Source organism: Misgurnus anguillicaudatus, chromosome 21 (assembly GCF_027580225.2).
Source record: "Misgurnus anguillicaudatus chromosome 21, ASM2758022v2, whole genome shotgun sequence".
Classification (NCBI taxonomy): Eukaryota; Metazoa; Chordata; class Actinopteri; order Cypriniformes; family Cobitidae; genus Misgurnus; species Misgurnus anguillicaudatus.
Window position 1 is genome coordinate 33,583,254 of NC_073357.2, and position 72,089 is coordinate 33,655,342.

General features: G+C 37.2%; 5 protein-coding genes across 8 annotated transcripts in view; 2 read left to right on the plus strand and 3 right to left on the minus strand.

Moving 5' to 3' along the window:
• Positions 1-5,321: 5,321 nt before the first annotated feature.
• kcna4 (potassium voltage-gated channel, shaker-related subfamily, member 4) lies at positions 5,322-40,025 on the minus strand. Of its 2 annotated transcripts, none has more exons than XM_055203831.2 (3): positions 39,852-40,025; positions 35,425-39,156; positions 5,322-8,855 (listed from the first exon to the last, which is right to left on the minus strand). In XM_055203831.2, the coding sequence occupies exon 2, from the start codon at positions 38,637-38,639 to the stop codon at positions 36,654-36,656; it is 1,986 nt and encodes a 661-aa protein (XP_055059806.1). In that variant the 5' UTR covers positions 38,640-39,156; positions 39,852-40,025; the 3' UTR covers positions 5,322-8,855; positions 35,425-36,653. The 2 variants fall into 2 exon arrangements, with proteins under 2 accessions (XP_055059806.1, XP_055059800.1); XM_055203825.2 differs by having other exon boundaries at positions 39,547-40,025.
• Positions 40,026-43,157: 3,132 nt separating this feature from the next.
• Positions 43,158-44,221, plus strand: fshb (follicle stimulating hormone subunit beta). The gene is made up of 3 exons (XM_055208157.2): positions 43,158-43,312; positions 43,627-43,800; positions 43,965-44,221. Exons 2-3 carry the CDS (start codon positions 43,633-43,635, stop codon positions 44,181-44,183), a joined length of 387 nt encoding a protein of 128 aa, XP_055064132.2. The 5' UTR covers positions 43,158-43,312; positions 43,627-43,632; the 3' UTR covers positions 44,184-44,221.
• Positions 44,222-47,910: 3,689 nt separating this feature from the next.
• Positions 47,911-54,642, minus strand: arl14ep (ADP-ribosylation factor-like 14 effector protein). Of its 2 annotated transcripts, none has more exons than XM_055203848.2 (5): positions 54,446-54,642; positions 52,441-52,639; positions 52,179-52,310; positions 51,839-51,894; positions 47,911-48,440 (listed from the first exon to the last, which is right to left on the minus strand). In XM_055203848.2, exons 1-5 carry the CDS (start codon positions 54,514-54,516, stop codon positions 48,212-48,214), a joined length of 687 nt encoding a protein of 228 aa, XP_055059823.1. In that variant the 5' UTR covers positions 54,517-54,642; the 3' UTR covers positions 47,911-48,211. The 2 variants fall into 2 exon arrangements, with proteins under 2 accessions (XP_055059823.1, XP_055059825.1); XM_055203850.2 differs by having other exon boundaries at positions 52,200-52,310; positions 54,446-54,637.
• A 231-nt stretch (positions 54,643-54,873) lies between these two features.
• LOC129443333 (uncharacterized) lies at positions 54,874-61,549 on the plus strand. Its single transcript, XM_055203837.2, has 12 exons — positions 54,874-55,092; positions 56,471-56,559; positions 58,447-58,565; positions 58,663-58,765; positions 58,846-58,937; positions 60,068-60,217; positions 60,296-60,463; positions 60,542-60,611; positions 60,705-60,783; positions 60,966-61,119; positions 61,231-61,335; positions 61,419-61,549. Exons 1-12 carry the CDS (start codon positions 54,986-54,988, stop codon positions 61,464-61,466), a joined length of 1,284 nt encoding a protein of 427 aa, XP_055059812.1. The 5' UTR covers positions 54,874-54,985; the 3' UTR covers positions 61,467-61,549.
• A 2,846-nt stretch (positions 61,550-64,395) lies between these two features.
• Positions 64,396-72,089, minus strand: part of spi1b (Spi-1 proto-oncogene b) — a 7,996-nt gene continuing 302 nt past the window's right edge. Inside the window, exons 1-6 of one of the 2 annotated variants that reach the window (XM_073858969.1) lie at positions 72,035-72,089; positions 71,380-71,472; positions 71,201-71,282; positions 69,892-70,088; positions 66,197-66,362; positions 64,396-65,518 (exon numbers count right to left, since the gene is read on the minus strand). The exon at positions 72,035-72,089 is cut by the window's right edge and continues 302 nt beyond it. In XM_073858969.1, coding sequence (XP_073715070.1) covers positions 65,205-65,518; positions 66,197-66,362; positions 69,892-70,088; positions 71,201-71,282; positions 71,380-71,472; positions 72,035-72,076 — 894 coding nt within the window. In that variant the 5' untranslated portion in view covers positions 72,077-72,089 and the 3' untranslated portion in view covers positions 64,396-65,204. The remainder of the gene's footprint in view (positions 65,519-66,196; positions 66,363-69,891; positions 70,089-71,200; positions 71,283-71,379; positions 71,473-72,034) is intronic. The other variant, XM_073858970.1, reaches the window with a different exon arrangement.

Genomic DNA, 72,089 nt, shown 5'->3' on the forward strand with positions numbered 1-72,089 from the left:
GAAATCAAGGATCAAGTCCCCACCCAGCTAAAGGAAAAACTAATCATTATTAGGGTGACTATTTGTTAACAGCAGGTGTTCATTATTAACATTTGCCCTAAAGTATCATAGCATGTTATTTGGGTAACATTTTATTTTGATGGTTCTATTGAGGAAGACTGCACAGTACATGTCAACAAGCTCTCATTAGAGTATTATTGAACTGTTTGCTTAATATCTGCTAACACTTTATTGTGATGATTCTCCACAGGACATTCTACTTTCAACATTCAAGTACATGCCAACTTTTAACCCCTAAGAGTCGAATACTAAACTAAAGGCGATTTATAGTTCCGTGTAGGACCTACACCTACACTGTAAAAAATACATAGTATTTTTGTCAAATCAACATATATTTTTTATATTGCTTTAACTTTAAAAATTAAGTTAAACAATTTCAACTTGATTTTAAAAGTCATGTCAACTTTTTACAAGCTAAAACGTACAATAGTACACTTTTAAACTGATGAGTTAAAAACAAATAAAAGTAACACATTTTGTGTTACTTTTAACACAACTTTTAACACAAAATCAACACAAAATGTGTTAAAATTACATATAATGAAATTACTATCTAGTCTCACGAGGTTTTATGATATAGTCATGTCATTTTTTTATTCTTTTTTGTGATATTTTCACAAATTTTCGTGTTTTTTCATGATCGTATAACGAATTCCTGTTTTCGTGTGATTATCACGTATTGGTTACTCAACTGCTTTTTCCTATTTTTAAACCATTGTCGCTTCAGTTTAGGTTTAGTTTTGGTGCTTGGATTAGAATGTCACTTTATATATTAGTTTATATTATATTTTCTGATTTATTTTATTATATGTCGCCTGGCATTATGGGTTAGAGTTGGGTTTGGGTAGGGATGTCATTTTATGTAAATCTAACCCCAAACCAAAGCAACAATGGTAAGAAAATAGGACAAAACAGTTGAGTAACCAATACGTGATAATCACACGAAAACAGGAATTCTTAATAAGATCACAAAAAAACGCAGAAATGTGAAAAAAAAATCTAAAAATTACGTGACTATATAAAGAATTTTTGTGAGACTGGTCTGTAAAGGTTGAATTGACTTGCAAAACCAAGTTGTTTTAACTTCATGCTGCATTTGTTTTTTACAGTGTACACGTTACCTACACGCAACTCTCCAAAAATGTAACAATTGGTCAGTTCTATGCGGACCAGACCGCAAGCACTGTGATAGGTTCGCTAGAACCCGTCAGGTCCAAAAAATAAATCTGTCGCATATGCATTTCAACCAAGTTGAGGAGCGATATTTAACTAAAGCTGCAACAAAAGTCACTGTCTACCTCAATCACAGCTGATGCTAATATGCTCCAACAGCATATAACAAGCTTTTTCTTCTTTTGCTTTACCTTAATATTGGATACACTCAAAAAATTGTGCTAAATAGCACTAACAGCTCATAATCATACACTGTAAAAAATTTTGTTGAATCAACTTGGATTTACAAGTCATTTCCACTTACTATTATTTATCTTGACTAGAGATGAGTTGTTATTACTACAGGTGAGTTGAAATTGACTTTTCTCAACTATATTTTATAAGTTCAACTCATCTTTGTTGACATGACTTGTAAATCTGAGTTTTTAAGGCAGCAAAGTATTTTTTACAGTGTAGGGGAACTATTTATAGTGCTATATAGCACCTATAAAGAACCCTACCTGATCTCACAAAATTCAGTGAAATAGTCACGCATTATTTTGCTCAGTTTTGCGTGACATTGTCACGTATTTCCACCATATTACGTGCCCCTGACACGACTTTCTTTTCCGTGACATTTTCACGTATTGGTTACTCAACTGTTTTTCCTATTTTTAAACAATTGTCGCTTCGGTTTGGGGTTAGATTTGCTGTTTGCGTTACGATGTCACTTAATGTATTGGTTTATAAAAAAAAGTTGTATGCTTTTTAAACCATCGTCGCCTGATGTTAGGGTTAGAGTTGGGTTTGGGTAAGGATGTCATTTTATGTAACAGAAAGTTGTTCTAACCCCAAACCGAAGCGACAATTGTAAGAAAATAGAAAAAACAATTGAGTAACCAATACGTGAAACTGTCACGGAAAAGAAAGTCGTGTCAGGGGCACGTAATATGGTGGAAATACGTGACAATGTCACGCAAAACTGAGCAAAATAATGCATGACTATTTCACGTATTTTGTGAGATCAGGTTAAAAGAACCATATGGGGTCACTGTTCGAATTAAGTCAAAGATTATGGGGGTCCCCTAGCTGAGCCAACGAGTGATTTCACAAAGTAAGATGTGATCATGGATTAACATAAAAAAATGGATTAACATTTTTTGTTGGTCCTGGATCAATATTTTAATCAAAGAAACCCCAAATTACTCCTTCACTCAAACTCTTTCTACTCTTTTTACCACCTGAAATAACAGTTTGAAAGATTAAAAAAAAAACGTTACCCTAAAGATTACTAAAGATAATAAATAAAGATGGTAACTAAAGATTCTAACCGTCAACAACGTAAAAAAAATTATCCACACGCAGAGACATGAAAGTTTCTCAATCCGAAGGCTGCAGCATCCAGAGGTCGCATTTGTAGGCTGCATATGTCTTTAAGACTTTAAGAATATTAACAATTATAAAGTTGACTTTTATTCTTAGTTAATCATAAATTGTTGTAAAATGCTTATGACTTGCAAATGTATTGCTCAGTTAACTTAAATAAACCAGGCTTGATGCAGCCTGCATATGCAACCTCCGCATTGACTCGTCTGTTAACTCCTCAAGAAATCAGCGTGAGGTGCACTTGAGTGTTTACATTAATTTCAGACAGAAATCTTTTGGATTAGTTTATTGCAAAATTGGGACAAATAATAGACAGTATCGCCTTGTGGAAGTGCAGCACAATCATTTTTAATTCATGTAGTATTTTAATAAAAACCAGGGGACCCCCATAATTTATATTTTTGTGCATTATAGGGGGTCCCTCAATGTTCATAGGAGGTCCGTGACCACCCCAGCACCCCTTCAATTCGAACACTGGGTGATTTAGCACCAGTTATGGTTCTACAGAGCACAATATGGTTCTATATAGCTGCTATATGGCACTTATGATTACCAGCCAGTGAACCATTAGTGCTATTTAGCATTGTTTGTTTTTAGAGTTTATACACCAGTGGACATTGCCTACTAGGAAACTGCGTGTGTTATTGCATGCCAGAGTATAAATGAAAGCCGACGCATAGCCTACGGCGTAGAGGGTACGGCCAGGTCTTATGCAGAACTATAATTCAGCCTTCATACTTTGAGTTTGTTGACATGCAGGTGCAGAATAATTTGTAGTCAACAGAATGTTTAAAGGGGACTATTAAAACGCCGTGCACAAACATTAATAGGTTTCATTATACAATATCAATTAAAAAGTTTCAAGAAGTTACTGATCACAATGAGAATGTATTGTTGCAAAAATGAATTTCAGCTGTATTTTATAAATGATGTTAAACGCAATTGATCCTTCCCTTAATTGCTGTCCACAGGGGAAAATTATTTGCCCAGTCTTTATCAGCCCAGGACTTTGAGAAAATCAAAATTTTGATTATCACTTGATTGCTTTAATTGGGTATGAATCAAATGGCATCTGGGGAGACCCTGGGAAAAGCTCTGTTAATTATGGTGCAGAATTCTGATGAGGAAAGGGCACAATAGAGAAGCAGGAGAGAGATTGGACATTATCTGAAGATGAGGTGGAGAAACCTAAGAAACTACAGGATTAGAATGAAAGTTCAGGACGCGATGTAGAGAGAGAGAGAGGTTAAAGGAAATCGTTGGAGCGTAAAATGGGGTCGAATTTCTAGGGATAGTAACGGGCCGGGCATTAAGTTTCCAGCGCTCGGCAAGGGAATGGGATAAGGCTAGCCGTTTATTGCTGCGTTCTCTGGTAGTGTGAAGGCTACAGAATGCCCACCATGTGCTTGGCTATTGTTCTGTGTCAGGTTTAATGTTTCAACTTTGAATGATGTGGCCTATTCCTGGAAGAGAGCCACAAGCCTCAACTCAAAACCATCAAGACTGTCTTTCCGCCATTAACGAGTAATAAAAATGTATCCCAGTCTTTTAAAAGAAAAACAGCTTAAGTCCTTTCATTTGTCAAAAATGAAAATGAAATCAATGATAAAATAAAATGATAAAGCTCCTACGCAGTGACCTTGCATATGTATGATGCAAATAGCATTGTGCCACTCATAACACATAACTATCTCACTCTTGTGTCAGTCACCATAAATGAGCGTATGCGCCTTGACTGTTCCACCCGGTGGTAACAAACATGCTTGCACACGGCTAATGCGAATGTGACAGATGACATTCGGTATGTCGGAAATGTTATGCAAGCGTGATGATGCAGACACGGCGAGCGTTTATGAGTTTGTGCTCACGGGTACGCCTGTTGCCTCAAGTGACTGCGAAGACGGAAACCTCACCGACCGTTTTGGGTCCTTGGGCAAGTTCACCCCATTTTACAGACAGCAATGATGGGCGTCGGTCTATAAATATCAGTGCTGATTTACACCCTGTGGCCGGAGCTCGGAGTCCACAAACACTGACCTTCAAGGTGGAATGCAAACACCCAAAGACAAATCTGTCTCTTTCCATGTCAGCTACTGCAGTTTACAATAAATAAAGAAGCCTAGAGAGAAAGGGACGATCTATAATTAAAGTAGAAAGGTCACCTACCCTGTTACCTGTTGACTCTTGTCCGCCAGCCACCGGTGACTTCTCTGAAGTCAAACAATGGCAGAACATAAAACTGGGAATAGGTAACACCTCGTGTATTTTGGTGCGCTGATTTGGACAAGCGAGTTTATGAAAAGGACTGCATCAGCATTAGAGTGTTATTGCAAGTGTGAGGGTGTTTACATTGTCGCATGCAAGCGCATTTGTGTGTGTGTGCGCAGTGCAGAGGAGCGTAGGGCTATTTTGTACACGGGGTGTGAGCTCAGACACATTGTCTTAGAGAGAGTTCAGATCCTGTGTCTGGAGCTTATCCAAGAGTCTAGTCATTGTTCCATCCAGCTTCCATTTAAAATATTTAAACTGTGCCGTACATGAATGACGGGTGGATCAGGTGTCAAAAATGTTCATGGGCCCATGCAGCAACAAATGTCCCATATAAACGCTTTGCCCTTCGGTCTCAGGGTACGGTGAAAAACTTAGATACTACCAAAATGACACACATAAGTGGAGCAACACATGCTAATTTAATGACAGCTGAGTTTATGGAAAGTCATTAGATGGGCGATCATGATTCATTCAAAAATGCACACAGAGTAGAAAGATAAAAATGGCCTTCTTTGTTTTTTATTGAATATATTATATTTTCTGTATTTTTTTATTTTATTTTTTTTATTTTCAACATTGCACATTTCCATCACATCATATTGCTGCCTACAAAATGATATGCATGTAGAAAAATCCAGAAGGTTGATGAATTAACCCCTTAAAAAAACAAAATGATACAGGGTCTCCAATATACAAAAGTAATAAATAACACAAACACATATTCAATCAGGATGCAAGTTTTCAAAACTAAAGCATCATGCAGAAGGAAAAGGGCAAGCCCGTCCAAAACTTACATGAATTGAGGAACATCTGGTTATTTATTTACTTCTGTAAAGGGGAGGTTTCTATACACTTTCCTGCCGTTCCGATTGTTTATCATAAGACTCACCGAGCCCATCACCCTCCGCCTATTTTTTGGAGCTGAGCCCAACATACACCAAACGGACCTCTCATCAACGGACCTTCTGAAGCAGACCTTCTTAATTGGCAGAAATGGTTAGTAAATGTGTGTAATTGTTTTATTCAGCGACCTGTAAGTGAGAGGATAAAGTGATGTATGACTGACAGAATACGTAAAGTGATCTGGTAACTATATGAGATCTTTCTCAGTCATCAATGTTCTCCCGCGGTTTCATTACTGTACGGTGACAAGGGTGAGCAGCCAAGTGTTACACTGGTAACTCTATCCATTACAACACTTTACAAAAGTGAAAAATGCCTAATTATGATTCTAAAAGATTTATCTATGCTCATTGAAATCCATTACCAATGAGCTGACTGTAGTCACTTCTACCAAAGTACGATATTTTCCATGCTGTAAGTGAAGTCACGATTTTTGTTTATTTGTTTGTTTAAACAGTACATCAAATATCACACTGATATACTAAGATTCTTCTCCGGGTACTGTATGATTGCTATATTCCCATAGATTTGACTGAATGCCATTAGGAAAGTGGCTGGGATTCCGACCGTTTCCAGCCGTACAGCATCTATCAAGCGAGATTTCGATTTCTTCATTGCATTATGCTTTCCTGCGTAAATTAAACAACATCAGTTTAGCAAACCGAACAGGCCTGCGATATGAAAGCAAATGCGAGAAAGTAATCAATTGATTAAATCAATGAGAGGACGTGCTGATATGTTTATCTCTTTCACAGGGCAAAGCTTCCTCTCTTCCTCCAAACCCTGACCAGTCAGCACTGGCAGAGCATCTCCATGGTAACAAAGTCTCCTCACGGTTGGCTGATAATTCTTGGCTGTTGACTCGGTGTATAAATGAAAGAGCCATGCGCATCGCACTGTGGATTTTAAGGAATTCTTTTGTTCTTGAATGTAAACCATTCCGATCCACTGTATCAAGCACAGAGCAACGTGTCATCGTGACATCATATCGCATATTTGCTATGACATGTGACATAACACGATGGTCTGTGTTACGATGCTTCATGGTGTCCATCCACCTGATGATCTTGGCTTCAGTACTTAGCAAGTTGTCCTCCGCTACAGAGGCTGATCGACTAACTAACGCACGCTAACAAAGAGAGGAGAGTCTGCAACTGGCAGGATCAGCGTTCACAACCATCGGGAATCATAAGAACAAGAGAAAAAACAGAGATGGGGACTTGAGAAGGCTAACAGTCAAAAAGTAGATCTGCTTAAAATGATGTGCGACCTGGAGGACACAATAAAATAGACATCTGATTATGTACATATGTTGTGTTTCATGTGCATCTATTTTTACCAGGTCTAAATTTTGTAAGGAAATAAAGAGGTCCAAACATAAAACATAGACTTTCAGGGTTCAACTTTGGTTATATAATATTCAAGGCTAGTTTTAAAAAAATAGATAGTACACTTCCATATAACTTTGCATACAGATTACTTGAATGTATTTCCATGACAACAAAGCAGCTGGTTCATTCTATAAATTGTTCATGTTTATATTCTAGACCACAAATCTTTTATCCTTAAATAAAATTCTGACATGTCTATTCAGAGACAGATACAAGGACAAGATAGACATACGGACAGTCAGACAAACAAACAGACATAGAGAGAGAGAGAGAGAGAGAGAGATAGAGAATAGAATTGTGTGCATAAGCTCAAGTCTGCATGCTTGGTTGCATGTCAGATAGGCAAGGAAGAAAAGAAAAAGCCAGTGAGTCAGAGAAAAAAAAAGCAACAGGAGTGGGAGGTAAAACGAGGGACAGAAGTATTGTGGGGCAGTCATTTTCCGAGGGAGTACATCTTTGTGTTTTTGTCTCACGACAGTAAGAGTATTAGTTCACCGGGAATATGAGACGATCTCGTAGATCTGTTTATATGTGGCTTTATTGTCAAGCTGTCGGTGTGGTGCTCTGTAATTTGCAGTCTTCTGTTTGAGGCCACTATTTATAGAGGGGATTGCAAAAGAGGGGAATTGAATTGCACTAACAAAATTCCCAGTTAGCATTGCAATACTCTTTAGAAGTGCATCGGTGCTCTTTGTTATTGGTATTGCACTGAAATGATTAGCAATATTTATCAATCCAACTGTAGATGTTGGTCTAAATGGGACGTTACTGATATTTAAAGTGGATGCAGACTGCTTAGAGGAGCACATTCGCCTCACCATCTGAGCACTGGGCATCAGTCCAGTGATGCACCGACTCGCATCAACCAGCTGTCCACCAAACCTGATGGTAGTCACAACTCTACCCCTCTACTGTGTCATACAGCTGCAACTTGGAGCCACAAAAGCCACCAAGCGCAATTTCGGTTTTTAAAAAATATAGGATTTTGATAACAAGCTGCTCTCATCTAAAAGCAGATGATTGTAAATTATCAAATGATTGCGGTCCTGCGAAACCAATGAAGGGAATGTAATGTGACCCTGCATTCAAACTGTAAATGTGTGACCCTGGAGGGCGTCCAGACTGACATCATTAAACACTGCCGCTGAATTTCTTCATTCCAGCTGGCAGTCTTTTGGTTTAGGAAATGAAAGGAGAGCAAACTAAATGGAAGAGGCTGCCATGGAGAAATGTTCCCTTCACTTATATTTAACACCTTTTACCAGACCTACCCAATAGAAGCAAGTAGCAATATTACACCCAAACAAATATTTCTCTATAATAAGAAAATATTCACATCTGTTCTTGCAAGACACAGATCACTCTTAAAGAAGAAAACGAAAACCTGTCAAGCTATTTAAGAAGTCTCCTGCTGCAGGTTCCTCTACATGGAGATGTAGTGTACTGTGTCTTTAAGGCATTTGTTGGGGCGGGTCTTAAACAGTTTGACACCTGGCTTGATGATGGACTTCCTGTCTTACTGCTCGTTGGAGAGGCTGCAGTGTCTGCTCTCATCTGATGTCCAGCGGTGGCTTCGATGACACCAGTGTCAACACTGTCCACTGACTGGTAGTCATGGCCATTCATCTCTGTAGGCTACTGAAGGAGTCCAAAGGCTGACGGAAAAGTCTCTCGCTGGCAAGACTCGCAACACTAAAACAGAGAAGAAAACAATAGTTTAGATTTGATTGGAAAAGTTCATTGTTCTCATAAAACTCATGTGTTCGGATGGACACGCAAGTTTGTAATTAAAGAGCTTAGATGCAAAACTCGCTATGTGCATCTGACATATTTTCTGGTAAATAACTCTTTGTTAGATTCTGCAAAAAAAAAACTTATTTCTGAGTGGCCTGAGGCCGAGATTTAGTGTATTTGAAGCTAAAGTATTTGATGAATGTATTATGTATGCGGAGAGCATTCGGTTAATATCATTATCTCATTTTTGATTGATGGAGGTGGCGTTTAGCGGCCTTTGCATCTGAGCTCCTTAAAGGCGGAGTCCACGATGTTTGAAAAACGCTTTGGAAAAGGAGACGGGCCGACTACCAAAACACACTTACAGCCAATCAGCAGTAAGGAGCGTGTCTACTAACCGACATCCTTGCCGGGTTGCGTATGTGTGGGGCGGGTCTATCAACAGAAAGTCCAGATTCTAATGGGGTAGGGGCGTGTTTGTTTAGCTGATTTCAAATATCAACATTGGTTTTCAAACATCGTGGACTCCGCCTTTAATTTTACACACCTGGAAATGTGCTTCTTATGTGGTCTATCACATGATCATTCACATGAACTGGACACTCTGTTTATGTGTGAATATACAATTGAATAAATTTCAATAAATATTTGTATTTAATACCTGTTGCTGCTATAATTATGGGTCAATTCAGATGTATTAATACTTTTTATCATTTCAGTTGTGAAGGTGACCATTTTTAAAATGCATACATAGAAAGCATCTTTACTAATGCAGATTAACGTGAAGCATGTTACCATGAAGTGCTTTTCAGTGGGATGTACACAATGACCTCTGCACTGATCCCCTTTCATAAACTCAGACAAGTGGATTCAGATGGCAATTAAATTACCACACGACCTTGTTGTGTCAAAAAAACAGGAAATTTTTATGCGGGTGGACAGAGAAAATAACGTTCTTTTATCGGAAATCATTTAGATTGAATGAACATATTTAATAAACATTTAAAAAATGCTATTGAACTTTTGAAAAAACAAACCTTTATTATTATTTATACATAAACACACATTGACAGAGAGGTATACAATATAGTTAACATGTCAAGTTTCTGTATAAATTCTGTTTTGTATAATTGTGTATAAATGCTGCTTGGATATGTAACAGAATATTCAAAGTGTATATTTTCTGTAATTCATCCAGCATACAGTATCAGTTCTGCCTACTGTTGATAAATACCAGTGGTGACGTTTCATTGTGTGCTTAAATAGTCATGTTGTGGGAAAATACGTCATCAGTGTCCCAATGTGTAGTGAACCAGTGTCCTCCTTACCAATGCCTGAACTTATTCACATAATATTCACCCAAGACTTTCTAGAATAAGAGTTTGCTTTTTTACTTCCACCTGAACAGTAATGTAGTGTGAACTAGCTGCTGCTTCCTTAAATCCATTCCACGTGGCTCATTTAGGCCCTGTCACAAATGGCGCATTTCATGTGGACTTTCGGTCTTGTGGGCTTAAATTAGGCATACTCGCTTAGTCTACGAGTCTGTAGGGTGTCCCATTTTTCATTTCTACGCTTCAAAGTGTGCTCATCAGCGCCCCCTTGATGCGGTCTTTGGCGAAGCCCACACTGCAGCAGGCTTCGCGCACTTTACCAACACAAAAGTCCTTGCAAAAGAGCAATCAGACCAATCACATGACGGAAGGGAGGAGTTCACACTGACGGGCAACTTATCTTCCTATTTCCGGCTTGACGCTCAAGTCTGTCTCAAAATACGACTCCGGTGCAACCACGTGGACTTGCATCAAGGGTCCCTAAAGTCTGCACTAAATAATGTCATTAAAGTGTGGACTTTGAGTAGGACCACAAGTCCAGAGTGTGCCATTTGGGACAGCCCTACTGAAAAATCCAGCCAAGACCAGCACAAGCCGGCGAGCTGGTTAAGCTGGTCTCCCAGCTTGGTTTTAGCTGGTTTTGCTGGTGTAGGAAGCTGGTCTAGCTGTGTTTTGGTCACTTTTTAAACTGGTCTAGCTGGACTTAGTTGGACAGGCTGGGAGGACCAGCATAAACCAGCTAGTGCCACCTTAAACCAGCGAAAACCAGCCACCGGCCTATGCTGGTCTTAGCTGGATTCCTCAGTAGGGAGGGCCATAGAGTCCATACAAATCTAACTCCATGTTGTGTTTTCACTACTTTTGCCAACTGTACTCCCTTGACACAACCAGGTTAGCAAAGCTGGCATCTACTTAACTGTTTTGGACCCACCCACATTATTTTGCATCCGACGCCCATGAGGGCCAATGTCCGCAGCCCATTCATTTCAATTCAACTTTATTTGTATAGTGCTTTATTTCACAGTTTACATTGTTGCAAAGCAGTTTTATCAAATAGAATACACATAAACTCTGCATACATTAAACACAGACAAACTAAACATTTAAAAAACTACAAAGAAAATGTTCAAAAAGGAGTTCATAATGGCGTTGTATAAAGTCCTTTGAAGTCCTTCCATGGTCATCTTCCACTGCTTTTGGGTCATCTGACATCATTGTGTGCATCGTATGTGGTCCTTCTTTATCTTGCTTTATCTTCCACTGGTGTTGGGTCATCTGACGCCCTTGTAGGAGGCTGGATTCGGACTGGAGCTGGTGTAATCAATGGGTGCCTCAGAATGGGCATCCCAATGTGGAAGTAGAAGAGCAGATAAAAAATAATTAGCGTACTTGAAACAGTTCGCATATTTAAGGTAAAGGATAGATTATTGGTTATTTATTAGCTTAGAATGCCGGATGCATTATGTGTATGCTTGATGGCTTTAGAGAGAGTCCCGAACAATGTCAGGAACGCTATTTCACAGTTTAGGTGCCAGGTATGACAAGTCTCTAACTCCTTTGGTTGATTTTGCTATAGGATTTACTTAAAGTCGAGTTTTGCGATCTTAAAGAGCGTGATGGAGTGTATCGTGATAGCAGATCTGTTAAATACACAGGAGCGCAACCATTTACGGCTTTTTAAGTGAGTAACATTTTGTAAATGATACAGAATTTAATCAGTGACCAGTAACGATGCAAGAATTGGAGTTATATGATCATACTTGCATGACCTGGTTGGCAGACTCACTTAGCAGCTGCATTTTGGACTAGTTGCAGTTTTTTTAGTGAGGATGCGGGAAAACATCCTAATAATGATGTTTCAGAGGTCCATTGGCATTAGGCAGACACACAAGACACTGAAGCACTGTGAAATTACTGGTGCTCATTTTCAGAGTTATTATTGCTATTAAAATCATGGTCATTTTTTATTTCTGCATAATTTAAACTTAATTTCAAAGATTGTTGCGATTATCGATATAAAAAAAGTTTTTTTGTTAAATACAGCTGAAATAAAGACTTCACAGTGTGTGCAGAATCCATTGTCCTTGACATATTAATTTATTTAAAAAAGAGACTTATTTAATATATTTTAATAATTATGTAGTTGAGCGATTCATTAAAAAAGGATTTATTTTGACTAGATTTCCCATTTTGGTCAAGTACAGCTTTTTACTAAGATGTTTAAGTGGCTGGTATGTTTAATTTTGCATTTGCAAAACATGCATTTGTGTCCGTGTCTGCTATATTGTTTATTTAAAGGGAAAACATAAATAAACATAAAATATAACTCTGGCACACACCGTTGTTCTGGCAAACCACCGAATGTGTCTGTTTCTATGCTAAGAAATAAAAACAGCTAAGCATATGGTAAACCACAATATTATGAGGTGAATCGTGCTGCTGGAAACAAATGTAACACTGAGAGCCCCTGACTAACACACACATTTTGTTCCCTTCCTCTCTTCATCACTCTCCCTTCGCTGCTCTCCTCTTTCCTCTCTCTGCGTTACTAAATGACGTTCATATTTTCCTGGCACGGGAGAGGTCAAAACATGACTGAATAAGGAATTCTCCAGTAATTGAGGCCAATTTTCCTTTTTCTGAGACGTTTCATTCCGTAGCTAATTTTAGCCTTCCTGCACGCAGTCGTTTTAGTGTTACAGTGATCCAACAACAAGCCCGAATCCCATGAACTCTGGTAAAGTTGAACGACTCGTGTACAATAGGAAAGACTTCCAATGTTATCATACCAGCCTAATGATATGGTCTATTTCTATTCCAGCATATTAAGCTAAGCGCTAACTTTCACCTGTTGACATTTTTAGATTTAAAGCATAGCATGATTTATCCAGTTTATGAGACTTTTATACTATTTAGGGCCACTTAAAAAAGTGTTTTTAGACTTGTTTGTTTAACTGTAGGACATAGCCAAACATGTACACTACAGGCTCACAAACACACAAGAAAATACTCTGAGTCACCTTGATAAAGAGGCCTGTAGCAGGTGTGGTTTGTGCGACCTAAAATTCTTCATTTTCAACATCCACAACAAAAAGAGCGAGAACGCAGCCGCTCAATAACAAAATGTCCACAGCAAATATCCACATCATTTATCATTGCTGATCTATCCTAAGCAATGAGAAATGTATCTCTCTTTGGCTTGCTCAAATGCCCACATAGCTGCTGTTGTTTCTCTCTCTCTCCTCTCCCTCGTGCCTCTTTCTCTGTCTCTTGGCTGCCCTCCCTGTAGCAGGCAAAGCATGTAGTAAGTATGTGACAGTGTCTGGAGCTGGAAGCATCAGCGTTCTGATTTGGTTGGGGGGGTTTGCACAATGGAGGCACACGTGCTTGATGTGCCTCTGAGTCATCTGACTGTATGACAGACCGTCAGTGCGAATTAGCGGCATCCTGCTCGCGGGGGCGGAGCTACGAAACATCATTAAAACAAAGACGCCCTTCGCCCCCTCAAAAAAAAAAGGCACGAACACAACAACGCACAAACAATGCATATACACAGAAATCCTTATTCTTCTGAACAAGAATGCAACCGAGAGAATTGACTGCTGATGGAGTCGGTGGTACGCCAAGGGGTTTTACAAGAAAATAAAGACAGCAACAAGAGGTGTTATGCTCTGTCAAGCAATTATTGATTTTTAATCAGCGGAAGTTTTGTTTTCTCTATGGACAGCCATGGTTCAGACCGCAGAGTATTTACTAAAACAGACCCATCAAAAACAACTCTAACCTGAATGAAGGAGAGCAAAACAACATGACAAAATGCCCTAAGGAAAAAATTTGACACGTGTATGGTTGTTCCTTGATAAACCTTCACTGTATAATATGCAGTGTTACACAAGACTTTGTGTTAAGCTCTTAAAACATTTTCACCAATTTAGCTGTGTACTGAAGCATGACCTTGAATATTAGTGTGCAATATTCAATATTTAATATTATGCTTCTAACATCACATGCTGACTTAACGCTGAACTTGCTTAACAAGAATGCAGTAAACAAGCAAAGTAATTATTACAAATTATTAAGAAAGGTTAATCATAGTCTCATCATTACCTCTTAAAGTACACCTCTTTCATTCATTGTAGCTCATACTGCTTTCCTCAAACGCATTGATTGTGTACAAACTCATAGAGCTGATATGCACTGTGTCCCTGATTGGCCAGCTAATCTGTACGTTGTGATTGGCCTGAATACCTCTGACGTCAGCCGGAAATGTGACGCTCCTTACCATGTTTGAATGATTCGCTCACAATGCAATGCTAACAGGAGTTAACTTACAGGCTGTGGGTCTGAAGCGGGAGGAATTATGATAATGTCGGTCTTGTCTACGTCAACACGCCCAGGAAGTAAACGGTTGCCTACAATCTGTGTGTTTGTTGTAGTCCAAAAAAAGAGATTTACGTTGGAAACGATAACTCGGGTCATCGTTTACTTTGGGGTTTGTACCTTTTGCATATCGTTAACGTACTAATACACACTTACACACCAAAGGATATGTAAAATCGTGAATCGGACTATAGTTGCTTTTTAATTGCAAAATGCTCTTCTACATACTGTGTGAAAACTGAAGCACAAACGCACAGTGAGTACATATAACTGCCATTAGACATGATGTGAAAATACACCCTTTGAGCAGCCTTCATCTCAAGAAAACAAAATAACACAATCCCCAAGTGAATGAGCAACCAATTTTTCGACAGTATGAAAGTTTTGGTTTGTACAGGGTTATTAAACTCCTTTTTTAGCTGTTGCTTCAGCAGAGTTAACAAACACGTTCCTGTAGCAGCATGGTGACTAAAAAGGGCAACACTCAGAATGACTTTAAAACAGCCTTGTCAGCGGTGCTGCTCTTAGGCAATGTTTATTAATAGATTTAAATTAGGAGAATAGTAAAAATGGATAAAGTCTAACAGATTTAATTGTACGCTCTCCCTTGAGCACAGAAAGGATAAAATGTACAAACAGATGTGTGGATGAAATTTACATAAACACTCGAGAGTTACATGTCCAAATAAGGACATCACTGTCTAATTCCTCCTTAAATGATGTTTCAATTAAACCATCAAGCTTCAGTTGTTCGGTATTCTCTTTAGGCACTGGATAGTAAATACCTGAATATAACATTTCTAAGCAGATCCAGGCTGTTATCTTTTAATACACATCAGTGTATACTGTTACAGTATGGTTTGTGTATTTGTTGTCAGTTTCATGTCAAAGCATATTTACTATGTTAAGTAAAGAATAATGTACAGGGAACTGGTTGTTATCGCAGAAATAATCCCCGTCAGGTCTTGTATCACACTGAAGGGACTTATTTCTCTATTATCCCGTTTATTTATTTACCTCATAAGTAAGGTAATGAATATAAATAATGATTTATTTTTAACGAATGCAGACCTTAAAAACTTTCGTTTTTAAATGGGCCATGGCATGAAAATATGACTTTTTCCATGTTTAAGTGCTATGATTGGGTCCCCAGTGCTTCTATCTACCTACAAAATGTGAAAGAGATCAACACAGTAACTTTTGGTAAACTATTCTCTACAAGCACATGAAAAAATAGGTCGTTGAAATTTGGCTCTCCTTATGATGTCATCCAATCACAGCACTGCCATTTAGTTCAGAGAAAAAGAGAGAGAGAAAATAATTTACAACACAATTGCGTTCCAATTGCAACAAACTGCCATTATTGTGATCAGTGTTTGCACTTCATCAGCTTATTTGCATTTTAAAGGACACACCTAAAACGGCACATTTTTGCACACCTCTACAAAGTGTCAATTTTAACATGTTATAATAAATTATTTAAATGGTGTTTTGAGCTAAAACTTCACATATGTGCTCTGGGGACACCAAAGATCTATTTGACATCTTAAAAAAGTCTTGTGCCATGGCCCCTTTAAGATAAGACATTCAACTGTCATGAATTTGATTTATATGTGATCATATATGTTATTGAAAGACATATTTATATTTAATTTATGTGTACAGTAGCTTTCAAAATGATTTGCAGCATCCGGGTTACCGTGTGTTATTAGTTTTGAGCTGTTATCTGGGAATAACAAACCTGAAAATGTCACGACTGGCCAATCAGATTTACGCATTCCAATGAGCAGTGTAATAACTAAAAGTACACTCAAACTTCCGTCAATATTACTGCGCCCGAGGTTGAAGTGCTGAAAACTAAGCGCTATTCCGCCATACAATATAGTTCTCATTTTAAAAAAATCGCCATGTTTTGTGCCACCATACTTAAGGGCGATTTATAGTCGTGCTTAGGTTCTACGCCAGGCTATCCGTAGCCTGTGCGTAGCTCTGCGTAGCCTGACGCGCACCTCGCAAAATTTTTAACAGCGCGTCAGTTCTACGCGGACCGCAAGCCCTGTGATTGGTCCACCAGAACCCCTCCCGTCAGGTAAAAAAAACTGCGTCATAGGTATTTCCGTTTCCAACGGCGAAAACAAAGAATGGCCAAGTTGAGGAGTGATTTAACTCAAACTGCAACAAAAGTCACTTTTTTTACATCCATCATTGCTACGCCGTAGGACCTACGCACGACTATAACAAGCCCTTAGCTTGTGTAACTACTCATGTAACAGTCTTTAAAGAGTAACTAAACCCCTGGTCAGAGCCTGACTCCACCCACTGGCAATATTTGAAAAATGCAAGAAAAGTAGGCAGATCCCAATGGAGATAGAGGGGACGAACTGAGCTTGTACCAAGTGTGTGGTGAGATCGTAACAAGGGTGTGGTGAGCTTGAACCTGCTTACTTCACGGCATATTTTTTGGACCCAACATCCAATAGGAAAATTCAACTGCAGTAGCCATCGTTCAACCTGAAGAGGGCAGCACTCAGACGTTTTTACACCATATATTGTAGTATTGAAACATATATCCAAATGTCAAAAAGTTACTAAAATCAATGAACAGCACTAATAAAGCCCCATTCTTACAGATCATTAACTAAAAAAAGTTTAGGGTTTAGTTTCTCTTTAAATAGGGAAAACATTGAAGTGTTTGGTGGCTTCTGGATTCGTCCCTGTTTGGATCCTATGGAATGAGTGGGGCTAGGCTAAATGCTAACACATTCACAATGCACTGTACAAAGATGAAGTGCACGCACTGATAAAAAAATATGTATGTATTAATTTGTCTAAGTTGAGGTAAAAACATAGTAAAATATTGAAAACAGTGGAGTTTTCCTTTAAATTAAACTTACATCTTACCCTATTCTCCCTCAGTCAGCGATCTCATGTGACTGAAGCCTACCCCGGGTAACATCAGGTCTTTGTGAGCTGACATGAGTGATTTTAGACTCGGCTGTCTGTAGTACATTGAGAATGTTCATCGAATGTCTATACAGAAAATCAATGCAAGTGATCACTTCTTTTTGATCTACGACACGCAGACAAGCAGATCTTTGCAGAGGTATGACTTGATTCGTGAAAATGTCTACATAACCACAGCCATAGTCCTAAATACCAAAACTGTCTGGTTTTGATTAACACCTCTTTCTGTCTGTGATTTAGTCGGATGCCAATACGTTGGATAATTCCAAGCTGCAATGAATTACCAGTGATCTAAAGGAGGGACACAAACGTGCCAGCTGCCTTGTTGCTTCTCTTCACCTAAAAGAGGATTTATTGTTTGCTTTCAACCTCATCAATCACGCGGACATTTTTGAAACAGAAATGATATCAGCAGTCATCCTGTGCCCATTTTCATCTCTTTTCATACGATGGATTTATGCTGCCAATGACCTTCATCCTTATTAGTTTAAGACAGATCTAATGGCTCAGACGGGCTCTGCCTAATGTCAATTATGTCTCGCTGAACAGCCGTGAAAAAATCATCTGGTCTTCCAGCATGTCGCGGTGCGATGCAATACTATGCAATACATACGATGTCACAGTCCAACTATTCCTAATATTTCCTGTACTACAGAGACATGTACTACTCACAGATGTTTTTTTTACTAAAGTGACTTATAGTGCAATGCACAAATTACATTAAATGTCAAGAATCAGTAATATGCAACAGGGCATATGTGACACCTGCACAATTTGGCTATTCTCTGTGTATTGCGACTCGCATAAAGCTATATAAATGGGCTTAATAAAAGTAAAGAAATAAATAGAATTCATTTTTAAAGACTTCATATCAACTGAAACATAACAACAAGGAGCAGTATGTACTACTTTCACTGTATTATTGTTTTTTTGTTTGTTTGTTTGTTTGTTTGTTTTGGAAGCAGTAGTACAGTACATTAAAATGTAAAATTCTGGAAAGACCCCTGAGCAATGAAACCTGCATCATCAATGAGTGATGATTGCACCACACTGTTTGGGTTTTGCCCACTGGCAAAATGATTGAAACAATAATATTGGATGTTGAGGACGCTTGTCAGCGTAAGTTTCAAGGCATTGCTGTCGCAGCTGCTGGTCATTTTGGGTAGACAGTGAAGGTGAGTGGGAGGTCTTGAGGGAGTTTTTATCAGCAACAGGCATCTTCATCTCGGTGCAACCCGGCTCCTGCTTCAAACAGCCTCTGCATAAACCCTCATCTCTTCGCTCGGCCTCTGCATAACACCTGCATGCAACCATTTACTTATTTGTGATTTAACAGCCATGGTTTTTAATATTACCTCACAAAGTGAATTTAAAAGCCATTGATTTTTCTCCTTCTGCCCTAGCAGCCTATGATTCAGCTGCCAGCATCTAAGCCGCACAGCAGTTGGGCTTAAAATGCTTTTCTTGCCTCCACCAAAAACAAACACGCATACGGATGCTCGCAAACACATATGTACACAACCTCACACCCGCGCGCACACATCAATAATGCTTTACCTGACACTATCTGTTGCAAGAATACTCGGTTCTGTCGTATGCACCGAGGCGTGACATGATGCATTTCGTGTTTGGTTATTGCAATTTGTGACAGATGAATAAATACTCTCAGGGCTCGAGATGCCATTTACATTAGCAGTCATACTAATAAACCGGAATAAACTGACATTGGTTGGATCGCATGTTGCTGGCATACATTGTGACTACAGAAGAAAGCTGATAAATGGGATTTCAAATTTCAGAGTAATTCAAAAAATTAAGTATTCAATAAAAAAGAACTGTCATTTTGAAATGTGAAGTTATTAAATTAAAGGATTAGTCCATTTTACTAAAAAAAATTCAGACAATTTACTCACCACCATGTCATCCAAACTGTTGATGTCTTTTTTTGTTCAGTCGAGAAGAAATTATGTGTTTTGAGGAAAACATTTCAGGATTTTTCTCATTTTAATGGACTTTAATGGACCCCAACACTTAACAATTTTAATGCAGTTTAAAATTGCAGTTTCAAAGGACTCTAAACGATTTCAAACGAGGCACAAGGGTCCCATCCAGCGAAACTACTGTCACTTTTGGGAAGAAAAAAAAAATATTCACTGTCAAACCACAACTTCCCGTCTTCCTCCAGTCCCCTGACACGCCAGCGCGACCTCACGCAATACCTCATCACATCAAGAGGTCACGGATGACGTATGCGAAACTACGCCCCAGTGTTTACACGTGTGGAGAAAAATGACCATTCCGACGTTGTTGTATGTCGAATGATACTAATTAATGTTTTTGTGTCAGTTTATTGTTTAAAATGGTTTCATATATGTAACAGATGACCTTTCGACGTCAGGTCGCGCTGGCCTGTCACACAGCCGGAGGAAGAAGTTGTGGTTCAAAAGTGCATATTTTAATTGTTCTTGCCAAAAATGACATTTGTTTCGCTAGATAAGACCCTTATGCCTCGTTTGTGATCATTTAGAGTCCTTTGAAACTGCGTTAAAACTGCAATTTTAAACTGCATTAAAACTAATAAGTGTTGGGGTCCATTAAAATTAGAAACATCCTGGAATGTTTTCCTCAAAAAACATAATTTCTTTTCAACTGAACAAAGAAAGACATAAACACTTTGGATGACATGGTGGTGAGTAAATTATCTAGATTTCCTTTTTGGAAAATGGACCAGTCCTTTAAGTTTTAAAATTATTTTTTGAGCAATTTAAGAGGCAAATTTCTGGTATTCTTAGATAAAATCAACAGCATGAATATTAGCATTACCAAAAGCTCTGGTGACATTATTGCCTCTTTGGTGCTTGCAATGCCTTTCAGCTTATTATCTAGAAAAAACGTCATTTTTGTTGCGTCAACACAGTGTTACAGGGTCAATGACGTGACGTTAATTATTTTGTGTCCATACGGTTCAATTAAATGTAAAAGGGTTAAAATTTCAAAATAAATTTGCAGATTACTTGCATACATTCTCAAATGTCAATGTGGTGTAACCGGTCTGTATCAATTTGTGTAACTAGTGTTTTTAAAATGAAAATATAAATATATTCATAAAAAATGTGGAATAAAATATAATCATCTAGTTTAGTGTAATATGATTTTTTTACATATATTTTTACAACATTTGTCAAAGATTATTTAGAAAACAGCTGTTTTAGGACAAATATTACAAAAACGCATTAAAATTTACATTCAGAAATAACTAATAAATTATATTTTTAAATAATTCTTTTTTTTATGATTATGCTTACATGCTATCAAGGTGGTTAAAATATTTAATATTTCTCATTCTTTGGCGCAATTGGCGGTTACACCATTTGACATTTTCAGGTACATTCAGTCTTAAGGGGATCGCACACCGGCCGCGCAGCTCAGCGCCGCGTCGCGTCACGCCTAGGAGAACTCGGAGGTATTGTAAACCGGAAGTGCACATTAAATAGCGCGAGCTTCGTCAGATAGCGTCTATTTTAAAATGCAAAATATACGTTAGCAGCCAATGTTACTTGTTAATGATTTGGGACACATATGATGTTATGTAATGTTGAACTATGTGAGTGGCGCTGTGTGGCGCGAAAGGGATTTGAACAACTTCCTGAGTCACAGCTGGGCGGCGCGGACAGGCGCCACCTGGCGGCGCTGGTGTGCGTACACTCATAGAAAACAATGTGTTACATTTTTTTAGAACGGCGCGGCGCTGCGCGGCGCTGAGCTGAGCTGCGCGGCCGGTGTGCGATCCCCTTTAACTTCATAAAAATGGTGCAAATGTAATTTTTTATTGCATAAAATTAACATGAATACTCTATGTGTATTGAAATAAACCTGATGCGTGCTTTTAAAACAAGATTTTTTTAATTTCTCATCTTGCCAAACCTGACCCTACATTTCATCCTTAACAGTGGTATATGTGGTTTCTTTGCTGACAAGTAATCTACTCTGGTCTCATAGACCACATTACATAAAAGCTGCTTCATCTACACTGGTATTTCAAGGACATTTCTGAAGTTAGCCAAAATTCCCTTGCACAAATTCACAATGAGCACAGCAATCCATTTTTCAAGTTGAAATCCAGACAGCTACTGAAGGTGGTGAAAGACACAAGCAAGATGGAAATTGTAATGTCACCAAAGATATAAAAACTACATAAGAATCTACTGTAAGTCAAGATTGGAGTGTTCAATGCCAGATTGTGTTGAGACCAAGACCAGACCAGCACTCCTCAAACTCATCTGAAGTTAGGTAAACTGAGGTACTGAGGTAAAAAAAACCTCTAACCTTAATAACAGTATGATAAATAATACATAAAATAATACACTGAAACACAACTGGGTCTTGATCAAAAATGCATGTGCTATACAGTATAGATTTGTTTGGAACTATTTTCATATTAAATTCTTGTTTATTAAATGTTTATATAAAATAATGTTTGCAATAGTGTATATATATGTTACAATAGCTCTCTTGCTCTTGTGATATTGCTTAATTATATCAGATGTCATAATACAAAAACAATCTCACACAAGTACTTATTTGCAATCATATTTTGTATGCATTTGTATTAATTTTGTTGTCGTTTTGGACACAATTCCCCATTAATTTCTGACCTAACAAAAGAAATCAAATTAGAAAAAGTTATTGATTGCATTTGGAGGAGTTTACCATTTATATATGTATGTATAAATAAAAATTGTATTCAATTTCTGAATAAAATTAAAACCAATCTTATATTTTTCCTAGCAAGTATTATGTTTAACTCTAAAATACTTCAGAATTACAGAAATAAAATTAGTTTAGGTATTTCATGTTTTTTCATGTCCATGTGTATTTGAAGAGTTTGGTTCCAAAACGCAATAAATCCATTTGGACTAATTTGGGTAAAATGTGTTTTCAATACCAAGAAAGTGACAAGATGAAAATCACTATTTAAGTTACAAACTTTAGCATAGCATCTTTAGGTTATAATAACATTAAAAATCAAATCCATAACTTGATTTTCAAAGATTTATTATAAAAACGAATTATTTTTTCCACAAAATGCAATAAATCAATGACAAGTTTTTCTTCAAAATGCTATAAATCTATTGAATCAATATATAAATGTGCATTCATTTTTGCCACGTTATATTAATTTAGTTGAACAGTGGTATACACTGATTAAAAAAATAAACATTAATGGCATTAACCAAAACACTTACTTTGTCATATCGTCATTGCTGCGATTATACTTGGGACGTCGTCGCAATCAGCTGTAAAATGTTTTAGTCCTGCTCGATTTTTGTTGACTTTAAGTAAAATAATGTAAAGCTATTCATAAGATCCCTTGGGGTCAATGTGTTAGCACGAAGCTTGATGCTGTCGGGAGAACAAGCAACCGGCTCTCAAGTGCCTCTCGCGTAAATTATTAGCTGTTGATGGCTTACATTTCTTTCCAATCACAAAAAACAACCACAAGTTTATCAATGCCATCAAAGTATTATTTTGTTTTTTTTTTTGTTTGTTGATCACGAAGTACAAAGTAGATGAGGAAAACTAAGATTCCATGTACTCAAAGCGCCGCCCTTATTGTTTACAATGCGTGGAATGGTGCGCTGTGATTTGTAGAGAGGTTTTATTGCATTCTGCAGAAAAGGAGGAGTGGCGTTTATTGCGTTTTGGGAAAAAATTGAGAAAAGATGACAGAATAAAACGGCGGATATTGGATTTTGCATGAAATTAATTTACTTTTAAATACTTTAAAAAAAAAAAGAATGGTGTTTATCGCGTATTGGAACCAAACTCTTCATTTACAAGCACAATTTGAATGACATGGATGTTTGCTGTGGATGCAAAACATGAGACATGAAGTAATTTGTATCTCGCTCTCACTATTCTGACATTTTTGGGGGCCAAACCCTTTAAATTGAACAACGCCCACACAATCATGATCAGGTGGTTATGTAATAGTGTAATTGTCATTAGCTTAAGACAGAATATACAGAAAAAAGTGGCAGTCACACACATACACGTGCACACACACACACACACACACACACACACACACACACACACACACACACAATGTCAGTGTGGTTAATTGTGCTAAGCTGAGGCGAGAGGGTTTGCATTATTTAAGCGACAGGGAGAAACTTGTCAAAATCCATGTGAAAAGAGGGCAGCAGCTGCCGTGATGAGCTGAGTTTGGGGAACAAGCCTTCTCTCTAGCAGTGAGGAGTAGGAAAGCACTTAAGTGCTCCACATGTTGCATGCAGCAAAGCCCGGGGGACCGGCAGAGATATCATGAACCAAACGTAGTGTCTGCCACACTGTTATGAATATGGCGGGACCATAAACAATGCTCAGGTAACAAAGCGAAAAGACACAGCAGTATTGAGCCTGATGGAGGGGAAAATCCCTGCATCCTCCAACACATATTTTCCAGCTAAAACCTCACAAAAAGAAATCGTTGTTCCAATAAAGCAAGAAGCATTTCCTCTCTCTCACACGCACACACACACACACACACACACATACAGGTTCATTTCACTAAATCAGTGAGGACATCTAGACATTTTTCACACCAGACTAATGATATTTCTATAACCTAACTCTCAATATTACATTGACGGCAAACATGATTTGTTCGATGAATCAACCTCTTTTTAAAATGCAAAATGTCTTCACGAATCTGTTATATTTTACTATATTTGTGGGGACACTTTAAAAATTGGAAACATGCACTCACACATACACAGTACACGCACAGACACTTAACTCTGGATAGATTTTAGCTAAGGTTTCCATGGCAACATTAACATTTCCACCCCCAAAGAAGCTAAAACAGTTATACAGATATAGAGAGACTGTTACAGAAAGAGAGAGAGAGGGAATGTAAGGGAATGAAAGACTCTCCCTCAATTCCTGCAGACAGATCTGTAGGGGAAAGTCAATCATCTCACTAGGACTCATCTGTCTGTCTGAATGGGGAAGAAAGAGGTTTTATTTAAAAGAATATGCAACGTCTGCAAACACCTTTTGACAGAGATTGCATTTGATAATGATTGCATATAATGCACCCACATTCTAAAACTGTCATTATTAGAATAGCAAATAATTTTTTTATGTTCTAGGAAAACATTTTATTGTAGCTCTCTGTGTTATTCCACAAAATGCAAATGCACACTACACATTTGTTCACAGAACAACAAAATAAAACAAACAAACTAAAAGCTCTCATGAGCCAAGATAGATCTTTTAACCCATTGCAACAGTGCTTTGAATAATAATAATAAAAAACATTAATCTACTTTTTATACCAAAAAATATACCAGCAATGTGGTTATCTCCACAGAGAGACAGGATGTGCTGGTCAATTGCAAAGCTTTAAACTGCAGTTTCACAGCCTGATCTCTGGGGGCAGCATAACGAGCTAATTAAAGCACAGGAAACCCACCAAGATAAACATGCAGAGCGGAGGAACTATCACAACAATAAAGATTTCCTTACGCACCACCGAGGAGAAATTGAAATGGTTGTAGAGTAGACAGCGCCAAGTAATAACACTTTATACATCAAAATTATTTACTCTGAAGGAATCTCAAGTTGAAGGACTATAATAATGATAATGTATAAAAGAAGCCATGCAGGAAACGCAGTATAAAGTATATACTGAATTTGCAGCATGGTACTGCGGTTACAGTTCAGCAGTTTCCATGCTGTTTCCAAGTGTGTGGATGTCAGAAGGTCACTGACTCCCAGTTGGCTTAGCTGTCTGTTTGAAACACCAAACAGAGCAGGAATTACATTTGGGCATAGCCAGTCCCGTTTGTAATTCCTTACTCCTGATGAGAGTGCTTGTGCTGTGTAGACGTTCTGTAATGCAAAGCAAGGCCACAGCACCTTCCCAGGACACTACAGTGTCACAGCTTGAAAGATGGCATTATTTAGCAAGGTTAGACAGTGAAATAAGGTGACAAGAATGGTGAAGAGTAAATTACTGTTACCAGGGGTTGTTGTATGTTTCGATAGAGTGCATTGGGATAAGTGCCTTTGCAAATTAATAACAAACATCAAATTTGTTGCACTGTTTAAAGGTCACATTCTTCTTGATCCCAATTTTTAAACTTTTGTTAGTGTGTAATGTTGCTGTTAGAGCATGAATAATACCTGCAAAACGTTAAAGCTCAAAGTTCACTGCCAGGCGATATATTTTCTTTAACAGAAGTCTCCTTTCAGAGCCTACATCGAACGGCCGGTTTGGACTACAGTCCTTCTACTTCCTGAATGAATGACGTCAATAAAACAGTTTTTGACAAAACTCCCACAGGAATACGTCAGTCGCCAGCTTTGCTAAGCTGCTGTCGAATCACAACACACTAAACAAACCACACAATCAGAACTCGATACTTATTTCTGTAGGAGGGACTTCATAGAATAAGGAAGACATCAGACCATTTTAAGACAGTAAAAACAGCACTATAGAGATAAGTATATTGTGTCAAAAATACCACGTTTTTTTTACACATGAAATAGGAACACGTTATATTGTGCACTGTAAACACAATCAAAGCTTCAAAAAAACAGAAAAAAACAGGACCTTTAAAAATCTTGTAACTGCATTGATTTTGAAATATGACTTAAATAGTTGTTAACTTGTTTGTAATCTAATTGTGAGTTAAAATCTAATTTTGTACTGTTTGAAATATATAAATACAGTACTGTGCAAAAGTCTTAGAATTAGATTTGTTGTTTTTGCAATGTTATAGTGATCATATATAATTGTTTATCAGTCTCTTTAATGGAATACATCCTGAAAATACAGAAAATATACTATTAAAAACTGTAAAAATGTAAACTGATGTGTCAAGTTTTTAAGGGTAAACTCCCCTTCAACTTGAGCAATAGCAGGAAACTGCAGGATCTCCTAAATAAAATTAAATCCTAATTTTTATTTTTAAAGAAATTAATCTTTTTACTTCATTCTGCTCAAAAAACGCTCAAGATGTGTTTAGTGCCAAGAGAGGTCATACTAAACACAGACGATGCCTAAAGAAGAGATTTAGTTCTGAAAATATTTTTTTGTACATATCTGTTTGTATCTAATTAAAATTGAAATATAAATATAGATGGACATTAAAACTTCTAAATAAAACAAGTCTGGTGGTGGTGACCTAAGACTTTTGCACATACATCATACATCATTCTGCTTGGGCTTGTGCCGGTTTCTATCCTGTTTAATGCAATAACTGAAAATTGTTACATTGTGGATAACTCAGATTAGCATTTGGCAAACTGTTTTCTATTAATGTCACTTATAAAATACACTTAAATGTGCATTCTGTCATTTTTGTGTTTATTTATACAAACACCTTGCAGTGTGCATTATGATGCCAAAAGAAATGGTAAGTAGCCAAATAAAAAGTGTTTTTACATGCTGTTTCTTTAATACAACTGAACAAATGTTCGTGTCTTCATTTCTCAGTGTCGTCTATCACAAAAAGACTACCACAGATGTGTTTTCTTCACTGTTTAGAAGTTGCATATTTCTGCAGCTATGCGAGTTCCCATAAAGTAAGTGGCCAATAGATTTTTCAGACACCCCACTAATTAAATGCAGCAACAATTTTCTATATAATGATGCTGTAGCTCTAGTTTAAAATGTGCACAATTATAAAATGTTGAGCTATAAATAACAAAAATAGCTTTATGAGTTGCTTATATATTCTAGGGTATACATTTGTTGCTGAATATATTGGGTGTGAAGCAGGTCTACGACTCAAGTGACAGATTGGCAGATAAGGAGAAAAAGTGATGGTCACAAAAATACATTAACTGACAGAATAGAGCAAGGTAATTTTAAAGTCACTGTTTGCAAGTTCACAAAGAGAACTAAGTGGTTTGTGAAATGAAATTTTGCATGTTTGAAAGTAAACAAGCAACTATGTAAGGAATAATTGACGACGTACTATTGAATTATAAGAAAATAATACACACGCAAGGTGTTATTGCGACACAACGCGAAGTGGAAAATTATTATTTTCAAATAAATCAAAGGACCATAGTTTCTCTATACCACGGTTGACACAAACATAGCTCTGGCGACTATTTTTAAGACTTTTGACAGGTTAGGTGTAGCCTGGTGCAACCAGACTCTCGTACATTAATTTCATTTGTACAGAGAGTCTGGCCACGCTCCATTGCAAGGCGTTACTTCCGTTAAGGAGGGTCCATTGCTAAAGTTTAAAACTATTGGATCTGCCCAGAGTCACTCTGAATCTGCCATAACCAATCGCTAACGTTTGGTCGTGACGTATGGCGCACGACCTCAACGTCTGCGTTCTTAGCCACTCCCCGCCGTTCGCTGATTGGACCTGCAGATTTTTGCCGGAGAAAACGAAACTCTACACAGCAGTCCCAGACGTTGTTCTGAAGCGAAATGAAAATTAAGCAGAAGAACGTAGGAGGGCGGAGCCAGGCTAGGTTAGGTGTGCAGTTTACAAAAAAATAATCAACACCGAAGGAACATTTCTCAGCCAATCAGAATAAAGCATTCAACAGGCCCATGGTATAAGTAAGGAATAATTGACGACAGGCCATTGAATTATAAGAAAATAATGCACACCCATTGGGTTGTGCTGTTCCACCGGGGGTGTACATTATTTTCAAATAATTCAAAGGACCGGAGTCAATTATTCCTCTTATACCATGGTTACCACAAACATTGCTCTGGTGCCTATTTTTAAGACATTTGACAATTTAGGTGTGCGGTTATCAGAAATTAATGCATACCCACGGAACATTTCTCAGCCAATCAGAATACAGCATTCAACAGATCCGTGGTATAAAATCAGATAAACAGTGGCTGGTAATTTACAATAAAACTATGCATTTGCAGTGTCTGTGTGTATACACTAAAATGCATTCAAATAAACCTGAATTGCTTTAACTCATCTAATAATGAGTTCACATGTATTTTATAGTATCAAGGCAAAAGCAGCTTGTTGTGTGTGTTGTTGGAGAAACATCAGCAGTGGTAGAAGGGAAATAAACAGCGACCTTTGTTGCACCTTGAGTTGTTAAATTGGATTTTTTGAAGAGGTGCATGTCCGGCTACACCGTTGGGTACGGCATGGGGTGTACGTCTATCCGTAAGTTACGATGTCTCTTGTCTAGCACAGTTGCACTAGGTTACACACATTACTTTTTATGTGGCTATAGGCTAGTCCTTAGCTCTTGTTTTATGTAGTCAAGTGTCTGTATGTAGCACCATGGTCCTGGAAAAACGTTGTCTCATTTCACTATGTACTGCACTGCTATGGTTGAAATAACAATAAAGCTGCTTCTTGACTTTTTCTTTCTAAGTACATTTTGCACTCTTTTATGAATTCCAATAAGTCTGTGTGTTGCTGAAATGCAGGCAGTGTTTTTCCTTTGAAGTTACTTCATATTAGTATTCAGGAGACATTAGGGAAAATGTTTTAAGAATCCCAAAACAGCATTTTAAAAAGTTACTGAATCAACTGCAAAACTGAATTGAATTAGATAGTTTCTAAAATTACAAATAAATACTTTTAAATTTAATTACAAATGAATAAACAAATCTAAATGATGTGCTCTAAACCTAGAAATTCATACTCCTAATAATCCCTATATAAATGTATAGCACTACTAAAATGTTTGGTAACACTTTACCTGAAGGGGTGTTCACAAGACTGACATGACATCTTCACAATCACGACATGACACATGCCATGAACACGAAGGAGATTTTATGCACATCCACGACAACTGTCTGTAAATGTAATTTGTTTAATTATGTCATCTCCAATGCAAAGATGACATTGTTTGAGATGTCTTTGTTATGAAAACTTGATATAAACCAATACATCACAACTTGTCATGACAACTTGACATTACCAAGAAATCATAACTGACCACTTTTTACCAGTGATACAAATTGAATTTGTCATTAAAATGTCATTAAGTGTTAATACTCTGTCAAATGGTTTTATAACAATGTCATGAATATTCTTTCATGTTTTTAAAGTTCCCTCCAGGTGTTTAAGAACTAAAATCAATCATCCAATAATAATAATAATAATAATAATAATAATAATTAAAATAGATTAAATTATATTTTTTGCATTTGAAGACCGATTCACCTAAAATTAAATGAAAACAGTACAGTAATGTGTTAAGCCATGTAGCTCTGGGTTCATATCACTGGAAAAACTAATTAAAGCAACACTATGTAGTTTTTTTACCTTTAAATAATGTCTCTAAAATTATTTCAGTGATAAAACAACTTTTAACTGGACAAATTGTACTGTTGCTGCAACCTGAGCAGCCTCCTAGCTGCTAAAAGCACACTCTAAGGCTGTTTACACTTGGCATTAACATGCGCTTTCGTCGATCGGATCACAAGTGGACGATGTTAATGCCAGGTGTAAACGGTGTTCAAAACGTTTTGAGCTCGACCACTTTCAACCACATCCAGAGGTAGTCGAAACCACTTTCGATCGGATCGCTTTGGAGTTGCGGAACGCACATGTGGTTGAATGTGTTCGAACAGCCACACGCTCTCCGCCCATTTATCTAATCTGAGGTATTAAACACAAGTTTTACGTCTTTTTTTACTTCTGGCGTGAACATGCAGTGAACAGCGCTATTTTTAGCCTTTCATTGATAAAACTAAAGCGGCTGATCTCCGTAGTTTTGTTTGTAAAGTTGCGCGATCCTATTTCATCAATTGCGCTGAAAATTCAAAGAAAGCTCTTACATACACACGTACAAAACACTGTGCAGCATGTTTACTTGCTAAACAAGCAGTGAACTCCGACATAATATTATTTTGCGTCCATATAAACTCATAATTACTCTAGCTCGCGTTTGAATGACAGCCGAGAGACTCGCCCACCGTCTCACAGACCACCCCCTCAAAGTATTCAGCACAGAAGCGGTCAAAAGAGACGGATTTAAATACCAGGTGTAAACGTAATGTGTCTCTCTCGTCCACTTGTGATCCGATCGATGAAAACACATCTTAATACCAAATGTAAACAGCCCCTCTGAAAGTGGCGGTGGAGGGTAGGAAACACAGCCCCGCCCCTCCCCCTGCCTGCAGAAGAGTGTCTGATACCAGGCACTGTTGCGCTTTTCAACCACATGGGGGGGCTGTAAGTCATTTTTTCCTACATAGTGTTGCTTTAAATTAATTAAATGTTGTTGTTTTTCTTCGTTTTTATAACTAACTTCCTCTGTGTGAGGAAGAACAAGTTCTGTTAGTTGTCAGTTTTTTTTGTATTGTGCACATACATAAAGTTAAGTATTATCTTTTAAGGTGTTTGTTTAAAATAATTTGACATAGTATTAACACTTAATGACATTTAAATGGCAGTTTAATGTAATGTTAACCCATAAAGCTAGGTTGTTTTTTAAGTTTGATAATTATTCTGCTATGTCTTTTTAATAACATATTTATGACAAGTTATGATGTATTGGTTTATGTCAAGTTTTCATAACAAAGACATCTTAAACAGTGTCATCTTTGCATTAAAAATGACATAATTCAACAAATGACACTTAATTACAGTCCGTCTTATGAACACCCCTTCATGTAAAGTGTTACTAAATGTTTATATTAAGAAAACTTTGATAAATTTTTTTATTTGATTTTAAAAATATTATTCATCATTGATTGCAATAAACATAAAAACTTGAAAACTTGTGACTTAAAACTTTTTGCTTTACTTTTTTTTTAGAAACATCAAATTCTTGTCATTTCGCAAAGATCTGGCATCTGTGCTGTTCAGCTTTAACTGTTTAGCATATTCAGTAGTCTTGAAGCATCTGTAATTTCACCACAACAAAGAACAAGATTTACTCTGCGCAGAATTAAATTAGAATAAATATTCATCCACTGAATCACTGCCATTCTGAAAAATGTATCAGCAAAATGAAAAAAAAATATGAAAGTAAACTCAGCTAACCATGCACTTGCTGGGGGTAAAACACAACAGTAGGTCAGCTGAAGGGCAAACCTGTTGTAACTCCAATAAAAAAATGCTTGTAATTATTAACTGCCTGTTTTACACGTATTTTATGTGGCCTTTTGTATAAGCAGCATTTTGGAATTGGCTTTCATGTACTTCATGTTAGATGTGAATGGAAATGACAGTCATTACGTGCTGACCTCTGCTGAGGTCGAGAAGTTTGTTAGGATCCCATTTCTTGCGTCCTGTCTTAAGTCCCTCATCAGAGGGGTCAGTCGTATTTGTCCAGACAATGCTCTCTGACCCTCTGGGTGTAAGCCGTCAGATAAGAGAAACACAACCCAACGAGACAGAACTGCTCATCAACACACACATCCTGCCCTACACTGCCCTGCCCTACGGGAGTATTATTAAACCCTGAAGGGAAATGTTTTTGTCTATGTGTGTGCGTGCGCCCATGACAAGTCAACATCGCAAACAAACGCCGCAGAGGGAGGTGCAATGAGATGCTGACAGCACAGGAGCGAGTCTTATGTGTCCTTATGGAATATAAAAAGGAGAAATGTACAGGCGTTTGTTTATAAAGCCCAGCCTTCCACACAAACAGGTACAGAGTCTGCCAAGAACACACTTTATTAAAATAAAGGTGCTAAAACATTGCCATAGAGAAACCATATTTTGCTGAATGGTTCCAATAAGAAACTTCAAGGGAACAGTATGTAAGAAATTTATATCAATTAATCATAAAATGGCCCTGACATGTCACACGACATAAAGAAATCATTTTTATTTCAAATACTTATATCAATGACAACAGTGGTCCGGCCAGGATATTGTTTTTTAAAAAGTGTAGTTGCAGCCCTCAACTGATGTTTATGTTGTCATGTTGTGTATTGGCCACCAGTTGTACCAGTTTTAGCCACAAGTTTTGTGATTGCAATATCAGTTTTGGCCACAATCCTACATACTGTTCCTTTAACTGTTTCCAAAAGTATTTTTTAAGAGAAAAAAGTTTTTATAGATTATAAAATGAAACACAAATATTTCTTCTATAACATTGCTGTGAAGTACCTTTTAAGCACTGAATTATGTGCTGGTCTTACTGGTGCCTCAATACTGCCACCAGCAAAGCATGCTGGTATTTATAGTGAAGCCGACCGTCTTGCTGGTAAAGATATATAAAAATCCAGGTGGGGGGAGCAAACCAATATCCCATGCTGGGAACCAGCAGTACTGAGAACAACATGCACTGGTGACCAGAACTGCTGGTCTTTAAAACAGGGTAGTCATTGTGTGTGTATTCCAGGAAAATATGAGTATATAAAATGTAGCAAACTTGACTTGAGGGTGAAAGACCCGACTGTTAGCAACATTAAATCATTCCATGAATCAGCTCTTACTGAACTTTGTCTAGCCCCAGGACTCTTTGTATTAAACCACTGCTCACTTTCCAAATTAAACTCACTTCCTGAGCAATGGTCACAAAAGGCCCTGTGATCCTAAAGAATCACTTTCTACCCCAAACATGCACATGTATCTCGGTGTTATATATTGCTCTATGAAGAACAAGTTGAGTTAATTATCAGATGCATCACAATGCCCGTGTTTGCCGCTGCCACACAATGAAACTAACAAAGGTTTATTCAGCAACACTTTCAGGATTTATACACGAGTATAACTAGTACAGACTACAGGCTGTTTTTCTGCCCAACTAATTTTAACACATGCAGCGCTGTCGCTAAAATGAAGTGAAAAATCTGCCATGACAACTCAGGTGATAATCCGTAGAGCTGTTTATTTTTATTATCTGATACCTTCCATGTGTGGGTACTGAAACAAGCCAATCTCTCTGTAGTAGAGCTACACTTCTGTGTAATGCTCCACACATCACGCACAGCAGCTAATTATTGCTTCGAGTGAAGCGATGCTCATTGCTTCAGCTGGACTAATGCCACATTATTCTGCTTCTCTACGCTGCTCAAATGCCAGGCTTGATATTTGCAGAGTGTCAGTGTTATGGAAATAGCTATTGGTGTTGCACTAATCTATCAATATTGCAAAATGTCTTTTTAGTCATGGGTGAGTGATATTAGGAAATCTAGCTTAATATCCATCCACTGAGGCATTGAGATATTTATGACAATGACATTAGTGAAGAGTTTAATTGATTTACTACCCAGAATGCACACTTTGACAGACACACAAATATAAACCTAGGTATGGACCTACAGTACACTATATTTTAAATAAATAAAAAGCATTGACTGCACAGAGTCTGCCAATTCATTTTTCTGTCATGTCTGTCTATAATAAACCTGCACCCCCGGATACTACTTTTACAATGCGTGCAAAGGGCAAGTACTCAAAGGAAAGAAGAGGAAGACACACTGAGAGATCAAAATAATAAATGTGACAAATGCAATACTGTTTGTTTTGTTTGGTAGCCATTTTACAAATGCAACACCTGCGCTGCAGCATCATCATCAATAGAAAACAGTGCCTAAACAAAAACAATGATACAAGGCAGATGTAGCTGAAAAATAATACAACAACAAGGTTCAGGGCTAAATCTGTTTAAAGGAACTACAGCTGGGGAAATTATAGTTCATAAACTACACTTGAATATCAACCTCCTAATGCCGTGCAACATTACCCCTGTAAACGAGTGCCTAATAACCTGGGTTATTATGCAAATACGAGCAATATTTGTGTGTTGTTTATACTTTATGTATGAATTTTCACATTATGTGGAAATCCCATAATGCCTAAAGATTAAGAAAATATTCTCATTATGCTGAATATCTCTTCACATTTTAGTATTTAAGGACAACTGTTTATAAATAAACTAGGAATGGGAGATACTCACACTTACTTAAAGACTGTTGTGTGCAAAGAAAAAACAACTATATACCATATCAAAATATGAATGGTATCCTTTCTTACAAAGTGTTGGTATGTTTGTTCATGTATAACATTATTCCCTTTGTTTAGTTAAATAAATACAAATATATACAAATTGAATTGTGACATTTTAAAGTTCATTTGGATTTACAATAATCACACTAAACCACCTGAAGGGGAGCACGTTATTTCAGCAATCTGAAAAAAATGTATCTACAAACTGCTTGATAATGCCTTTGCAAATAAGTAACAATGTACTTAATCATGTCAGTTTTCACATGAATCACAAATGTATTGGTTTTGCAGTTTATACAGTATAAGTGAGTAGTGGCCTACGATAATTGTTTATTCTTAATAATCAACTTTTACCACAATTTAATGACACATTTTTGTTACAAGACCACATAGCACTTCAAAAACACAAAGCAGGTGATTATGGTAATCCAACATTGAGTGTTGCTATTTAATTTTAGTTTGGAAGGTAAACTGGTTCAGATAGATGAGGCCAAGGGAGACAATAGTTATCTTCCTGTACAGTGTGTACTAAGACAACATCCTAATGACAAAATGTCAGTTTACTGGAGATTAAATGATAATTATCTTGCCTACAATAAAACAACAGCAGCAGCTATATATTATAACATCAGAAATTGAAGCTCTGAACACTTAATGAGCTATGAGGATTTTTCCATTCCAGAACGGTTAGTGTTTTCAGTTATAACAGCTCCCATGTTGCTAAACGATTTAAGTTATTGTTAATATATTATTGTGAGATGAGATATACTGTAGGTGTGGGTTTAAATTCGAAGTTGTGTAAAGCAAACAAAAACAGACAACACGTAGATGCGCATGCGTAAACATCTGGGGAATTGTAAAATGAAAACGTAAAGAATAATAGCATGATTGCTGTGTAACTAAGCAAACGCTTACCTTGGCTTGTACACTGTACTGCGCATGCTCAGTGGTCATCGCGCACTCCAGGAGACCATGGATTCGTTGAGGAAAGCAGGTACTCTTGTGCATGAAATCCACTGATCTGTTGGAGTCGAGTTTAAGTTCCCTTCGGTGTTGCTTGACTGTACATTTCCGTCAGCATTTTTTAATAAAGGAATGCACTGTCAATTGGTAAAGGGACGAAGAAATAGTTGCATGAAGCATTCCCTTGAAGTATACTCCCCATAACAGTAACCTGGCCAAACTGATCCTTCAAGCCTGGTGTCGTTGACTTTGTTAGAAGATGTAAAACCGGAATTTTGGCCTCGGCCAACCATATTGTAACGTCTTACTAACGAAGGAAATAATGCAGAAATGTTTCACAAAAAAAACTAAGATGATTGTTTTGTTACCCAATACTCTCAAAGGGACTGATCAAAATGACTCTGCAGCCACCATATGCACACAGGGGGTTGCCTAAAAAGGTTTGACCAGAGTGTAGTACATACTAAATACTGGCATGCTGACATATTTGCCAAAATTTGATTTAGGATAATATTGTATTAAGTTGTCATGCGTGCTGCTCAGCTCTCCAATTAATTATTAAAATAGTAGCCTACGTTAGAATAATTCATTATTATGGGAAACTGCATTGCACTAAATTGTTTTGTCCTTAACAGTGAAGCGTATATGTAATATTATTTCGAATTATTAATATACTTTAATTAATGTACTCCCTCTCAGCCTCCACTTTCTTCTGCGTTAAACTAGGAGACTATAACATAACTGATAGTGCAAACGATTTGAACGTTATTGCATAATAGCATTAGATAAGAACTCTCTTTTTCCTACAATTACTGACAAATGTAACTCATAAAGTGCCTATGCAAATTCCTTTTTGTTGCCTTCCTTTAATGAACCGGTAGGTGTTCAGTTCTGTCAACAGAACAGGTGGGCAGATAGAGACCTTTCCACGTCACATAAAGCTGGTGATTTTTGCGTTGGCTGTCACTGGATTACAGGGTACGTCGTCTTTCTACAAAAGTAGCCACATTGCAAAAATGTTTCAGCTTGAGGTCCATAACGTAATGATTATGTTAGCTTCTCTGTGCGTTTGCGCACGCGCTTATGTCTTCAAGTTGCGAGCGCGCAACCGTGCGTGCATGTGTGCTGTTAACTGATTTATTTGTGCAGTCTTCTTGATGAAAACCTCTCAATAATGTGAATCATACATCTGTCTGTAGGGTTCGTGATTGTGAACTGTTTTTTCCGCTTATGTCAGTACCGTTCCCTCTACTCGGGCTCTGCGTGTCAGCACCGCAAAGGGATTCTGTGACGCCTTCCTCCATCTCCATATACTCAGCAGCTTTGTCACCCAAAGACGACCCCGACGGGGACCCTTTGAATTTTCTCAGAAAATCCGGAAAGTACGGACAACCCGGTGGAGGTTGTTCAACAACGGGTGTTTGATCCTCGTTATCAGTCTCTCGGTGGTAAAAGTAATTGAAGTTGGACACAATGACGGGGACTGGAAGCGCAATGGTCAGGACACCTGCTATAGCGCACAACGAGCCCACTATTTTGCCCCCGACTGTTATAGGCTTCATGTCCCCGTAACCCACCGTGGTCATGGTCACAACAGCCCACCAAAAAGCGTCCGGGATGCTCGTGAACTGTGACGAGGGTTCATCAGCCTCAGCAAAGTATACAGCGCTAGAGAAAAGAATGACACCGATAACGAGGAAGAAAATGAGCAGCGCCAATTCCCGCATGCTTGCGCGTAAAGTGTGTCCGAGAATTTGGAGACCTTTAGAGTGTCGTGACAGCTTGAAGATCCTGAACACCCTGACAAGTCGTATTATTCTCAGGATCGCAAAACTCATTGTATGTTGCCCATTGCCTTGTTGTTGAGCGAGGTCTGTGCCGAGAGTTATAAAGTAAGGCAAAATAGAGACGATGTCTATGGAGTTCATAACGTTTTTGAAGAAATCAGGTTTACTGGGGCTAGCGAAAAAACGGACAATGATCTCAAACGAGAACCAAATGATGCACACTGTCTCAACGATGAAAAATGGGTCGTTAAATGGCGTAAATCCATTGTCTGGGTGCGTGGAATTTTTACCTGGGCTACGGAATTCTTTGTCATCCCTGAATTCTGGCAATGTTTCCAAACAAAAAATAACGATGGATATGACGATAACCAACACTGACACGACCGCAATCCCTCTGGCTGGACTTGAACTCTCTGGATACTCGAACAAGAGCCAAATCTGACGTTTGAACTCGTCCTCGGGTAGCGGCTTCTCCTCCTCCTTCACGAAGCCCTCATCCTCGCGGAACTTGAGCATTGCCTCTTCCCCGAGTTCATAAAACTTCACCTCCTCAGAAAAGATGTCAAACGGTACATTGGCGGGTCTCTTTAATCGCCCCCCTGACTGATAAAAGTATAGAATGGCGTCGAAGCTTGGTCGGTTCCTATCAAAAAAGTACTCGTTACGCAGAGGGTCGAAGTACCTGATTCGTTTCTCAGGGTCCCCAAGCAGAGTGTCCGGGAACTGTGCGAGCGTCTTCAGCTGAGTTTCAAACTTCAAGCCCGACACGTTGATGACAACTCTCTCGCAGCAGCCGTACTCATTGTAAACATTTTCGTACCCTGACTGAGGACGTCTGTCTGTTAAAGAAACCGTCTCCTCTTCATCATCCATGGTATAGACAAAACTCGATCTCTTGCTCCCCCTGTCCTCCTCCTCTTCCTCCTCGCCCTCTGCCTCGTCCTCCTCTATCATGATGTCCTCCTCAGACCCTAGGAGCGCCAACTCGGACTGGCGTAGATCCCCGCCGAGAGCCGCGCGGTTCCGTCTCCAGCGCGCGACTCCTCTTTCCTTTTTTCGCTCTCTGAGAAGTTGCAGTTGTGGCTCGTGGTGTTGCTGCTGTTGCGGCTGTTGGGAGGAGGAGGAGGGGCGCGAGGCGGTCCCGGCGCTACTGTTGTTGGCATTCGTTGAAGAGGCGGTACGACTCTGATGCGGGTGGTTGTGGGGATGGCTGAAGGACCCACCTCCCTCTCCAACCGATACGGCTTCGGCTGACGCCGCCGCTGCGCGAGACTGTCTTTCCCTCTCGCGCTCTCTCTCTCTGGCACGAGCATGGGCATATCCGTAGGGCAGGTGGGTGTTGCAACCCCCGCTGTCCGCGCCCACCATTGCAAATTCCATCTTTGCAAACTATGAAACGTTTCAAAATGATGGAGCAGCAAAATCTCAGCAACTGGATGAAGAATAAGGCTAAACACGAGAAATTGTCAACACGTGAAACTTCATAAATGCACTTGACTGGCGCGGTTAGTGATCCACCGCCTCACAGTATGCAATACGTGTTCAGGCGTAGTTTGTATGGTCCTTAAATGCACTTTTGCTTATAATAATTGGACTTTACAACTGTAGTGAAATAACCTGTTTCTGGTGACATCATTAGTGAAATGTGCACAAGAGTCCATGTGATTAGCTGGCGCGTATTTCTGTTACGCACATCCATAAGGTAACTGGATACAAGAGGGGAAAGCAGATCTGTCCGTTATGCGGGGTGCTCAGTCGCCGTAGAGACTTTCAGCACCTATGAATTCACCGATTCCCATCTCCGCTACGAGGGAGGGGTGGGGTGCAGGATTGTTCCGTCCTCTGCCCCTTCACTGGCTATGAATGAATCACTGAACCCGTTTGACACCAGCAACAGCTGAAAAGAAAAAACATGAAAATTAAACGTGTTGTAAGATGCAACCGTTCAACACACTGCTCATCAACATGTCCTCGATGCGCTGACATCTCATCTAATCTGTGATGTTTGTGAATAGGCCTACATGAGCAAAACAATAATAAAACTAACCAAAAACAAAGAGATAAGTCCATATTCATGCATTGTTAATAAACCTAACATTAACAATCAAATCATCCTATTACTAATAATGGTACACACTTATTGTTACAGGCCAGCCGAGCAAGAAGCAGGAAACAGCGCGTGATATTACTGATGCAAATTCCCTTGACAATTAATTATAAACAGTCGTCGCACGCAATTTTTTAGCCCCTCTCATGCACCCCACTTAATATCATTCGAGACACTTACATGGGGAAAAAATAAGGTTATGTCTTCGTAGCTTCCACCCTTCATGTAAAAAGCTAGAGATGGGTGAGGACGTAAATCCCAGGTTTGTCAAAAAACCCCTCTTGCTTTGAGAATCCACATATTCCTCGACGTATCCAAACGCAAAGCATGACACCTCTACATTCAGGTGTGATCGCATTCGAGGGATGACAGTTTTGGCCACGGCTCGCCGCTGGGTCTTTATTCAACAGGATCTCTCATCACCTGCCCATCTCCCCTCCCCAAAAAAACATGCACCGCTGCATTAAGCCTGGACTCACACTCACCAAAAAGCAGGTGCTGGTACCGAGAGCATGATGCGTGGCTCGAAAAATCACACGAGCAGAGTCAAAATCGAGATGTTTTAAAGTTTGAGGATGCCATGTGAAATAGCCTTAGGTAAGTATGCGCAGCGCGCATCTGTCTGCCGCTCAGTCTCGCCCGTTGACCATTGTGCTCGTGTTATTGGGTAGCAGCACTCCGCCGAGTTAGGCACGTTTGCGCGGCGCTGAAAGACCTTGATCGTCCCCCAGTGGCTACAGTGGGTCACTGCGACCGCACCGGTGTGCTGCAGTTCTCAAACTTCACCAGCCCCTTTATGCGTCTGTCTGACATCCAATTCATCGCAACTACCCACCCAAAGGACCTTCTGGAGACTAGTATTATGTTGTATTGATTATAGTGAATTGATAAACTGTCAATAAACTGTAGTAGGCTATATTTGGCAAGTTTCAAAAACACTAGAATCATACAAGATATATTATAGTGAATACAGAATATACTACCGTATGTTCTCATAAGGGCATATTTAAACAAAGAACATTTTATTGTAAATAAATTGGCTTTAAACTGCAACAATATAATCATTATGTTATTTCCAATTTTTGTTGTATGATTTCAAGATTATTAATGCCCAATTAAAACTATTAAATGTTTTCCAGGTTTACTTCTATGTAAGTGGTTCTCAAACTTTTTCAGCGTGCGGCCCCCTTTGTGTACGGTGCATTCTTTCGCGGTCCCCCCAAAGAAAATTTATGACAAAAAAACAGTTCTAAAACTTCACATTTTAATTAAACAAAACATTAAATTATACAAAGTAGTGCTGCCTTATTTTTTTAGGTTTAATTTTACAGAATTCATGATAAATTAATCTATTTTATAAAAATGTCATAAAACTGGGGCCCCCCTGGCACCATCTTGCGGCCCCCCTGGGGGCCCTGGACCCCATTTTGAGAACCACTATGTTACCTACCTGCTCAGCAGCATATTACTTTTATGGAGTTTTTAAAGCCCATATTCATCAGTAGCACAGTATCTTTTTTTTGTATTTAGAATAAAAGATCTCATACAGGTTTAGACGAACATGATGGTGAGTAAACAATAAAAGGATTTTCATTTTTGGGTGACCTATCCCTTTTAATAAAATGGTATACAATTGGGTCTTACTCGCCTTAACAGGAGAACAATTGATCAGAATGCTTAGATGTTTCATTCAGGTGGCTGCATTGTGTCTGCTCTTCTTTAAGCAGATTGCACTGAACAACCTCTTTTCTGAAATGAATATCTTGCTTTATGATTTAAATTGCCACTTTAAAGACTAAATAGTAAACTGCATCGGCCTGTTTTGAACATTTTGTTTGTTTGCTTATGAGTATGCAGTTGGCACAACGGAAAACAGACAGAATTAATAGGGGCAATATTTTTCTTAGACCAATAACTATGGGCCAGTAAAACAAGGCTATTTAGAGAGGTGACAACGCAGCGGAAATAACTAATCAAATTTCTAGAAGTTCAATCAAGAACATGGCACCTATAATATTCTTAGGAATACATTGCTAGAAGAATCTCACAGAAACGCATGGTTACTGTCAATTTTCCTCAGTTTAATAAAAGTGCATTTTGAAAGAATGGATTTTTTTTAAAGGTTGCTTTTCATTTGTAGAAATAAAAGATTGTGAATGCCGTGGTATCATGGGCAATGTGATTGTTGGGGCTATATGGCATTGATTGAATGGACCAGGGTCTTAAATAACAATCAAATCATTATAGCACCAATGTTTAGTATATATGGAGACCTAAGAAAATGTGAAAATGACTTGAGATGAAACGCAAGGCATCAGCATTTTTGATGCACTATTGAGATTTTAAAGGGAGATTTGTTTTCTACAGTAAACTGCCATATGTGGATGGAGGAGCAGATGTCGCAGCATGATAAATAAAGGTCACTGGGTCATTTTGGACAACTTCCAAGATTTGTATACATCAGGAGTCAATGACTGCTGACCTTCAAAAGAGATTGAAAGAAACTGGGGGCGGATACATTAAAAGACAGCTCCATCTTGTCAAGGCTGAGCTGATATTTCGAGATGTCAAAGAGGCAGGCTGAGATGTGTGAAAGACACCGAAGACATAATCAAAAAAGCAAGACCACTGTATAACTTTATGAACAGATTCAGGTTATAATGATTAGGCCTATGGTAATGCAATATGAAATGAATGCTGGACTTGATTACAGAGACTGACACAAGATTAGGAATAAGTTACATTATAACTACTTACAGAAATTTTGTTTGTTAATTGTTGGTTAGTAAATATTGAGCAAGTCATATGGGCTCTTTAAAGGGACACTCCGCTTTTTTAAATAGGCTCATTTTTCAGCCCCCCCTACAGTTAAACATTTGATTTTTACCGTTTTGGAATTCATTCAGCTGATCTTCGGGTCTGGCGCTAACACTTTTAGCATAGCTTAGCACAATCCATTGAATCTGATTAGACTATTAGCATCACGCTCAAAAATAACCAAAGAGTTTTGATATTTTTCCTATTTAAAACTTGACTCTTCTGTCATTATATCGTGTACTAAGAAAATTACGAAAATTAAAAGTTTTGTTTTTTTTAGGTCGATATGACAAGGAACTGTAGCCTACTCTCATTCTGGTGTAATAAGCAAGGACTTTGCTGTCTTACCATTGCTGCAGCAGGCGCAACGATATTATGCAGCATCCGAAAGTAGTCCCCATGGTAACTTTCAATAGCAGGGGATTATTTTCGGGCACTGTGTAATATCATTGTGCATGTTACGGCAGCAAAGTCCTTGATTATTACGGCAGAATGAGAGTATTGTCCATAGCCATATCTGCCTAGAAAATCACAACTTTTCATTTTCCGTCGGTCTTAGTGCACAATGTAACTACAGAAGAGTCAACTTTTAAATAGAAAAAAATATCGAAACTCTTTGGTTATTTTTGAGCACAAGCTAATGGTCTAATCAGATTCAATGGATTATGCTAAGCTGTGCTATAAGTGCCAGATCCGGAGATCAGCTGAATGGATTCCAAAACTGTAAAAATCAAATTTTTAAAACCATGGGAGCTGGAAAATGAGCCTATTTTCAAAAAATGTAGACTGTCCCTTTAAGAGAAGTCATCTGGAAATGTTAATTATCAGATTAATGTTCCGAAACAAGTAATTGTTCTAGCAGATTTAAGTGAAACAACAAAAACACTGACCTTGAAAAGCACAACATCACTAGTGGCCTTTACGTGGATGATGTTCTGTCTAAGCCTGTCCCAGACTGAATGCCATGGCCGCAAGGCTTTAGGGATTTGTGCCACCTCCACAAAAGCAAATATCGTAGTGTGATAAGACATGGCTTCTCTCAACCATAGGTGGGCGCCTGGTCTGACGGGAGGTATAAATGTCCATGTCAGTAGAGAGAGCGATTTAGTCTCGGCAAAACTCCTAGCAGGTAGGACTGATGTTAAGTCTCTTATTTATGTTTATTATGTTGACTTACTACATTTTGTCTAGGTGATGGTTTTGTTTTTGATCACACCAAATTTTAGATTTAGTTTATCTATTTTTATAGTTGATATCTTTAGTCAGTTTCTCAGGTTTAATTTCTTGATCACAAATTTCTTTAGCAGCAATGGGAAACCTTTGGGCTGCTAATGCCAACTGAGCTACAGGAATATTATTGTTTATTACATATGATGGTAATATGTTTATCTATTTTAGAAGTCTGTATTTAATTAGTCACGCATATTTTGTAATGCTTCCCAGATTAGGATGCGCGGTGTTGTTATGGTGATGCTGTTGCCGGTGCTAATGAGGGCAGTTTCAGAATGCAGGTCCAGCTGTCGACTTACCAATATCTCCATTACTGTGGAAAGTGAGGACTGTGGCAGCTGTATCACAATCGACACCACTGCTTGTGCTGGACTTTGCAGAACACAGGTACTTAATAATGTATACTTTAGATACAGTAGATGTAGAAATATTATTTTAATAATATTTTTGAACTGGAAATAAAATGCAGTTTTTCGTGTGTTTTTTAATTGTAAGGCATTCCTTCTTTTGTACCAGATATAAAGGAACTTTAATGTTTGATATGTTTGCAGGAGAGAGTTTACCGAAGCCCCATGATGCAGTACTATCAGAACACCTGTAACTTCATAGAATGGACCTACGAGACCTATGAATTCAAAGGCTGTCCTGTCGGGGTTGACTCTGTTTTCACCTACCCTGTGGCCCTTAGTTGTGATTGTAGCAAGTGTAATACTGACATCACAGATTGTGGTGTTCTCAGCCACCAGACAACCACCTGCAATGTACATTAGACATTGAAGCCAAAACCAAATAAAACTGCTAAACCAAACACTTCAAACCCTGTGGTAAAATATTTACATTTGAAGAGTTTCTTTGCAAAACGAGATAAATCCGTTTTTAACATTTTTGTCAAAACACACTGCAAAAAAATTCAGCAGAAATTACAATGTTATTGCAGCTGGGTTGCCGGTAATTTACAGTAGATTTAAATTTATGTTATTTAATGGCAAGAGTTTGTTCAAAGTTAAATACATTTTAAATATTAACAAGTCTTTATATTTACAGAATAAAACTACACAATAACAGCTTAATGCAAAGAATTCTGGGAACCAGAAATCATCACCAACCTTTTTCTGCTTCAGATTTTGTTTCCCAGCATGTTTTGCTTGATGCTGTTTTTTTAGTTGTACTCTGTAAAGACAAAGACTTGTAAATGTTAAATGTTCATTTAACTTTGAACATAATTTTATTTAATAAATCTACGGTAAGTTACCGGCAACCCAGCTGCAATTTCTACGGATTTTTTTACAGTGCACTGTAAAAAAATCTGTAGAAATTGCAGCTGGGTTGGCGGTAACTTACTGTAGATTTAAATTTATGTTATTTACTGGCAAAATTTTGTTCAAAGTTAAATGAACATTAAACATTTACAAGTCTTTGTCAGAGTAAAACTAAAAAAACAGCATCAAGCTAAACATTCTAGGAAATAAAAACTGAAGCAAAAAACAGAAAAAGGTTGATGATGATTTTGGTTCCCAGAATGCTTTGCATGAAGCTGTTATTGTATATTTTTATTCTGTAAAGATAAAGACTTGTTAATATTTAAAATGTATTTAACTTTGAACAAACTCTTGCCAGTAAATAACATAAATTTAAATCTACTGTAAATTACCGGCAACCCAGCTGCAATAACATTGTAATTTCTACAGTATTTTTTTAAGTGTAGTTCACATTTACGGAGCCATCTCAGAACATTTACGGGACATATTTGTGTTCACACAGAAGGCAATCCTCTTTTTCCATATTTGTTTTGTTTTATTCCATTATGCATTTATTCATTGTGTTAAAATGAAGAGTTTCGTGGCAAAACGAGATAACTCTGTTTTTAAAAATTTTCAGAAATCTTGTTTTTTGGTTGTGCATTCCAATTAATATCAATTCAACTGCAGTTGGTATGTTTTGATTTAAACCTACATAACCTAAAAATACAGCAAAGTAGCACCATAAAGCCAAATAATAACATGATAACAATAGTAACATTGGTGGAAAGCGTCATGTGTGAGCCAAGACAGAACGGGTGTGCCGTAGTGAGGACATGCATATCATCTCAACAAGAAGTTATGGTTAACAAGTAATGAGAAATGTCTGCAAACTGGACTGAAGCAGAGATCAGGGAGCTTGTCAAATATCCACTCTGAAGTAGAGATCATTCACCAGCATACTAGAACAGCACATCACTCACTCCTTTATGATCTTAACATAAACAAAAATGCACAAGCATGGTTTTTGAGAGAAAAATCAAGGATAAGCAAACTTAAGATGCTGCGGAGAATAAGAACTACCAAGTGCAAGACTTGCAAAGTCTTTTTATGGTATGTGTGTGAATGCATGCACAGATTCCAGAAAATCATTGGCAGTGTGAAAAATCCAAAAATCAAATCCCAGATGCTATTTCTTTGCATTTTCCCTAATGTCTATGTGAAAAAAGCTTATTTGTAATATTTTAACAAATACCTTCCTCCAGTAACACATTAAAGCAATTAAATAATGTAGTTGTTTTAATTTAAAACTTTGCCTTCAAGCTCCTAATAGATCATCTGTAAAACCATGTTATGCATTTCAGGAAATTTCTGTGGGTTCTGCCCTCAATCTTTTCATTAGGCACAAACTGCACCATCACAACGGGTTTTACACAGCGTAAGCATTGCTCATTTGCTTTGATAAACCATCTCTCTTCCCAAGTGCTTACACAGACATACATTCGTTTTACTTGTGAAATTGGTGTTTTATAATTGTTCTTCTGAGATCAACCGTACAAATGTCTCTGTGAGGATGCGGAGTCTGATATGCTAAACAAACTCACTTAAATTTACATAATCAAATCAGGACTGAATCAATATGAATATCAAAGAGTCTTAGGAAAAGGGGCAATCTTCTACACACAAAAAGGGAAATGTGTTACAGCAAATCACAGGGAAAATGTAATACAAATTAAAAGGAGTAGCTGACAGAAACCTACAATAACCTTGACGGATTAACCATCTACAAATGAAAACACGTATATGGGTGATTCTCACAAAATCCAGACTTTAAAGGTGTCCAGCATCAGATTTTTTTTAAAAAGCCATTGAAGCCAATTTTTTTTTTTTGCACATATAAGATTAAGGTCTGAACTTACTATAACCATTATTTTTAGAGGATTTAAAAAATATTTCGTACAGAATTATTTACATTTTTTTAGATTATCATTATACAAAATGATCATTACCGCAACATGATATAACATTAAATATATGCATTTACAAACTCATGTTTCAGTAATGAGAACTAAAAAGTTGTCTAGGTATGACAAACAAAATTTCAACCTTTATCTGAAGAGAAAAAAGAACTGCTTACCTGGAAGCCATCTTGAGTGTCACAGTCAATTATGTCCCTTCCAACAATTGAATGATTGAAAATTGTTGAGGAGGATGAGAAAATTTTTCTTGGACTATTTCTTATTATTGTCTCTACATTTACCAAATACCACATGTTTCTTTACTGTAAATGTTTATAGTATAACATGCACTAAAGCTTTTTATTTTTTAGATTTTTTGATTATAAATATTTCCATGTCAAAGAACCAAAATCCAGTCATGGACAGATTGCGGTAATGAAAATTTTCCCCTTAATTGTGGAAAAAAAATGTGGTTTGTATGATGTCATTTGAAATCATGTGTAAAATAGTACATGAAGAGATGTTTGTAACTTTATGCTTCTTATTTTGATACTCTTACTTTGCATTTACTTTGTTTATCAAAATGTTTCATGACACCTCCTAAGTCTAATTTCGCGAGAATCACACGTATGACTTGCAGCTTTTTACAAATAAAACATTCATATTTTAAACAATTACAATTATATTTTATAATCTGTTTTATTAAAAGTGCTCTACACCTTTATATTGATGTTAGGCTTTTACTAAAGGCCTTGAGGAACAAATGTAGTACATCTTTTCATCCATCCAGGGTTGCATGAGTGCTAGAGCTGATCCCAGCATCTTGGACAAATCCCAGCATAAACCAGGACAAATGTTTTTTTATACAAGTCACACTAAAAATCAAGGTGCATAGTAATCAGTTAAAACCCATTAATGCTGTGCATTAATTAGCGCTTAAAATCCTCTGCCAACTACTTATTAAACCGTAATGGATGAATGCTTCACACAGTCTTTGTGTTCCACAGATAAACTGCCTGTCTAGTTCTGAATGTTTTGGAAATCTACCTCATTTAAATTCTCCCATAATACATTATCCCTGCTCTACATCAATTTTTCTGTTGTTGTGCATGCTATTGTTGTACAGCTACAGGGCAAACTGGGCCTATGACAGATTGTTTTTCATCTTGACATTTCTGGCTCCTAGCACTGCAACATGAGGTGAAGTGCACCGAGTGTGTACACCGAGACAAATAGGGCAATTAGAAAGACATCTTAGACAATATCTAATAGATGATATCACCAAATAAATTCTAAAATGCCACGCTACAGACACTTTTATTCTAAATTTGTTGTGTAAAGGCATATTTCAAGAGAAAACATAGACATGAATACAACATTAATTAATAACAAACAAATTACTGAAGGATTAAATAGCAAATACAGCTATAAGCATGGAAACAATTTTCCAAAAATGTCTATCATCGGATAAACTCTTAACTAAAATACAGAATGTTAAAAATAAATCTACATACCAATTAAACCCAATACTTCTGCAATGTCCACACTTAAAACCAGTGCCAGTTCTCTTATCTCAGAAGCAATGTTTTCCTGGTTTCCCAGTTAATTGGCAAATCTGTTGCGAATAATCTCTCCTCCCTCTACTTCCACCTGTTCGTATAGCCATTTTCGGTCACACCTGCACTCCACACCGCACTTTCGTGAGCCACACTCGGGACACGGATAGAAGCAGCCCATGCAGTCTGCATCCAGACAGTCACACAGATCCTTTCCACATGAGATCAGCAAACCTTTGCTGTCATACACCTTATTCTTTAAAGACAGGGACTGTCTGGAGAGATGGAGAAAAAATTTAATAAATTAAAGGGGACATATTATGAGATTTTTTTTAAGATGAAAACTAAGTCTAAAATAGGTCTGAGCAAAAGTGTGCCGTTTTGGGTGTGTCATTTAAAATGCAAATGAGCGGATGAAGTGCAACCACTGATCACAATGATGGTGGTTTGTTGCAATTGAAACTCAATTGTGCTGTGAAATATTTTATCTCTCTCTTTCTCTCCCTACTAAATGGTTGTGCTGTGGTTGGATAGTGCAGATAAAGGGGGCGGTATTACCTTATTCTGACATCACAATAAGGGCCAAATTACAATGACCTATTTTTCACATGCTTGCAGAAAATGGTTTACCAAAACTAAGTTATTGGGTTGATCTTTTTAACATTTTCTAGGTTGATAGAAGCACTGGGGACACAATTATAGCACTTAAACATGGAAAAAGTCTGATTTTCATAATATGTCCCCTTTAAATTCAATCTTTGCATTTTAAGTTTGCTTACCGTTTAATGGAGAAGTGTGTAATTTATGTGGCTTCAGCACAAGATCTAACTGGATTTAAAAATTATAATTCCTGATAATTAGTTTGTCGAATGCTCTTGACTGCCTCATGTCATTGGTTGAGCTGGTCAGGATAATTAAACAAAACAATGTTTTGTTAGCACTTCAGACCCCAGATGTTTACACTGTTTTGGAGGTCATATCAACTGATTATTTATAGCTCCCTCTGCATATTAAACTGATATGGGAGAAATATTTATAATGCATTAACTCATTCCCCGCCAGCCATTTTTTCAAAAGTTGCCCGCAAGCATTTTTTTGTGATTTCACAAAATGCCTTCCAGGAAAATTTTCTTTTAAAATATATAAACATACAAATGAAGAGTTTGGTTCCAAAACGCAATAAACGCCATTTTTGAAAAAAATGAGTTACTGCCAAAATCAGTATTATATCAGGTCAGTAGTTAAAAGTAAATTCTTAATTTTACGCAAAATCCAATATCCGCCGTGTTATTCTGTCATCTTTTCTCCCTTTTTTCCCAAAATGCGACAAACGCCACTCCCACTTTTTTACAGAACGCAATAACTCCATTTCTGATATTACAGCCCACCGTTCACGCAATGTAAACAAGCAATGGCGGACGCGCGTAGTACACGGAGTCCTGGTTTTCCTCATCTACTTTGTACTACGTGATCAACAAACAAAACAAAATAATACTTTAATTGCATCGCTAAACCTGTGATGGTTTTCTGTGATGGGAAAGAAACGTAAGCCATCAGCATCTAACAATTTCCCTGAGAGGCACTCGGGAGACGGGTGCTTGTTCTCCCGACAGCATCAAGCTTCTCATGCTAACACATTGACCCCAGAGGATCTTATGAAAAACTTTCCATAATTTTACTCAAAGTCAACGAAAATCGAGCAGGACCAAAAACATTTTACAGTCGATCGCTGTGAAAGACGTTAAGCGAAGACGTCAAGTAACCGCAATGACAGGGTTCTTAATATGACAAAGTAAGTGGTTTGATTAATAACATTAATGTTTATATTTTTAATTAGTGTGTACAACTAGTCAACTAAATGAATATAACATGGCAAAGATGAATGCACATTTATATAGGCTATTGATTCAATAGATTTATAGCATTTTGAATAAAAACTTGTCATGGATTTATTGCATTTTGTGGAAAAAATAATCCGTTTTTATAATAAATCTTTGAAAATCAACTTATGGATTTGAATTTTTTATGTTTTTATAACCTAAAGATGCTGTGTGAAAGTTTGTAACAGAAAATAGTTGTTTTCATTTTGTCATTTTCTTGGTATAGAAAACACGTTTTTACCAAAATTTGTCAAAATGGATTTATTGCGTTTTGGAACCAAACTCTTCAAATATACCAAATGAAAGAACAGACCCTCTGCTTTCAAACAAACAATAAACAAACAAAACAGAAAAAAACATTTCATTCTATCTATATATTTTTTTCTGCTTATAAACTCTTAAATATGGGTATTTAAAAAAAAAGCTGAAATAACTGCATTTCTGTGAAGAAATGTTGTTAGTGATCAGATTCAGAATGATTATCAAAACATACATATAGTTTAAAATTAGTAAATACTTTTTTGCTTCAGTTTTTCATAAATTGGATAAGTGCATCTAGTGGATAATCATATAAAACCTCATCAGAAAACCCTTTTTCTTATGCAAATGTTTTCTCTTAATTGACGCGATAACTCAATGGCGGGGAATAGTTAAATAATAACATACTTTAAATACATCCATTTACGGTCTTCCCTACAGCAAGAACCTGTTAAAATGTAACTGCAATTCACAACCGTCTCTCTTGGAGTTTATTTTTCTTACAATATTAGTTACACTGGCTTAAAGTAAATCTGCAACATGCACTTAAATGTAAAAAATATGCATTGGTAACAGTACACTTTTACTATTAGCAAAAAGTATAAGACGACGAAAATATGATTAAACAAAATGTATGCAGAGAGGGGATGAAGAGAACTTCGGGACTAATGATGTTTCAATTTGAAGAAAATCGGCAGAGCTTTAAATTGGTAGGAGAGAGATTGGGCTACATTGGCTTAGGGATGGGCAATATAAACGATATGCAATATAAACGATACAAAATTGGCATACGATAGAGATTTTAAATCTATTGCACTATCGCGATAATGCATGTTGATGACGCAATCTACCCGCGAACTTTAGAGCCACGAGCTGCAGCCGAATAAACATGGATGAAAGCGTCAGCGAAACAGAGGAGCTTGTGAAAAAGACTGATGCAACATCTATTATTTGGATTTAAGCCGTCCAACAAGCAGCAGGAAAATATACTCTGTAGAGCAAGGGTGTCCAATACGGCAATGCTGGTAGATCGCACATAAGTTAACTGCTGCTCCACGCGCGAAATTGCCATTATGGTCTAGTAATTGTGAAACATGCAGTATATATGCAGTATAGTCCTCACAAGCATTTAAAGTGTTTAGTATTATAAAAATAATTAACTGTGTTTTTTGGCAGATAGATCTTGACGGCTTTATCATTTTAAAAGTAGATCACCACACAAAAAAGTCTGGACACCCCTGCTGTAGAGTGTGTCAGGCAAAAGTTCCAGAGAGGTAACAAGACTAATCTGGCCATAATGGTTTACTTTTACTTACTTTTTTAGCAGTTTGGCTTTTCTAAGGGTCTATATAACATGTTCTGAAATGAGTCTATTAAAATTATTATATCGCAATACATATCGCTATCGCAAGAGGCTGCAATGTATAACGCAATATGGATTTTAGGCCATATCGCCCATCCCTACATTGGCTTTGTCATGACTTGAATGAGGTGGCAATCGTGAATGTAATAATATATTGCAGATGGGCAGGTACCTGTCACCTGATGAGAGCTTTGCCCCTGCTCGCCTCCGCTCATTTACGCTTCTGCCCTGTAACAGAAAAAAACAAGCTTTTAATAATCATCACATTCATTTATATGAATCACTGTGCTTATGGCTAAAACACTTATTGTGTCCATGCACTGATTTAAAATAGTCCATGCCAGAATGGTTAGTCTTTATTGTGCCAAGTACGAGTGCTTACTGTAAAGTTGTCTATATTAAAATAATCACACTGATATGGAAAAAAAAAAGAATAGTGAAATAAGAAATCCTGATAAGAAGAAAATAAATAATCTAGTGTTAGCAACTGCATGTTTGCAACACAGAATTGCCTTCAGACTGGAGTCTCTTACAGGTTGTCTTCTATCTTTTGTCATTTGTTTGGCTCTATCTTGTGAATTAAGCCGACTGGATTCGTTGACCTCCTTTCCTACTATTCCTCCTCTGTTTCTTCGTAACTCAATCTGCAAACAAGGACATAAACACTGATTATAATAACACTGCTAAAAGCCTTTAATAAACTCTTTACATGGTATACATCTCTGCTACATATGGTTGAACTGGACATTACAACTGTTGAGTGCAATGACACACCTTGTTACCATCTCCTCCAGAGTTTGTAAAAATAGTAGGCACAGCATCCTCTCGAAGAAACAGTTTTCCATTATAGTCACGGAAGCAGTCAGGCTGAAAATGCTCACTGCACAAACAGGAGTTTTGGGTAGGAACAAAATTCTTTCTCCCGAGGCTTCGTACCCACTGCTCGGCCAGCTGAGGCTTGCTGATTGGAAACCTGAAAGAGAGAGAGACAACAAAGTCTACAGCCATCCTTTAGTCACAGATATTTACATTACAGCTAGGGCTGCGCAATTATGGGCAAAATCATAAACACTGTTATAAAAAAAAAGTTAAAATCATAATCACGATTATTTAACATGATTACTCTGTGAACATGCCTGACTGTGAAAACATGCATTTATTTAAAGGTGCAGTGTGTAAATTTTAGCGGCATCTAGTGGTAAGGTTGCGAATTGCAACCAACGGCTCAGTCCACTGCTCACCCCTCGCTTTTGAAACGCATAGAGAAGCTACGGTAGCCGCCACCGAAAAAACATGCCATCGTCGGAGACAACTTAGTAAAGAATGTTTGTATGTTAAGGGCTTCTGTAGAAACATGGCGGCACAAAATGGCGACTTCCACGTAATGGGACCCTCGGTGTATGTAGATAAAAACGTCTCAGGTAATAAGGTAATAAAAACATAACAGTTCATTAAAAAAAGGTCTTTATACTACCCTGAACATATAGTTTTGTATATTATTCTGCATTTCTGTCAAGAGATCCTTCTAAATATTACACACTGCACCTTTAACCTTTTTATTTAGCAAGTGTTGCAATAGGCTTCACATGTCAAAGCAGCAGTGCCTTTAGAAGTGCCAAACACATCGGTCCAGCAGCATGCAATTTATATTTTAAACGCACAATAATTGTTTTAAATCAATATCATCTTTTTGTAATTGTTTGAATCAAATTACAGCTTCACGCAAATCTATTCATTCACTTTGGATAAAAGGGTCTGCTAAATGCCCATTGCCAAAATGCATTTATTACATTTAACTGCAGTATTGCTTATAAATAGGTTGCAGTGTTTCCCACAGGATTTTGAGGAGACTGTGGTGGTGATGACGTCACCCGCTAATTAGCATATGGGATGTCATCATGTCGTGTTTGCGTTTGATCTAGTGTTGGCACCTGAAATAAGTTTCACTTCTACTCTTTGATCTGTATCTGTATTTGATATGTATTATATATCAAATTATATTTTAAGTCGAATTAAGCTGTTTTAAATAGCGAAATAAAAATGTAAATGGGAATCATGAAAATTCTATTTGTGGGGGCCAGTGTTGATTATGTGGTGGGCCACCACAAATAAATCAATGTATGGGAAACACTGGGTTGATTATAGTCACTCCAGCAAATCATATATAGATTAGATTCCCTTTGACTGCAGCACTCTGTCTAATCACTTCAGTTGTTACAAGTAAAATGCTATTGTCATTTGTGAATGCTGTGATATATAATTAAATTATGAAATTATTTATTTAATTACATTATGTGACTTTCAGTTCACTAGACTTAAACAATACAATCAATTTACAAAAAGCACGGACAAAAATGACACGCGAGAGTGTGAAAGACTGTACTGTGTCCACTGGAGAAGATGCTCAAGTAGGAGTAAACAACAAGCTGCATGTAAAACCTCAATCTGCCATTGCAGGTGCACTGTACAGTGTATGTACACCAGTTGTGCCCATGTACATAAGACCTCGTTTTGCCAAGTGAGAGATCCTGTGACAGCATTCCTATTATTCAGATTTGAGGGACGTTTGCAGTTAACGTAAAGTTTTGGTTCACAAACACAGTTAACGGTGCTTTTTGTTATTCTTCTCGTGTCTTCTGATTTTTGGGATAGGTTATGGTTAGGTTATGGTGGGTTTTTTATGTTTAGAAATGATGCGTATCCAGAAACATTAGGTCAAACAAGTAAATAACGTAGCCACCACGCGTGTCTCTGTAACAATAAAGGTCGACACACTTACCTGTAAAATCGGATCTCTGATCCCTTGACAAACCGGTTTGAGCAATCAATAGCTGAACAAGTAATCGGCATGATTCTATAATTTTGCTAAAAACGTGAAATAAACAAGTCTGCTATTGTACCGCGCGCAACAAATTCATTTTAAAGGTACTATCGCGAGCGTTGCCTTCTTTTTCTTTGGGTTTTACGGCAGCTTGCATCCAATTTGTTTCATTACTGCCACCTTGCGAGCGTTTCCAGCTGCGCATCCGCTTTCACTTGTTTAGCGGCACTAGGCAACCTTTTAAACAGGTTTCTTTTACATTAAATATAACGTTAAGATTAATGTAGTATTTTGCTTATATACAGAGGAATGAGAATGTTATTAATTTTCGAATAAACACGTACCTAAAAATCCAACAAACAAAATATAAACGGAAGAGACTTTTATTTTGAAATACGAGTCGTACCCGGAAATGTATTGAAAGTTTACATTGCTTTAGTACCCACGCAGATGCTGAATTTTAATGTAAGAGAAGACGTATGTAAAGAGAAAGAGTGAATGGATCACTTCGAGAAGGACTTGATTGATGCGCTTAAAGATGTTGTCAAAGCTGGAAACTGGCAGTGTGTGGGTGACAAATCTCAGTTTAAGTCATCATGCACAAAGTAAGATTCCATCATTCTATAAACGCACACAGACACAAATAATATTATTATCCCTAACTGTAAGAATAATGGCATTTTACATAAAAAATATTTACTAATCATATGACATATTTGTAATATAGATAACGTTATTACAAAATATTTGTAAAATAGATTATTAAGCAAAAATGTCAACAAGTTACATTATGAACAACCTCAAGCTGTAGTAAATGTATTTTAATATTTTGGTTTTGTACAATATTAACCCTATTATTTTGCTATTAAAAAATATCCAACATTAATTCTATGACTAAAGATATTTCAATTACTGTTATAGACCATTTGTAAGATGTAAACATCACTGGTCCAGAAACACTTTCTGTTTCAGTTTGTAACTGTTTTCTTTATTTCACATATATCTTAAAGATGTTTGTTTAACTTTTAGATTCAGTTCTTTGTGTTCTATTGGTTGTATTTTATAGCCACGTTTATGTAGTGTTAAAAAACAGAAACATGAAGAGCTGCTGGACCAGTGTTTACATCTTGCAAAATGGTCTATAGAATATGTGAAAACTTTACATTAACCAGGGTCATCAGCACAAAAATTTGTAGTGTTCAATGTCAAGCTATATGTCCTCAGCCCCCAAACACTCATCAGTTTAAAGGCAGGTGTGGTGGGTCCACAACAATCAACTAACTAGTTGCCCCATGATGAACTTGCCCTTATCCTCTTGACATTAATTGTGCCGTTATCTGCACTGAATTTCACAACAGCCACGTTTGAGGCGTCAACATCGGGTCTACCACACCTAGTTTGCCGCTTGAACAGTTTGAGTTTACTCACCTCATTCGCGCCACGAGACCTCCAGACGCGCGTCAACGCGTCTTCACATTGACTTAACTTTGAAATCACTTGCGCTGACGCCTCTACCGCGGATGGTGTGAACGCAGCATTAGAGTGCATGGCTTCTATTGAAGCACATAAGATGCTCTTTGGAAGAGTATTAAATAAGCAAAGTGTCAAACAGATCCATTTTAATTAGTGGTCAAAGTGTTTTGGACCCTAAAAAGTTTTTTTATGTAATCTTTGGTTTCACCAGAGTACATATGTGACGTTTTAGCTCAAAATGCCATATAGATAATTCATTATAACGTTAAAATTGCCATTTTGTAAATGTGAGCAAAAACGTGCCGTTTTTGGGTGTGTCCTTTTAAATCCAAATAAGCTGATGAAATGAAAACACTAATCGCCATAATAGTAGTTTGTTGAAATTAATTGTGCTGTCACACATTTTTTTCTCTTAAACATGGGGAAAGTAGTCAATTGTTCATGATATATCCCCTTTAAAAAAAGATGGATTGATATTTATATTCTATATCTCTCTATTTTCTTTTGAAGGCTCTACTCAGACGATGGAGAGCATGTAGTTCTTGTGCATACAAACGATGACCAGTTTTGGGCTATGGATTCATCTTGCCCACATGAAGGTTAGTTGTAATTCTAAACAGGTAAAGAAAACATGGTGAGGCATGTTTATCTCTTTTGTTGTGTGCATATTTGATTTCCTAGATATGACTTACTATTTTTACAAACTCTGGAGGCGATGGTAGCAAGGTGTGTCCATAACCAGTGTTTTCATATTGTTCTTTATCTTTATGCAGATTCTTTTATGCCATCCCTCTAACAATCCAGTGCTATAGACCTTTTGCGAGTCGACGTCACAGTTACGTCACGCGCGCAATGTTGTGGCAGAAAAACAGTGGAAATGAATGAGACACGAGTGAAACAAACAATATAACTCACTAGAAAATGTCTTGTTTTGCTGTTGAGTGTCAGAATAGGAATGCCAAAATAGATGACCTTCATTTTTATAGTATACCGTCGTCGAAGACACCATTTGAAGATAAACGTAGGTGTTTATGGTTGCAATAAGCCCTCAACCGGACTGACTGGAGTGATGAAATCATCTGAAAATCTTTTAATAATTTGAATAGAAAATAATTAGAGAAGATATCCGGAGTTCTGTCGAAGTCTGTTCACTCTATGTGTCTCTTAGCGTTTTTATCACGTTACGTTTATAATTTATTTAGAAAGATTAAAGATTTGAATGAGTTCATAATATCAATAATATTACCATTTATTCAAGTTTTCATATTTATTTTCGTTTTCTATTACTTCTTTTTACCTTATATCTTAGCCTATGTTTTCTTCCTGTTTGTTCTAAATTATGATGTTTACTAATAAATATATAAACATAGCACACACACACACGATGTTAAGTGTTAATAATATATAAACAGGCCTATACAAATTAATTTGTATGTAAACATAATAGTTTTAGAACAAACACGTAGGCTAAAAATATAAGGAAGAAATTGAAAACAGGAAATGATAAAATATTTAATAAATGATATTATACAGAATACATGATCGTATTGCTCTTATTAGTACTTCAGCAATTCATACTGTAAAAATAATTGATTTACCAATAAAGAACAATACATATACATTACATACATGCACACATATCAGTAGCCAAGCCATTTATACTTTTTATTTATTTAAAAAGTAAATGTAACTTAAATATTCAGAAATATAGGGGAAACAGACTTCTACAGAACACTGGATCCATAAAAATCACAGTTTTAACGCTAAAACACTTCACAACCCCTATTGCGGAGCTGTCACTTTCTGCCACCAGTTGGGCTCCGCCCACAAAAAACGTCATCTCTGTTTGCAAACACGCAAAAGGTCTATACAAAATCCTTTATGTGGTTGACTGGATTTAATTATTACATATTTCTTTTCTTTTATATTTGAAGTTGTTTGTCTCTAACAAAATCAGTTACCTAATATTTAATTCATAAATCTTTTAGGGTAGATGTTCTTCTTTGCTTTGCAATTCATTACTTATCTAGTCATGATAAAATAAAAAGCTAAGATGCAAAAGTCACTAAATGTTGCCTCCATCAAAAAAATGAGATAATAATATTACCCTACAATAATGCTCTTGTGGAGGTTTATACCAAAAAAGCTTTTCATGCACCAAGCTTTTCATTTCATCAGGTTTTACACCGAAAGACAAATTTGTTAAATACCAATGTTACTAAAGTGACATTTGTGAAATTAATAAATTTCAATAACTGACTAATGACCTTTTCATTGTCATTAAAGTGAAATTAATGAACCTAAACATAAGAACCTGATGAAAAAATTATTATTTACAAGAAAACATGTCAGATGCACTTTTTGCTTGGTTTTGCATCTGAACTCAAATATTTTCCATCATAAAACAATGTTTTTTTCTATTAGTACTGAAAAATGTAATTTAAGAGTCTTAATGCTTTTTCAAGACACAACATATTGTTTAACAGGTGGTCCACTTGAACAAGGTGACATTGAGGATCTGGGCAATGGGAAGCTGGCGTTGATTTGCCCCTGGCATGACTTTGATTTCTGCCTTGAAACAGGCTCCTCCTCCACTGGACTACAGGCAAGTTGCTACAGTAAAATGATCTACTGTATATTTATGTATAAGCATAATCTATCGATCATAATCTAAAAATTTAATCTATCTTTGTCACCACCAGAACCAAGTGTATGATGTCCGTGTACTGGATAGTAAAGTGTACATAAACACTCAAAACACACTTTCACTCTCTCCTATACCTGTGACAAATATAACCCACCCAGGTGAGCAGTTACAAAACACATATCATGAATATGAATTTTGAATAAATTTATTTTACATAGTTGTCTTGTATTCCTTGTAGACAGTTTGCCAGTGGAAAAAAATGTGCCATCTGAAAACATGCTTTGCATGTGGGCCACCAAAATCCTTCGTACTGCCGACCCACAGGAGAAGGTCAGCAAATATTATCTAATCCTATCATTTTATATGTATGCAAGTGGCAAACACTATTATCTATAGCAAGTTTTAATATTTACATATTAAAAGCACCTGTATAAATTTCTTTGTTCTGACGAACGTGAAGAAAAATATTTTGAGGAATGTTTGTAACCAAAATTATCAGAGACCCCATTGACTTCCATAGTAGGAATAAAGAATACCATGGAAGACAATGGGGCCTCTGACAGTTTTGCGTACAAACAATCCTCAAAATATTTTCCTTTTTGTTCATCAGATCATACAGGCTTGTAACAAAATGGAAGTAAGATGAATGAATGAATGAATGATGAATTTTCATTTTTGGGTGAACTATCCTTTCAAACCTTCTCATTAAACTTTTGTTATATGTTCCCTCTTAGTTGTTTCTTGCAGGGTTCCCACAGGTCCTTGATATCCTTGAAAGTTAGTGAATCTGGGGAAAAAATGTAAAGCCCTGGGAAGTTTTTGAAAATATACATACATAGATACAGGTCATTGAAAATGCTTAAATATATTATATGCAAGAAGTTTTTGAAAAAAAATCCATATAATTCCCGGTTTAGTGTAGGATAATATCATAAAAATGTAGACTTTTTAAGCAATTTTTTTTGCATAGTTGTGTTTGACACATGAAAACATCTGCTTCTCCCTTGCTATACTTCCTGCGTCCCTGTAACACCATCTTTGGCAATATTTCAGATACCGATATACTTCTTGGCACCCACGTCACCCTTTCTTCGTCGTTAAGCCTCACAATTGGTTGAATTTGATGTACACATTCAGATGCACTTACCCCTGGAGGTGCCCCCAAAGTGTCACCGCAGTGATGCAGCGCGAGGTCCCTCGAAAGGGAACTGTAAAAATGTATCTTAAAAGATAACACGATATAACCTTGCTCTCACTTGAAACATTTAATCCTTGAATTTGAGGGTATTGGACCTGGAAAGTCCTAGAAAGGTCCTTAAATTTAAAGTTGACTAAGCTGTGGGAACCCTGTTCTTAACTATGAAGCAGTCAGGCAATCTTCTTGTCAGGCAATCTCTGTTCACATTAAATAAATCAGCATCACAAGACCTCTCTTGTTTCTTGTTTTATGTGCTGTGTAGGTTTCCTTGACCAAGATGGTGCAAGAGAAGTGGAACAGGGGAGAAATAACCGAGATTGGGCAGGCCAGCCCTCCCGCCCAGCCCAGCAGGAAAGAAAATCTGACAGTTCTGGAGCCGGGGAAGATAAAACGGGGGAAAGGCGGCACACTGGTAAACTCTTCAACGTTTCAGCAGAAGTTTTATTGTGGAATAATTCCAATAGTGTTTGCTTTGCTTCTGTTTTATCAGGCAAGTAGGATCGCCTTACTACACTCGCTCGCTAATATAGAGCAATGGGCAATAGACCTGTCCTGGGATGTGATAGCAAGATTTTCCACCTTTAGACTGAGTAATGGAGAACCACTGCCCCGACATTTCTTTGATGACTTTGTCAAAGTAGCAGGAGATGAAGCAAAGGTTTGAGCATTTTAAATAAATTTAGCCTAAATGTTAAAATAGTAATTCAGCTTAATCTGACCTCACTTTCTCCTGCAGCATTATCAGTTATTAGAGGAGAGGATCAGGGAACTTGGCAGTTTTTTTGGTGCTTTACCAGTACACAACGGTCTGTATTTTTCTGTGTCTATCTTATTAACATTTAATGTGAATTTACTGTGATGATGGAGCTTCGGTATTTCTTTTGTTTTTTTTTCAAAAGGTTTATGGCAGTCAGCAACAGATACTTCTCATGACCTGTTGGCAAGGCTGGCTGTAGTGCACATGGTTCATGAGGCCAGGTAAGTCACACATCTAGGCAGCTGTATTAGAAGCAGTGCTAAAGCCAATGTAATAGCAACATTTATAGTATTATAATTGTGAAAAAGATGATTGTTTATGGATGCATGTTGCGTAAATGTATTATCACTTTGAAATAATCCGTGAAAAGCTCTTCAGCTTTATTCTTTCTGTGATTATTTAGAGGTTTGGATGTGCATCCTCAGACGTTATCCCGCTTTGCCGCTCAAGGAGACTTGAGCTCAGTGAAGGTGTTGGAGGTGATTTATGCAGATGAGATCACACATGTTGCTGCAGGACTGAGATGGTTTACATATATCTGCTCACAGGAAGGAAGGGTAAGAGAGAAAACCACTAAAAAATACTACAATTAAATGCAGATGAAATGGTTGTTGAAAAATTATAAAACCATGCTGTAGCTTGAGTGTTGTTTTGCATATGTATTGCAGGATTCCCTGAAAACCTTCCATGACTTGGTGAAGTTACATTTCAAGGGCTTTTTAAAGCCTCCATTCAACACAGAGGGAAGAAAAACAGCAGGAATGACAGAAGAGGTACAAGAACTTTTTATCTTAATAATTTTTAGATGTCGGTGTTTTAAATTCATTTTGTAATGATCACACTCTTTTACCCTCAGTGGTATGTTCCTCTTGTCAAACCCTCCAACTTACCGAAGACCTCCTGACTGGACATTTTTACTCAGCAAAACAATACTTTGACTTTTCCATTAAGTTCGTATTCTGCTAAAATAAAGTGTAACAACAGAGACGGAGGTGGTGCTTTTGTATCAAATAGCTTTCAGACTGTTTGATCAACACATAAAAGTAGTGTACCTAAGAAGCAGTGGAAGTCATCGGTTGCAGTCTGCCTGCACTTGGAGACATATACATCAACACATGCAAGATTAGGGCCGCAAGCATCACGAAAGATCTCTCCCACTTTGCCAATAGACTATTTAACCCTCTTTCTTCGGGAAGGAGGTTGCGTAGCATCAGAACCAGAACATCAAGGTTAAAAAACAGCTTTTATCCAGAAGCCGTGAGACTTTTTAACACTGCCAATTCCAGAACTGACAAATTGAACTTGCTGTCCTAATTACATTGTATTTATATTTATTGTATTTGTTGATGTGTAGTTTAGTTATTTATTTTGAATGGCTTTAACCGGACCTCAGTAACTAATTTCGTTCCAGCTCATGTACCATGTGTCAGGACTCTGCCTTGAAGTCTTGTTAAATTTTGTATCTTGTCATGGTGGCAGAGTTCTGGCAGTCCCTGGCCTTGTGTGGAGGTTCATGCCTTGTTTTTGTGTTTGGGCATGTACCTCCGGTGTCTTGTCATTTGTCCCCGCTCCCTCGTCCTCCTGCTTATTGTTAATTATCACTTATTCCCATCACCTGTTCCCCGCTCGTTATCTTGTTTGGTTTATTCTATTTAATGTCAGTGTGTCTTTAGTTCTGTGCAGGATCATTGTGTTGTGTGCTCGTGTTTCGTGTGCGGTCTACTCAAGTTATCTAGTCATAGTCATAGTCATAGTCTCAGTCTCAATCTCAGTGTTATCTGTCAGTTTTATGTTTCATGTTCTGCACCCCCTCGTGGGTCTTTGTTTTGTTAAGTGTTAAAATAAAAGTGTTTTCTGTTTTCCCCGACATCGTCTGCATTTGGGTTCATCTGTTTAGCTAATCCTCACACCATGTTTTGTATGGAGGACCTCAGGAGTCATGCGGGATGTGGTAAGGATCTTCAATGTTTAATAACTACCTGGACAGTGGAAGTGGCAATTAATACATTTGTTTAAAAATTCATTAATTAATCTATAAATAAATAGACAAAGTTACAAAAAAAATAATGTAACATTTTATTAGGCAATAAAAAGTGAGGTTATAAAAATAATGAAATATTAATCCCTTAATAAATAGTTCAAATTAATGTAACAATTTACAAAAACAACATAAAACACTCAATAAGTTCATCATTTTAAATTGCATTTACAAATTAAATAATGGAATTTCAAAATGTATTTCAAAAAGCGATTTAAAAAGAGAAATAAATAACTGGATTTATAAATTAAACTACAAATACAGGGTTAAATTGGGCATTGAAAGGGGCATTTCCGTTTGGCATTTCTTTTTTCATTTTCCCGATGGTTCTCCTTATTCTTTCGCTATTTGATCGCTATTCGATTTGCTTTTCATTTTGGCCTCTCTATTTGGCTTTTCCGTGACTCTTTGGGTCCTCATCCAAGATCTATAAATATGCGCATGATGTACAATCAGAGCCAATCAGGGTGCTTGTTACATCCACCTGGCCATAGCTAATTTGCATTTCTCATTTGACCATTTGCAAGGACACAAGGAGTCACGGAGGAGCTAAGTGGAGAGGCTAAAATGAAAAGCAAATCGAATAGCGAAAAGAATAAGGAAAACCATCGGGAAATGAAAACAAAAATGTTAAATGGAAGTGCCATTTTAAATGCCTAATTTAAACCTGTATTTGTAGTTCAATTTTTAAAATGATGAACTTATTGGGTGTTTTATGTTGTTTTTGTAAATTGTTTTATTACTTTCTACGTTATTTTTATAATCTCATTTATAGATTAATTGATGAATTTTTGAACGGATGTATTGATTGCTGTTTTTGATGTCCAGGTAGTTGTTGAATGTTGAGGTTCTTTGTTGCATTTTGCATGACCCTTGTGGTCCTCCATAGTTTTGGAATGACAATAAAAAATCCTTAATCCTTAATGAAGATCATGAAATAAAAATCTGCACAAATAAACACTAAAAGGAAGAAATCAAAGGATGTGATTGTCAGAATAATGTATAGTTGCATACTGGTAACTGTTATTTATTGTTTAAATGTACTTCTGGTCTTTGTATGAGAAAAAAATGGCCTTTTATGGCCTCTTAATTAAACATATTACTAATGGTGTTTTAGCAGTTCCCCAGTCTTGCTGACGGGGGCGCTGTGTAATTTACCTTTTTTAGAAAGAGTTTTAATGGTTGTGCTTGACACAAATGGATTGGACTGTCTAATGGTATGTTTTTTTATATAAGTTTAAGTATTTGAGATTTAAAATTCTCAAATTCCTTTCTTTAAAATTCCTAAACTTTAGCCAAGACATCAAAATGCCTGTTTCAAATGCCTGTTTCCATTTTATTAAAATCTTGTTATAGTTAATGCACTGTGAACTAACATGCACAAACAATTAAAAGCTTTATTTCTATTAACTAACATTAACACAGTTTAATAAATACTGTAACAAATGTTTTGCTTATGGTTTGTTCATGTTAGTTAATACATTAACTAATGTTAACTAATGAACCTTATTGTAAAGTGTTACCAAAATTCCTTGTTGCACATTTTTAAGTTTAAAGAACTTGAATTAACGAGTAATTTCGACTCTGTTGACTGGTAATAAGTTGGTATAAATTCAAAAGTAAAGTTGAATGGGCTTAAGTTATTACCACTTTATAATTTATATCAACTTCTAACTAGTCAAAAATTTGAAATGACCTATTAATTCAAGTTGTTTAAACTTAAACATTTAAGTGCAACAAGGAATTTTTACAGTTCAGAGAGCCGTCAGCATTGTTACATTTACATAGGATGATGTTTCTTGTCATATTATTCTTTATTATTTTAGTAAAGAGTTATTCACAACATTGTTCACTGGACCTTCTCGGTGTTCAGTCAGATTTTCCCCCAGTTCTTTGGATGTGATTTTTTTTCTATGCCACAAGGTTATATTTAAATAATTGCAATGAGTCACACTTCTGAAAAAGTACTCTGAAATATGATGCGCCCTATGAACAAATGGCTGATCACTTTGTATAGAGATGGAATGTTTATTTGTCTAGTTTCTATAAAGGATTTTTCTTTAGATGGTATATGATTTCAAGAGAAACAGTACAAAAATGAGCAGAGAATGACGGTCTTCCGTCTGCATGTGTGTGCGCTGGCCAGACGTGACAGAGTTTTCCGTGCTGTGTGAGCCTGTGTCATTGGTTTTCACTTCTGCTTTTTGTATTTTTGTGATTTTTTTTCCGTCATGGGTGGTGATGAAGTTTGCAACTGTCCCTACTTGAAAATAGTTTTATTATCTAGCCATTTCGATCCTGTAACATTCTATCTGCTCTTTTTAATTTCTCCTTCCCCGTAAATACAGTATGTACAATATACAGATCCTACATTAAAAGTTGGTCCTGCATCACAAAAGCTGTTAAACATTTTTTTTTATCGTTTACTTGATTAATGCGAAGGTGAATAATAAAGAAAGGAATGGACATTTAGGATTCAAGCTTGATGTCCAAATTAGACAAATGCTCCTTTCGTAGAGCAAAACAAGTTCTCTCAGTCTTTCCCTTCCTCCCTCTCTCTCTCTCTCTCTCTCTCACTCTCTCTCTTTTACCTTACAAATATCTTTACATGTAAAGCTTCCTTTCCGTGTGGCCTTTCCCAAGAACCTCTCCACTGAACTGGTAGGTAAGTTTTTTCTTGATCTTCTTGACTTCTCCTGTTTTGCCGTAGTTTCTCAGCGCTCTTGCCATCTTCTGGTAGGTCATCTTCTTGCGGTTTCCCTTCTGTACGCCCCAACGGTGTGCTAAAGCTTCTTTGTGCTTTGAGGAGAACTGGAATGTTCCCCTTTCTCTGTCCACCCACCAGATGCTGTCCTTCATGTCACCATTTCGCAGAAGGTCCAGCAGGAACTGATACAAGCGAATTTTCTTCTTGGTACCTTGAAAAATCAATTAATAGAAATGAGATCATTATAAAGACGTAGACCTGACTACAAAAGCAAACCATAACTGGAAGTACAAAATTCACATTTTTTACCAAGTAGAACATGTTGCTGGATCAACATCCTTGTTAGCCTTAGAACATCATTCATAACAAACTATCAGATTTTAGGATTATGGTTGACTTTGGGCTAAGTTTAGGATGTCCCTCTGATTTTAAGTTAGGCGTTGGGTATGTTTCTTTAAAAAGAATGTTGTTTCAGCATCAAGAAAGATGTTGAAACAGGAAATGTGACCCAATTATAAGAGAAAAATGTCTTCAGTTTGATGTTGTGCCAAAGCATTGGCTTTTATTTGTTACTTTGTATTGCTTTCTCACACTTCCCATGTTAATTTGTTGTGCCCGTGTCCATAAAAGGGCTAGTTTTTGCTCACGCTTTTAAAAATAAAGGTGCTTTAATAGTTCTTCACAGCGGTGCCATAGAAAAAGCTTTTTTGGTTCTAAAAAGAAACGTTTGGTCAAAGGTACTTTAAAGAACAATTTCTTATATTTTTATGAACTAAAAAACAACATTTTATTCACTACAAAGATCTATTGTGAAAAAAAAGAATGAAGGTTCTTTATGGAACCATTTAGCCAAAAATAGTTATTCTAGATATATTCTACATTTCCTTACCATGTTCTCCCCCTGTTGTTGAAGTAATGTGGTCTCTCATACACTCCTCATCAGACACTTCTAAAGGAGGACTACGACTGCCGGGGTCATCGTCATCCGAACTGCGTTGCAGAGGAGAGGGCTGTACACTGTGAGGATAACACACTGATGGCCGCGTCAAATATGGCATCTGTGAAACACCATCAGTAAGTTCATTATTAGTAAACATGCAAACAAATCAGTTTAGAACCAAAGATGATCAATTGAAAATATCGTACACGCTCCTGAAAATAAAGGTTCCTAAAAAGTTCTTTGTCTGGTTTCATATCATCTGCAAAGCCTTTCTGTTTCACAAAAGGTTCTTTGTAGTTTAAAAAAGGTTCTATGTAATAATGAAAATGTAGTGAGGAAATTTTGAAAAGCAGGTCTGTGTCTGTTGAACATAAGAAACACCAGCGCAGCTTTTGTGAGTGATTTGGATTGTTGAGAGTGCAAAACTATAAAAAGAAAGAACAAAAAATGACAACCAAAAATGGTTCTTCTTCTGTCATCACTGGCTGCAAAGAAACTATTAAGAATCTTTATTTCTACAGTTCATATATGTGCATTATGTATACATTCATGAAAATATGAGCAGAAAATCGAACAAAAAACAAAAACATTCTCTTATTTTTCAGTTAAACCACTTGCCTCACAGTAAAAAAGCCCTTACAAAAACCCAAAGTGTCAAAGATCATAGCAACTTAGTGCAAGGGTGGCAGTTTCTTGTGACATGAAAGTTGCACATGGGGTCTGATGATTTGTGTACAGAGACGAAACCCTTAAAAACACATGATAGTCATATGGTATTTTGAAATTATGCCATTTATATTCAAGATCGTTAGGAGTAGTCATGTGTTATTCATACTAAGTCCTGCACATGATGTTGTTTGTTTGTTTCTATGGATGTTTAAGCAAGCGCTTGTCTTCGTGCTGCAGCTGGGATGAAGTTAATAATATTCTTAATATTTAAACTTGATATAGTTCTGTATTTGTTAACACTTCAGCATGATAGCGTGATACTTATCTGCTCAGCCGTAAAGCAGCATATACTGTCCTCTATACAGTTATATTTGTACATGCAAGGTTTAGATGAAAAAACTGTTATCCATGGTGCTGTGGTGTAAACGACTGCAGATTGACTACAGATAACTGCTGTTGAATTCACACATTAACAGCGGCAAAATGTCCCTCTACATTTAGAGGACAACACCCTGCAAAAATGTGCGTCTGACATGTTTTCTTGTAATTTTGCATTTTTCATCAGACTCTATGTAATGGATTCTGCCAACAAACCGTATATCTGAATGATCTAACAACGAGATTAAACAAATTTCAAGCGAAAGTATTTGATGAACGTATAATACATGCCGAGAGCATATAATCTCAGTATTATCTCATTTTTGATGGATATGACATTTAGCTGCTTTCTTCTTGTTATAGGATTAGGAAGCAGTACTGAACTAGCATGTCTGCATTGTCATGTGACCCATATGTTTGTTCACCTATGATATGCTAACTATATAGCCGCAAAAATAATTTACTCAGATTGCTAAACAAGTAAGGAAAAAATCATCGGTAACATAAAAATCCATCCAGTTCATAGTTTTCTGTTTTAATTTTAATTAAGTTGGTAACTTCTCTATTTGTGGACCGTGGTCTCATGGGATACAAAAGTGTCTATCCAACACATACTTTAAAAAGTTGGCGGATTCAAATTGACCACCTGGATATTTCTTACATTTTTTGCATACTGACATTTTGGACATATACTCCTTAATTCACATGCTGATTTTTAAATACTATATAGCAGTGGTTCTTAAACTGGAGGTCGTGGCCCCCTGCGGGCCCTGAGATGGTGCCACACTGTTAAAAAAAACTTTGCTGCCTTAATTTTTTGTTGAATCAACTCAGATTTACAAGTCATGTCAACTTACTATTATTTGTCTTGACAAGAGACGACTTGCTACGACTTATAAAAAATAGTTTAAAAAAAGTCAACTTCATTTTATAAGTGAACTCATCTCTACACTCTAAAAAATATTGGGTTGTTTTAACCCAACTGCTGGGTTGTTTCGACATTTTTGATTAACAATAACCCAGCATTTGGGTAAAAATAACCCATTATTTGTGTCATTTTAACCCAGAAATGTGTTCTGTCTAATAGTTACCCATCCCTGAGTTAAAAACTACCCTTTTTTTTAGAGTGTAGTCAAGATAAATAAAAGTAAGTTGAAATGACTTTTAATTCTGAGATTGATTCAACAGTTTCAAAATTTTGTGTAATTAATCCTCAGAAAAATAAGGCTACTAATCAACAGCACGACATTGTATAATATAATATGTTTTGTTTAATTCAAATTTTAAGTTTTGGAATGTTTAATGTCATATATTTTCTTTGGGCAGCCATGAAGGGATGCACCGTACACGAGGGGGGCCGCATGCGGGCGGAAAAAGTTTGAGCACCACTACTATATAGAATGGAAGTAGTTGATTTTGGACACAGCGACTGCCTTGTTCATATGAAATGCTAAAGAGGTTTACTTTGAATACACTGTCAGAAAAAAAGTACAAAACTGTACATTTTCTGTTAATTGCAGAGGTGGTACCCTTAAAGGAGAATTTTTACCTTTATGAGTATACAACACATTGAAATGATGTAGCTTTTGGGGTACAATACCCTAAAGACCTATTGTGTACCGTTAGGAACGATCTTGCAGGTAAATTTGAGATTTTACAAAACTGTACCTTTAAAGGTACACAATATGGTACAGTAATGTACCCTAAAAGATACAGCATTGTATCATGTTTAGTCTGTAAAGTGACAAAATGGCACCACAGTAACAGAAATGGTACAGTTTTAAACTTTTTTTCCTGTTTACTTTTAAACTTATCTTAAAACTAATTCGACAATTATGCATGAAATAAAATACGGTTTTATGGGCTTTAGAAACAAAGAGGCAAAGTCCACATTGTTAGGGATTTCTTAGTTCGACGCAATTCCACAGTTCAGATGGATTTGATGGTTAGACCGATTTTGGGGTAAACGCACATGGACACTGGCCCCCCTGTGGATCTTTGTAGGATATATTTCATCTGCGCAATCTCCTGATGGTCGCATTACAGTTGGAACAAGGATGACGATTTGTTAGCTTATCAACTTCTGCCATAATATTTCCCATGTTTCATTTTCTCATCTGTTTTATTTAAATAGGCACTGCCTCTCTTATCTGCTCTAAGAAAATGCAAATAGCTCAGTTTTTAAGACCTTAAATTTATATAAATGTCTGTTTGTGTCACAATAAAGAGTGGTTTTGTTTGTGAAAGCGGGATGTTCTGTGTAATGGCAGTTGATGAGTGTGCAGACTGCTGTTATGATGACAGTGTTGAGTTTTGGTCAGGATAAGGCTTAGTTGAGCAATAGCTTGGGCACAGATGCATTCAACAACCTTCAGCACATACAGCAACTGGTGTAACGAAACTGCCAGATATTTTATACATATATATATATTGCAAAAGATTCCAATTTCTAGCAATTTCAAAGCTAAGCATCTCTATAAAAAATGATGTTTTCCTAAAGGGTAAAATCTTATATCAGCGCAAAGAAAGGAATTCTTCAAAAACATGATATATGTGTTCAAGTTGTTTTAATGCCATTTAAAAATGTTTTATGATCTCATCTGTGAAGGGGGCAGGGTGAGGTGATGCCCAGTCAGGCTTGGGTCGATAAAATGACCAGACTCAACATCTGTGAAGCGATGCACATTCGATACATGTAGTGGCTGCACACTCTGTAGCTCTGTGAAATGGCTTTCGGGCAGGTTTTCGAAATCCACCGGATGGACATGATGTGCATTATAATCCCAAGAGTGATCTAGACAAGGAGAGTGAGGTTGTAATGTAAGGTCAACAAAAAGCATATTTAACATCCAAAACCTATATGGCAATATTTCATAGCAGTCTAGTGTCAGCAACTGCAAGGTCAGCCATATCTGGTTGTTCTGACTGCCAATTCAGTTGTAGGCATTAAATTAGCTTTACTTTCACACTGTAAGCATTTGGACTATGGGTTTCGCCCTATTTCCTGTTCACACCATCGTTTCCTTTGCAGTTTTTGAGTAGCCTTAGTTAAGTGTTGTTTTTGACGTGATAGTATGTAATGGTTAGTATGCTTAGTACGGCCAAATTGACCATTTAAAGTGATATCACACCTGTGTGAATCCAATTTAATTTCCGAACCGGCAATGCGGTTTCGTTGTATTTGTAATAGATCTCATTCAAGAGATGTGTTACATTTAGATGTTTACTCTGCTGTATAATGAAACCAACTATTGTTTTCAGTTTCTCTGTCATTGAACTTCTTCAAAAATTTGCGCATGGATCGACAAAAGAGAAACACGACTAAATTAAACAAAAGCTGACCAAAGAGAGATTCATCAATTGATTGTCACAGTTCAATGCAGTAGCAATACAGAAACATCACCATCCTGAACAACTGCCGCTACTGAATGTTTTCCACTACGACAGCTTTAATTTTAGGCGCTTACACAGTTTAATAAATTTGTAGTAAATTGTGTCATTTTTGATAGAAACCCTTGGGGATATTTGTCGTTCTACGTCTGTAGTTTTCTTGCCTGTCAGATCAAGGCATCTGTTTCCTGCTTTGTGCTAGGTCACTCGCCCGGTTCCACTCGCTCGCTCTCCTAACGTCGCCTTGCAGTTCAGTCCCAGCTGCCCTGGGTGTGATTTTGATCCGTTAGCTTACTATAACAAGATGTTGACTACTTGGGCCTCTCTGGGTATTGTAACACTGAACTGTTTCGGCAGGAGATGCGTTTTAAGGGGATTGCATGTGAGAAACTTTTTTTTGGCTCAAAGAGGCCACAGTTTGAGTCTGGTGCTGAAAATAGGAAAATTAAATTGCGACGTAGAAAAGATGAACCTTTCTGTGATCAATGAAAAGAATGAAAAGAAATAACAACTCACCGGTCTGACCATCATCAATGATGTATTGATATTCCATTGGTGGTCGATACATGTCTGACTCAAACATTTCCTCTGTTTGTTGCTGATAAAAAAGAGATAATTGACAAAGGTGACCAGTTTGAATGACCTGATCCAAAGCCAGAAATAATAAAACACTGTACGATATGGGAAAGCCTCACATCTTTGGTTAAAACTGCCCAGTAATCTTTTTGTACGGATGGTGTTTGTGACATCCAACCAGTCCAGGATACTCTGTCTCTACTCTCTTCTCTCTATGTAGAGATTATGTTTGTTACACATTTTATTAACATCTTATTTTATATTTGCTCTGAGCCATCACAACATACAGTACCTGCCCATATAAGCTACGTTCAAATTAAGACATTGTTAGCTTTCTGGCATTAAAGTATCTAGTCGCGAATGAATTAAATAAATATACTGTCTAAAGATTTCCAATGGATCCTCTATACGACAACAGATCGATTCAGTTCAGTTCAAATAGTTTGTCATTTTGAAGTAGTTGACACAACCTTGTGCGTGCCAACACTAACAACATTGCTAACTTTGTTCAGTATTCCTAATAACTACACAAGATCCTCAAGATACAATAAACTGACTGATGTCAAAGATAGTAAAAATCATACTAATATTACAAAACTATGTAGATAGTTAAAAGTTTCAGTCAAGCGTTTGGTACGTCCACATTGACGAGTGGCGGTAATGTCCTCTGACACGATGGCAGCCATATAACAAAAGCAGCATTGCATCTTCTTATTCATCTATTAACAACAGCAGCTAATTATTAGCACCATGGAGAGGATAAAAAATACTCACGGGTGGGATGATGTACCCCTCCATTCTGTAAGGATGCAGCATTGATTCCTCGCGC

Bases quoted from the DNA above. Each gene is read 5' to 3' on its own strand.
- kcna4 (XM_055203831.2), bottom strand. From the start codon at position 38,639: ATGGAATTTGCAATGGTGGGCGCGGACAGCGGGGGTTGCAACACCCAC.
- arl14ep (XM_055203848.2), bottom strand. From the start codon at position 54,516: ATGCCGATTACTTGTTCAGCTATTGATTGCTCAAACCGGTTTGTCAAG. The intron at 52,640-54,445 runs GTAAGTGTGTCG...TCTCTCTTTCAG, and splicing joins TCAGAGATCCGATTTTACAG to GTTTCCAATCAGCAAGCCTC. The intron at 51,895-52,178 runs GCAATTCTGTGT...TTTCTGTTACAG, and splicing joins TAAGAGACTCCAGTCTGAAG to GGCAGAAGCGTAAATGAGCG.
- fshb (XM_055208157.2), top strand. From the start codon at position 43,633: ATGCGCGGTGTTGTTATGGTGATGCTGTTGCCGGTGCTAATGAGGGCA. The intron at 43,801-43,964 runs GTACTTAATAAT...ATATGTTTGCAG, and splicing joins CTGGACTTTGCAGAACACAG to GAGAGAGTTTACCGAAGCCC.
- LOC129443333 (XM_055203837.2), top strand. From the start codon at position 54,986: ATGGATCACTTCGAGAAGGACTTGATTGATGCGCTTAAAGATGTTGTC. The intron at 55,093-56,470 runs GTAAGATTCCAT...TTTCTTTTGAAG, and splicing joins TTTAAGTCATCATGCACAAA to GCTCTACTCAGACGATGGAG. The intron at 58,566-58,662 runs GCAAGTTGCTAC...TGTCACCACCAG, and splicing joins CCTCCTCCACTGGACTACAG to AACCAAGTGTATGATGTCCG.